Source organism: Vipera berus (genome assembly GCF_964194415.1).
Source record: "Vipera berus genome assembly, chromosome: W".
Classification (NCBI taxonomy): Eukaryota; Metazoa; Chordata; class Lepidosauria; order Squamata; family Viperidae; genus Vipera; species Vipera berus.
Genome location: NC_138210.1, coordinates 14,489,166 through 14,561,254, shown reverse-complemented (window position 1 = coordinate 14,561,254; position 72,089 = coordinate 14,489,166). Strand labels below are relative to the sequence as shown.

General features: G+C 42.1%; 1 protein-coding gene across 1 annotated transcript; it reads right to left on the bottom strand.

Annotated features, from left to right (window-relative positions):
* Positions 1 to 26,547: 26,547 nt before the first annotated feature.
* Positions 26,548 to 69,824, bottom strand: LOC308676480 (26S proteasome non-ATPase regulatory subunit 11-like). Its single transcript, XM_081342294.1, has 13 exons — positions 69,691 to 69,824; positions 66,770 to 66,871; positions 62,647 to 62,771; positions 62,403 to 62,474; positions 59,810 to 59,867; positions 58,637 to 58,831; positions 48,676 to 48,820; positions 47,660 to 47,720; positions 43,250 to 43,312; positions 42,079 to 42,204; positions 28,489 to 28,524; positions 27,161 to 27,212; positions 26,548 to 26,848 (listed from the first exon to the last, which is right to left on the bottom strand). Exons 1-13 carry the CDS (start codon positions 69,779 to 69,781, stop codon positions 26,706 to 26,708), a joined length of 1,269 nt encoding a protein of 422 aa, XP_081198420.1. The 5' UTR covers positions 69,782 to 69,824; the 3' UTR covers positions 26,548 to 26,705.
* Positions 69,825 to 72,089: the final 2,265 nt, after the last annotated feature.

Sequence of the window (72,089 nt, the reverse complement as noted above, 5' to 3'; positions counted from 1 at the left end):
TGGTAGATGGTTGGCTTACCAATTAAGGAAGAAACAGAAATCACGTACTATAGACAAAATAGAATATAAAGGAAAAGAAGTTTACCAACAAAATTTGATTAAGAGGAGTTTTTTAGATTTTTATTCGAAATTATATTCTAAAGAAAACATACAAGCTTTAGATATAGACAAGTATTTACAGGAAGCTCATTTTCCGAGACTTTCAAAAGAACAACAACTTGAGATGAATTGCCCAATAACATCAGAAGAAATTTCTTTAGCTATTAAACAGTTGAAATTGGGCAAGGCTCCGGGAACAGATGGATTAACAGCAATTTACTATAAAATGTTGCTGGTTGAAATGATTGAACCCTTAAAGATTTTGTTTAATGAAATTCAGACTGGATGTGCAGTTCCTCCATCATGGAGGACAGCCTTTGTATCATTGATTCCAAAAGAGGATCAAGATCTTACTCAACCTAAAAATTATAGACCTATATCGCTTTTGAATACAGATTATAAGATTTTTGCTAAAGTATTGGCTAATAGATTAATGCAAGTTTTGAAACAAATGATTCATAGTGATCAATCGGGATTTATATCTGGGAGGTATATGAAATATAATGTAAGACAAATTGTAAACTTGCTTGAATATTTGGATAAGAACAACCAAGTCCCCGCAGTATTGATATTTTTGGATGCAGAGAAAGCCTTTGATCAATTGAATTGGCAATTTTTATTGAGAGTTGTTGGGGAGATGAATTTTGGAGAAGGTTTTTTACATACTATTAAAGCTATATACCAACAACAAACTGCACAAATTATAGTTAATGGGGGGCTAACAGAGACCTTTAAAATTGAAAAAGGTACAAGACAGGGATGCCCCCTATCACCATTATTGTTTGTTTTAACATTAGAGATTTTATTAATTAAAATTCGAGAGTCCTCTATGATAAAGGGAATTAAAATAAAACAGAATGATTATAGATTGAGAGCTTTTGCTGATGACTTGGTTGTGACAGTATCTCAACCGTTACAGTCGGTTATAAATTTGATGGAAATTATAACTCAGTATGGTAAGGTTTCTGGGTTCAAGGTGAATAGTAATAAGACTAAGATACTATCTAAGAATTTATCTATGAGTGAAAGGGACATGTAAAAAAGGTTAAATATTTAAGAGTGTATATTGCAGCTTCAAATGTAAAATTATATAAGAATAATTATGAAACACTATGGTTGAAGGTACAAAGGGATTTAAATAATTGGAAAAAATTACAATTATCCTTATTGGGAAGAATTGCAGTTGTTAAAATGAATGTTCTGCCAAAGTTTCTCTTTTTGTTTCAAATGATACCTATATTGAAAAAGGATGCCAACCTTGATCAATGGCAGAAGGGTATTAATAAATTTATTTGGGCGGGGAAAAAACCAAGAGTTAAATTTAAGATTTTACAAGATGCTAGGGAAAGAGGGGGACTTAAGGCGCCGAATTTGAAATTGTATTATGATGCGGTTGCCTTGACGTGGGTTAGTGATTGGCTTAATTTAACTAATAAGAGAATACTTCATCTTGAGGGTTGGGATTTGGTATATGGATGGCATGCATATTTGCTTTATGACAAGAAGGTGGATAGGGCTTTTAAATCTCATATTCTTAGAAGTGCCTTGTTGCGTGTCTGGAAAAAGTATTATTATAAGTTAAATTATAAAATACCGATTTGGGGAATTCCTGGGCACGCGATAGAGGGCGTATCTATGGGAGTGAGTTTGGATATGGTTTCCTATAAGGAATTACTTAGATTGGAAGGGAATGATTGGCAACTTAAATCATTAGATGAGTTAAGACAAGAAAAAATAAGTTACTCTTGGTTTCAATATACCCAATTGAAAGCTAGGTGGAAGTTAGATCAAAAGGTTGGCATCACAATTACAGATCAAAATTTAGTAAAACAAATTAGAGACTTAAATTGTGCACATATAAAGAGGATATATAATGTTTTAATTGAATTGGACTCTGAAACGGAATTAGTTAAAGATTGTATGATAAAGTGGGCACAAAATATTCAGGAACCAATTTCGCTGGATACTTGGGAGATAATTTGGGTCAGAAATGTTAAATTTACTCAGGCTCAAAACTTAAGAGAAAATTTTTATAAAATGTTTTATAGATGGCATTTGGATCCCAAGAAGTTGTCTAATATGTATCCTAACTTGCAGTCTAAATGTTGGAGATGTGGTAGTTTAGAAGCCACCTATTTTCATATGTGGTGGACTTGTAGAAATATAAAAGCTTTTTGGATTAAAATTTGGTGGAACATTCAAAAGATTTTTAAGAGGAAGATTGTTCTGAACCAGCCCTCTTCTCGCACCCCTAATCAAAAGAAGAGTCTGGAAAGCGTCCAAGGCTAAAAGGCTTCTGCCAAGATTTAATTACGCAGTTAACAAAAACACAAGAGCTTGTCTTCTCAAGCGGAAAAGGTTGCTTTCAGCAACCAGCCCCTCCCCAAACACTTCTTTTATAGAGAGCTCAGGGCGTGGTCTCCCTGTGCCTCCTCCCGAGGAGTCCCATAGTCTTTCTTTGTTTGTCCCTGCTCGTCTGCCTCCTGCGTCGGGCGTCCTTGAACAGGGCCAGCTGTGGGTCATCATCCTCCGCACTCTCGGGCTCACACAGCTGAGAAGAGGTCCCCGGCTGAGGGCTCTGCAAAGCCTCCAAATCATCATCATCAGCCGGTTCGTTTCCCTCCTCCCCCACATCTGAGTCCTCCGATACATCGGAGCCGGCTGTCGGACCCACAGGCTGGCCCTGAGTCACAACACTATCCCGCACCGCAGGGCCCTTCCCCCGGGTCTGCCGATCCGGATGCGGTCGGGATGGGAACTGTTCGTGAAAAGCAGTCACCAACGCAGGGGCATGAACGGCGGTCGCGTCTTCCCATGTGAAGTCCTCCGGCCCGTACCCTTTCCACTCGATCAGGTACTGGAAGCGACCTTTCAGCCAGCGGGAATCCCTGATGCTGGCGACCTCGTACTCGGGGGTGCTGTCTCCATCACGAGTTCCTGATGGTGGAGGTTCCGCCTGGCGAAGTGGACAGGCCGGTCGTTCGGGGACCAGCAAGGACCGATGGAAGACGGGGTGCACGCGCAGGGAACGTGGCAGAGTTAAACGATAGGCGACCGGGTTGATGACGGCCTCGACTGGGAACGGTCCAAGGTAACGGTGGTCCAGCTTCCTCGCCGGCCGAGTGGATGGCAGGTTCCTGGTGGACAGCCAGACCCGATCCCCCACCGATAGTGGAGGCGTATCCCTTCTCGACCGATCGGCGAACCTCTTGTAGTCGGCCTTGGCCTTCTCCAGCTGCCGTCGCACCAACCGATGGATTGCCTGTAACTCCGCCATGAATTCGTTCGCTGCCGGCTCCGGTGAGTCCACGGGAGAAAGGGGGAAAAACCGGGGGTGATAACCCACGTTGGCCAAGAACGGTGTCATCTGCGTGGAGGTGTGCTGCGAGTTGTTAAAGGCAAACTCGGCTATGGCCAAGTAGTCCACCCAATTGTCCTGCTGCAGGTTAACGTAGCAGCGCAGATACTGCTCTAAAATGCCGATGACCTTCTCGGTACCCCCGTCGGTCTGAGGATGATGCGCGGACGAGAGGCAAACCTTAATGTCCAACGCCCGCATCAACTCCTGCCAGAAGCGGGCTGTAAACTGGGCCCCCCTATCGGAGACGACTCTATCGGGAAGGCTGTGCAGCCGGAACACCTGTTGGATGAACATGCGACTAGTGGCGCGAGCTGACGGTAAGCCGCGACAGGGGATGAAGTGCGCCATCTTGGTCAACATGTCCACCACCACAAACACTGTCGTGAAGCCGGAGGATGGGGGTAGATCCGTCAGAAAGTCCATGGACACAGCCCCCCAGGGTCTCTTGGGTGTTGGCAAAGGCTGCAGTAAACCAGGCGGGGCCCCTGTCGCTGACTTGGCCTGCCTGCATGGGACGCAGGAGGTGACATAAGACTGGACATCGTGTCGGACTCGGGGCCACCAGAAGGTACGGGAGACCAGGTTCAGAGTCTTGAACAGGCCAAAATGCCCCGCAGCCGGGTTATCATGACACTGGCTGAGGACGAGTCCCCTGAGTGGCCCTCCCGGAACATAGAGCCGGTCACGATAATACAGGAGTCCATCCGTGACCGACCAAGGCGAATCTGGCCCCACCTCTTCCTTCCGCTGAGCCACCCACGCCTCCTGCTGCTGCGCCTCCCGGATCCGAGCCCGTATATCCACCGGCTCCCGCACCGCAGCAAAAGACTCGACGGGGATCACTGTCCTGGGCGGAAGCTTGTCTTCCACTCGGGTGTACTCGGGCTTCCTGGACAGAGCATCCGCTCTCTGGTTGTGCCCGCTTGGTATGTACCGCACCCGGAAGTCAAACCTCGCAAAGAAGAGGGACCACCGGATCTGGCGTTGGTTCAAATTCCGAGCGGTCTGCAGGCTTTCCAGATTCTTGTGGTCCGTCCGGACCTCGATCTGATGCCGCGCCCCCTCCAGATGATGCCTCCAAGCCTCGAACGCTGCCTTGATGGCCAGCAGCTCCTTCTCCCAGATGGTATAGTTGCGCTCCGAGGGGTTCAATTTCCGAGAGTGATACGCGCAAGGGAAAAGGGTACCGTTGGGCGTCGCTGCCTGGAGTAACACGGCCCCAATGGCAATGTCGGAGGCGTCCGCCTCCACGACAAACGGCCGTTGCGGGTCAGGATGCTTCAAGATGGGCTCCTTCATGAAGGCGTCCTTCAAAGCTTGGAACGCCTGTTGTTCGGGGGCGTTCCACTGGAACCGAGTCTTCTTCTGCAGGAGCCGGGTGAGGGGGGCTGTCAAGGCAGCAAAGCCAGGGATGAATGTCCGATAGTAGTTGGCAAATCCAAGAAGTCGCTGAACATCCTTCACGCGACGCGGGGGTTGCCAACTCTGCAACGACTCAACTTTACTTGGATCCATGGCGATGCCCTCAGGAGAAATGCGGTGGCCCAAGAAATCAATGGTCACCTGGTAGAACTGGCACTTCTCCAACTTGGCAAACAGCCGATGTTTCCGGAGGCGCTGCAGGACCTGACGGAGATGCTGATGATGCACTTCACGCGACGGGGAGTAAATCAGGATGTCGTCCAGGTAAATCACAACAAACTGGTCCAACAGATCCCGAAAGATGTCGTTCATAAAATGCTGAAACACAGCGGGGGCGTTGGTCAGGCCAAACGGCATCACCGTGTACTCGAAATGTCCATAGCGAGTACCAAACGCCGTCTTCCACTCATCACCCGGCCGAACCCTGACGAGGTTGTAAGCTCCACGCAGGTCCAGTTTCGTGAAGATCTTAGCCTCCCGGAGTCGGTCCAAGAGCTCGGGGATGAGGGGCAGCGGGTAGCGGTTACGCACCGTGATGGCATTGAGTTTCCGGTAGTCACAGCAAAGCCGTAACTCGCCCGACTTCTTTTTGACGAAGAGCACGGGCGCAGACACTGGCGAGGACGAGGGCCGGATGAATCCACGAGCCAAGTTCTTTGTCAGGAAGTCCCGCAATGCAGCCAACTCGGGCTCCGACATGGAGTACAAACGCCCCACTGGGAGAGGCGCATCAGGGACTAGGTCAACGGAGCAGTCGTAGGGCCTGTGCGGGGGTAATTGGTCCGCCTCTGACTCGCTGAACACGTCAGCAAAGTCGGACAGTACGGGAGGCAAGGAAACCCCTGAGGAACCCTCCACCTGGCCGGCACAGATATGGCGGGTGTGGTCCACGCACTGCAAACTTGGGAAGGTGACCAAGTTCTGAGACCAATAGATCTGTGGATCATGCGCCCGGAGCCACGCCAGTCCCAAGACCACGGGGAAGTGCAGATCCGAAGTGACGTAAAACTGAATGGCCTCCACATGGGTACTGATGGCCATACACATGGGTTGCGTGGCGGCCGTGATAGGCCCGGACAGGAGCACTCGACCATCGATGGTCTCCACAAGCATGGGCGGATCCACCGGACACTGGGGAACAGCCCATTTGGCCACGAAGGCCGAGTCCATAAAGTTAGTGGTAGCCCCAGAGTCAATTAAGGCATGGACCGGAATCCCCTCTGGCTTGCCAGGAAGGATCAGTCGTGCCTCCAAAATCAAATGCCCTGGAGGTTCACAGGCACCGTCGGAACGGCGTCGCTTGGCGTGATCGTTGTGGGTCGCCCGATCTTTCACACCGTCTAGATCGGGCTCGGGCCGTTTCCCGATAGCAAAGCAGGGGACTTTCTCGGGGCAGGCTTGGTCACTGACGCCCGCTGACGCTTCTTCGGGCAAGAAGCAGCCAAATGTCCAGGGTCCCCACAGTAAAAACACAACCCCTCCGATCGTCGTCTGTCCATTTCCGTCACCGATAGACGGGACCTGGCGGCACCCAGCTCCATTGGCTCCTCCCTCTGGACTGGGGGCTCACGCACAACAGGGGCGGCAGGGGTCTGTGGGGTGGCACGGCGACTCTTACGCTGCTGCAGCCGGGCATCGATCCGCAGACAAAGATGGATCAGCCCATTCAGGTCTGAGGGAATGTCCACGCGGGCCAGCTCATCCAACATCTCCTCTGACAAGCCATCCTGAAAGGCATCCACGAGCGCAGCCTCATTCCAGGCGGAATCCTGGCTAAGCAGCCGGAAATCGCTGATATAGGCCTGTAGGGGGCGCTGACCCTGCCTCAAAGCTTTCAGACGTCGGGTGGCGGTCTGCGCCTTAATCGGGTCCTCGTACATGAGGCGCATATGGTCACAAAACCCCCCAAAGTTATCCAACAAAGGGCTAGGCTGTGCCAACAGAGGCGTGCCCCAACGAGCTGCATCTCCCGACAGAAGGCTCAACACGAATCCCACCTTATCTCGGTCAGTGGGGAAATCAGCTGCTCTCACGCTGATATAAAGCTGGCATTGTCCCAGGAAGGCAGGAAACAGTTCTGGTTTACCAGCAAATTTATCCGGCATAGCTATCTGACATTTCCTCCTGGGTGGGGGGGCAGCATGTACCTGAGCCTGCAGTTGTGCCACCTGAGTGGCCAGCAAGGTGAGTTGCTGGTTGAGCTGGGCATTCTCGGCAAGAAGCTGCTCCATCGTAGTATTAAGGGGTGGGTGGCTGAAAGCAAACTGTTCTGAACCAGCCCTCTTCTCGCACCCCTAATCAAAAGAAGAGTCTGGAAAGCGTCCAAGGCTAAAAGGCTTCTGCCAAGATTTAATTACGCAGTTAACAAAAACACAAGAGCTTGTCTTCTCAAGCGGAAAAGGTTGCTTTCAGCAACCAGCCCCTCCCCAAACACTTCTTTTATAGAGAGCTCAGGGCGTGGTCTCCCTGTGCCTCCTCCCGAGGAGTCCCATAGTCTTTCTTTGTTTGTCCCTGCTCGTCTGCCTCCTGCGTCGGGCGTCCTTGAACAGGGCCAGCTGTGGGTCATCATCCTCCGCACTCTCGGGCTCACACAGCTGAGAAGAGGTCCCCGGCTGAGGGCTCTGCAAAGCCTCCAAATCATCATCATCAGCCGGTTCGTTTCCCTCCTCCCCCACATCTGAGTCCTCCGATACATCGGAGCCGGCTGTCGGACCCACAGGCTGGCCCTGAGTCACAACAAAGATAAAGTTTTCTCCGCAATTGTTTTTATTGGGTATTGTTGTAGATTGTGATGTTAAAGAAACTAACTTGATGTTGAATATGATAACAGCAGCACGGTTACTGGTGGGACAATATTGGAAGAAGGATAGTTTGCCTACTATAGAAGAATGGGTGTTTAAAGTTTCGAATCTTGCAGAAATGTCTAAGATTTCTGCTTATTTGAAAGATCATTCACAGGAAAGATATATTTCAGTTTGGAGGAGATGGATAGATTATATTCAGAATAAATATGGGACTAAAAAGTGTTTTTTTTAATCCCATTTATATCCCGCCCTTTTCGGAAGACTCAGGGCAGCTTACAATTTAAGCACAAACCAATGTGCTTAGCAATAGCCTTCATTCTATGTATATGCCTGCTTATTAGGGCTTTTGGCCCCCCCAAGTGGCATTTTACCTACCTCGGAAGGATGGAAGGCTGAGTCAACCTTGAGCCTGGTGGGATGCGAACCTGCACTAATTGCAGGCAGCTGGTGTTACTTAAGGAGGCATTAGCCCACTGCTCCACCAAGTTCCATTTAGCTTATGAGTAGATTTTAGAGGGATATTGTTATCTTAGTGTTAGTACTTTGTATGTATCTATGTTAAAGGGGAGTTAAAGCACATTATGAATTTGGTTAATTGTATATTATGGATAATTCTTATTTAGAATATGATTATTATAACTATAATCCTGTATTTAGCTCTGGGAAGTGGGGTGGTTTGGGCTGGGGGGGATTTGGGGATATATTGTAAAATCTTGTTTCTGTAAAACTCTTTAATAAAAAAAAGAAGGAAGTACGGGGTTTGTGATAAAGTATCTGGGAAGGAGTTAACCTGTGGTGTACAGTAGTGTGGAGAAACCTCCTGGGACAAACTGAAATGTCTTTAACGATGACGTCAACTAAAACCTTAAAGAAGGCCCCCGCCATGACAGCAGTGGCCTCTCTGGTTACGACGCCACCAGGGGTTAGGAAGTCGATGGAGAGCCTATCGGCGACAGAAAAATCTGCTACAATTCAAGGGATTTATACGATGCTACAAAATATGCAGGACATAATGGAGAGGAATTTTGACAGCCTGAGGGCTGAGTTGGGGGACATGAGAGAGGTGATGAAGGAAATTAAAGGAAAATTAGGTGTAGTCCAGGTGACTCTGGATACGCATGAAGAGCGAATAAAAACAGTAGAAAAGGACTCTGAGAATATGGAGAAGCGGATGGAGAAATGGGAGCATAGGTGCACGCAAGCATCCAAGAAGCTGGAAGATGATATGGTGTACCTGGAGATGGAGAAAGCGGCCTTTTTTTGTGCTTCCAAAATGTGACGGAAGACAGAGAAGAACAGCTGGAAGAAGTGGTAGGAGAAATGATCGCAGACCTGGTGGGGAAAGAGACTCTTTAGTTTTGAAGTTTATTTGGCAGGGAAAAAAAGCTAGAATAAAAAAGAAAACTTTGCAAGATACTAAAGAAAATGGGGGTTTTGGTTTACCTGAGTGGACTTTGTATTATCAAGCATCAGTATTGACATGGGTGAAAGAATGGATAATGCTTAGGAATAAAAGGTTGTTATGCTTGGAGGGACATGACTTACAGTTGGGATGGCATGCATTTTTATGGTATGGGAAAAACAAAATTCATAGATATTTTCAAAACCACTGTATTAGAAATGCTTTGATAACTGTATGGGAAAATATATGTAAAAATTCTAGGGTGGTTATCAACAATTGAAGCTTTTTCACATGTAAACTTGTTAGATTTTGAAAAAACGTGGACATATAAAGATATTTTAAATATTGATGGAACATTAAAATCGAAGCAAGAACTGGAACATCAGGGTATCAACATGTCATGGTGGGTACGTTTACAAATACAAAATAGAACAAAACGTGTTTGATAAGATATTACTAACTTCTGATGAGAAATTAATTAAAAAATTGTATAATTTTTTGTTAACTTTAGAGACGGAAAGTGAACAAATTAAGGGGACAATGACAAGATGGGCGAAATGTCAAGGTATAAATCACCTTTGTAGAGGGCGAAGGACCGTGCTTCAGAGAATGCATGATGTGCGTGCAGGAAGGCAATAAAAACACGACGCATAATCTTACTAAATACCATTTTACTTACAAAAATATAAAAACTAAATATATATTATAAAGAGAGCTAGCTAGCTACATCCTAACGTAACAGACAGTAGCAGCAAAGTGAGTAGAACAATAAAGATAAACACTGTGAACTTTTTCTAGACATGCGCACTAAACAGACTGAAACCATAACATAGCTAGTCATATGGGATTCACTATGGTTACCAGATAAGTTATCACAACAGGTGCAGAGAGAAGAGGAAAAATGTACAGTTAGAAATGAACTTTCTGACGAACAAAAAAAAAACGTGCAGTGACATTCCCCTTCTTTCGTCAGCAAAGTGAAGACTCAAGTAAGGCACATCTTCTCACGCAGATACTCATGCTGGGCTGTAGGAAGTGATTTGTTCAGCATGTCAGCGATTTGATCACGTGTAGGCACATACTGTAATGTCACAAAACCTTGTTTAACCAGTTGCCTTATGTTTTGATATCGGATGTCAATGTGTCTGGACCTTGAACCTGTAAAACGTGTTTCAGAAATATAAACCACAGATTCATTATCTTCCATCACAGTGATCGGTCGAATCGGATGTGTCCAGATATCTGTGACTAAAGCATCAAACCAGGTTAAAGAATTGCATGCATCAGACACACAAGCATACTCAGCTTCTGTAGAGGAACAAGAAACAAAATTCTGTTTACGCACATGCCAGTAAACAGGACAACCATTTAAGAACATCATGTAACCTGATGTACTTTTCCGTGACTTCTTATCACTCGCCCAATCTGAATCTGCAAAACAACATAACTCTGCATAGTCAGTATGTGTGGGTTCCAACAACAACTTTATGTCTTTGGTGTGTTTTAGATACCTCAATAACTTCTTAACACATGTCCAATGAAACTGTTTTGCCTTGCCTACGTGTCGTGATAACAGATTAACACTAAGTGCAATGTCGGGTCTAGTCCAACTACTAATATACAGCAGCGACCCAATGACTGAGCGATATAGTGTTTGATCCTCGAACTCAGGACTTGGTTCATGTGCCAAAATGTGAAAGTCAGTTTGCATGGGTATACTCACAGGCTTAGCGTCCTTCATGTTACAGTGATGTAACAGTTGTTCAATCTTCTCTTCCTGTGTAAGACTGAACCCCTTCTGAGTTTTGGCAATTTGAACACCTAAATAAGTGTTAATACATCCTAAACACTTCAATGTGAAAAAAATTTGTAAAGCTTTAGCAAAAACCTCACTCATCTGCTTATTTGGACCAATATAAACAATATCATCGACATAAACAAGAATTATCTCATACCTATTACCGGATCTTTTAGTAAACACGCATTCATCTGTTTCGGACTTAATAAAGCCCATTGAATTTAGTTTGTCAGAAAGACATAAGTACCACATTAAACCAGACTGTTTCAGACCATAAAGACTTTTGTGTAGAAACCAGGTATCCCCTTCTTGCTGTCGGAAACCTGGAGGACCTTTCACGTAGATGTCCTCGTCAAGATCAGCGTGTAGATAAGCCGTTTCAACGTCGAACTGGAACACTTCCAGGCCAAGGATAGTTGCAGTGGCTAAAGCAATTTTCACACTTTCAGTCCGCACTGTGGGTGAGTATGTATTTGTATAGTCCTCAGGATAACGTTGAGCGAAACCCTGGGCTACCAGTCTGGCCTTGTACAACGACTCACCATTCGGCTTCTTTTTGATCCTGTAGACCCATCGAGTACCAATAACTTTCTTGTTTGCTGGAGGGCTTGCAGGCGTAAACACTTGAAGTTTCTTTAGACTGTCCATTTCAGCCTGCATTGCCTCAAACCATTTATCTTGTTCTGATTCAGGAAGATGTTTGATCTGTGTGAACTTCTCAGGTGGAAGTGTAACATTACAAATCAAAGGTACAGGTGTTTTTGTTACTTGCCACGAATACCGTTTTGGAGGGATTCCCTTTGTGGTCCTCTTGGAACGTCTCGGTTGGTCCATTCTTCTTCCGTGTCGTCCTCGTCTTCATCATTGTCGCCAGCAGCAACATCGGCGGCTTGCGAAGACGGAACAGTAGGTTGAGAAGAATTCGTGGAAGGAACATTCTCCTGTGAATCTTGATCATCAGGTTGTGTGGCATCAGCAACATCATCTCTGGGAAAATAAACTCCAGGATCGTTAGAATGAATCCTGGACCAGTCAGCATCTTCCTCAAAAATAGCAGATTGTGAAACCACAATAACATGATGAGAGTCAATGTATTTGCTCCATTTTGAATTATCATCAATGCCCATAAATCTCATCCTTTTTGCTGCAGGTCCCCCTTTCTTTCTTTGGGCTAAAGGAATATTCACCATAGCATATGAACCAAAAATATGGAGATGTGAGAGATCAGGCTTGTGTCCATACAACATGAAATAAGGGGTCTGATTTATCAAACTACTCCAAGTACGGTTGATGATATGGTTAGCATATTTGATAGCTTCACCCCAGTATGGAAGACTGAGGTTAGCATCTTCAAGGAGGCAACGCATCATGGTTTGCAAAACTCCATTTCTGCGTTCTGCCACTCCATTTTCAGCTGGAGTATAAGGAGCAGATGTCTGATGTACTATCCCATTCTCACGCATCCAGTCCTGGAAACGCTGAGACATAAATTCAGCACCGCGATCACTCTGGATTCTGGCAATGTTGACCTCGAATTGGGTATAGACAAGACTAGCAAAGTCTTTAAAGATCTGAAAGGTCTCAGATTTTTCTTTCATAGGATATACATATCCATATCTAGAATAATTATCAATGATTGTCAAGAAATATCTTTTACCACCAAGTGTGGGTGCAAAAGGACCAACTATGTCAGTGTGTACCAAATAAAAAATGCGTGTTGACAGGCGTGTAGCGCGTTTTGGAATTGCTGCTGCCTTGGATTTGGCTTTCTTGCAGACAGCACAGTCCAAGAACACCTTACACCCCTTTAGATCCAAACCTCTTGCGAACTCTGGCATCTTCTTCAGAACACGGAAACTGGCATGACCCAATCTTCTGTGCCACTTATGGATACACCTGGAATGCAAAGGTTTACCTGTTAGTGAATTCTCAACATTAGCATTTTTATTAGGAACCCCAGGCTTGCTGTGAGCAACCTGTGTCTTTTTTGTATTGTTATCATTATTAGGAACCTTTGGAGTAGCAACAGGATCTCTCTCTGGGACGTCTCTCTCTGGGCCTGTGCTTTTTGGAACGTGTATACTTGCCTGCTCTTGCTGCTTAGACTTTGGTTTTAAGTAATAAACACCACCAATCAACATGGTTTCAGCAACAATATCTCCGTCTTTGACTATATAACTTGCTTTTTCAAGATGGTGGACCTGAAAATGAGAAAACCTAGACAAATGACTCTGACTAAGCAAATTACTACTGGCAGACGGAGCATAGTAAACATTTGGAATGAGAGCACCGAGCTCTTCAATATAAACAGTTCCTTTTCCCATGACCTGAACAGGATGATTGGAAAAAGAGTAAAGTTCACGAAGTTCAGGTTCAGGCTCGTGCATCTCTGTGTAAAGCTCTTTTCTGTAGGTAACATGTAATGCTGCTCCGCTGTCCAAAGTCCAAAGTAGTCGTCTGTCATACTCTGGTTGAGGCTGTGGATCGTTGGTCACAACCAATGTGACAAGTGGAGCTTGTGGATCACGCCTGGAACCACGACCACGACCTTGTCGTCCGCCTCTACCTCTGCCTCCTCTGGAATCTGTTCCTCTGGGCTGGTATGTGACGGGCGCTGGAACTCGTTGGGGACAATCCCGGGTGGCATGTCCCACACGATTGCAGATGTAGCATCTTGGCATCCTTGGAACGTAGGTCCTTCCACTGAAGGCACGCCTCGCTGAAGCTCTTGATGCAGGTGGTTCCCTTAAATGTGGCGCAGCTTGCATAAGTGCCTCTTCTTCGGTTAAAATTCTGCATACATGATCCACTGTGCGTTGAGCAATAGGCACTTGATTGATCTTGGAAATAGCATCTTTCCACTCATGATTCAAAGAATTAATGATAATGCTGATCATTTGAAAATCATCAATAGGATAGCCTTTTTCACCCAGTTCTTTTCTAATACCTTTCATTTTAGTCAAATGTGCTCCAATATGTTCACCAGGTTTTAATCTGGAACCATGGAACTCAGACAAAAGCAAACATGTAGACTCAATTGATGTAGGCCGATAACATGTCTCTAACTGAGTCCAAATTTGTTGGGCAGTTGCATCTTGTGAAAATGTGAGCTGCAATTCAGTGTCCATTGACATCAATAAAGTTGTGCATGCTCTATTATCCAAGTCCCATATGTCAGGAGTCCATGGCTGGGCAGGAGGATTAAACACCATCATGTGAGTACCTTCTCTGCGTAGCAAAAGTCCAACCTCACTGACCCATGCCCTGTAATTCTGTCCTGACTTCTTTAATTTTGAGTCACCAGCCAGTGGTACAATGGAAGGTGTTTGATGAGGAATATACAATTGAGGTACTGGCTGTGCAGGTTGTGCAATCCGACCATAACATGCAGGGGGCACCAGTGGCGTCTGTGCCTGTGCCTGGACATGCGGCAGTTGCATTGAAGCTGCCGGTAGTCTTGGTGCTGGCTGTGACTGTCTTTGAGCTGCTATTCCACCCTGGCCAGCAGGAGGCGCTGGCGCTGGGGCTGGTGCATTAGCATAACCTGCAGATGACACTGGCCTTCGCATATAAGAACCCGGTGGCAATTGCATGTGGGTTAAATATGGCTGTGTTCTGCCAGGTAGAGGGGCTTGCATAGAAGCAATATTAACAGGAGAAGCAATAGTAACAGGAATCCTAGCACCATCAGGGGCTGGAGCCTCAGATAACGGCAGAAATCTTGTATCTCTGAGCAAAGACTCCTCCATAGACAATTGCGAGAGTGAGAGCTCCAATTCATGTCTTAATGCAGCTTCACCAGTAGATGGTGCTATAACATTTGCTTCAGGCATCACTGTGGCTCTGTATGGCTTTTGGGACAGCCCATAATCATGTGACATAGGAGCCTCCGGTTCCCATTCGTCTTGCATGACACTCAATGATGGGCGTGACTTTGGCTTTGGGGAAGAAGGAGGCAATATGTCTTCTCCTTGTGGGTGTGGCAATATGGCCGGTTCATGCTCATAATTCCTCTCATATTGCTGAACCATTGACACATATTTCTTTGCCTGCTGCAAACGCCTTTCAAAAACCCCAATTTGTTCACAGTAGCCTTGCATAGCCCTATCTCGCATAGTTTGCTTGAGGCTTGAAGGAGCAGAAGGAATTTTCTTCGGCTGAACTTAAGGTTTCGCTCCAAGCCTTTGAAATTCATCTTGAGCCCCTGGAGTGTGAACATTTTCAAAAGCAGCTGCCAGGGAGCTTGGAAAAGTAGAAAAAGGAGTGACTGACCTTGCATCGTCGACAGGAGCAGGTGCGTCTTCTCCAAGGCGTGTGGCCGAAGCTATCGGAGTTTTTAAAGTTGAAGGGAGCTGCCCCACAGAAAGACTCCTTTTCAGCCGTGGCTTCCTTCCTGACATGTTTCAGCAGTTAATCACCGCTGCCTCGCTAGCACTAACTAACTGATAACAGCCGCAGAAACATGCATCTCTAAAAACATAAATCAAACCATCCTCGATACCAAAATGTCAAGGTATAAATCACCTTTGTAGAGGGGGAAGGACCGTGCTTCAGAGAATGCATGATGTGCGTGCAGGAAGGCAATAAAAACACGACGCATAATCTTACTAAATACCATTTTACTTACAAAAATATAAAAACTAAATATATATTATAAAGAGAGCTAGCTAGCTACATCCTAACGTAACAGACAGTAGCAGCAAAGTGAGTAGAACAATAAAGATAAACACTGTGAACTTTTTCTAGACATGCGCACTAAACAGACTGAAACCATAACATAACTAGTCATATGGGATTCACTATGGTTACCAGATAAGTTATCACAACAGGTGCAGAGAGAAGAGGAAAAATGTACAGTTAGAAATGAACTTTCTGACGAACAAAAAAAAAACGTGCAGTAACACGGAGAATTTTGGTTATACTATAGAGTTAGAAGAATGGCAAAAATTATGGGAGAGAAATTACAAATTGACAATGTCAACTGCATATAAAGAAAATCTGTATAAAATGTTTTATAGATGGCATTTACCTCCAGACAGATTAGCAAAAATGTTTAAAAATGTATCACACAAATGTTGCAAATGTAAAGATAATATAGGTGCATATTATCATACTTGGTGGACATGTGATAAAGTAAAAGCTTATTGGAGAAAAATACATGCTTGGTTAGAAAATATATTAGGAGAACATGTAGCATTTAATCCCGAATTATTTTTATTAGGTATATTACCAGAAAAGACTGATAAACAAAATACATACTTGGTTCTGCATATCATAACTGCAGCAAGAATAAGCTATGCACAATGCTGGAAAAATGAACAAGTACCATCAGAAGAAGAGCTAATAAAGAAAATATTGGAATGCGCAGAGATGGACAGCTTAACTATGAGACTAAAAGACAAAGAAGAAACAGAATATTATGAAAGCTGGAATTTATGTTATAAATGGTTGGAAAAAAGAACCAGAGTGAAATTTGTACACAGGTGAAACTCGAAAAATTAGAATATCGTGCAAAAGTTCATTTATTTCAGTAATGCAACTTAAAAGGGGAAACTAATATATGAGATACTCATTACATGCAAAGCAAGATAGTTCAAGCCGTGATTTGTCATAATTGTGATGATTATGGCTTACAGCTCATGAAAACCCCAAATCCACAATCTCAGAAAATTAGAATATTGTGAAAAGGTACAATATTCTAGGCTCAAACTGTCCCACTCTAATCAGCTAATTAAGCCATAACACCTGAAAAGGGTTCCTGAGCCTTTAAATGGTCTCAGTCTGGTTCAGTAGGAATCATAATCATGGGGAAGACTGCTGACCTGACAGTTGTGCAGAAAACCATCATTGACACCCTCAATAAGGAGGGAAAGCCTCAAAAGGTAATTGCAAAAGAAGTTGGATGTTCCCCAAGTGCTGTATCAAAGCACATTAATAGAAAGTTATGTGGAAGGGAAAAGTGTGGAAGAAAAAGGTGCACAAGCAGCAGGGATGACCGCAGCCTGGAGAAGATTGTCAGGAAAAGGCCATTCAAAGGTGTTGGGGACTTTCACAAGGAGTGGACTGAGGCTGGAGTCGGTGCATCAAGAGCCACCACACAGACGGATCCTGGACATGGGCTTCAAATGTCGTATTCCGCTTGTCAAGCCGCTCCTGAACAACAAACAACGTCAGAAGCGTCTTACCTGGGCTAAAGAAAAACAGACCTGGTCTGCTGCTCAGTGGTCCAAAGTCCTCTTTTCTGATGAGAGCAACTTTTGCATCTCATTTGGAAACCAAGGACCCAGAGTCTGGAGGAAGAATGGAGAGGCACACACTGCAAGATGCTTGAAGTCCAGTGTGAAGTTTCCACAGTCTGTGTTGATTTTGGGAGCCATGTCTTCTGCTGGTGTTGGTCCACTGTGCTTCATTAAGTCCAGGGTCAACGCAGCCGTCTACCAGGAGATTTTGGAGCACTTCATGCTTTCTTCCGCAGATGAGCTTTATGGGGATGCTGACTTCATTTTCCAGCAGGACCTGGCACCTGTCCACACTGCCAAAAGCACCAAAACCTGGTTCAATGACCGTGGGATTACTGTGCTTGATTGGCCAGCAAACTCGTCTGACCTGAACCCCATAGAGAATCTATGGAGCATTGCCAAGAGAAAGATAAGAGACATGAGGCCGAACAATGCAGAAGAGCTGAAGGCCGCTATTGAAGCATCCTGGTCTTCCATAACACCTCAGCAGTGCCACAGGCTGACAGCTTCGTCAGGCCGCATTGAGGCAGTAATTGCTGCAAAAGGGGCCCAAACCAAGTCTTGAGTACATATGCATGCTTATACTTTTCAGAGGTCCGATATTGTTCTATGTACACTCCTTGTTTTATTGATTGCATGTAATATTCTAATTTTCTGAGATTGTGGATTTGGGGTTTTCATGAGCTGTACGCCATAATTATCACAATTATGACAAATCACGGCTTGAACTATCTTGCTTTGCATGTAATGAGTCTATCTCATATATTAGTTCCCCCTTTTAAGTTGCATTACTGAAATAAATGAACTTTTGCACGATATTCTAATTTTTCGAGTTTCACCTGTAGATGTCCCTTCTATTATATACATGCCTATCATTACATAAATGCTTGATCATTCCTATCAACATTCATATAGTAGTAAGAAAAAAATGCATATAGTTTGGGGAGGTCCAATTTGCTTCACTGGTAATAGTGAGCTCTTTGCTCAGCTATCTGATTTGCTTGCCATCACTGGCGGAGCAAATCGAACCTCTCCACTTACAAAGAACTTAGCTTTTCTTCGCAAAGCAAAGATCTCCATTGCTTGGATCCCACAAGTGGCTGTCATTTTCCAAGCCGGTGCTTCCATGATCACATTGCACAGCCACAAACTGCTTTGTTTCTGGGCTGCACAGGTCGGTGGGTCAAAGCAGTTTGCAGCTGCACTCAGGAAAAGATGGCCGCTTGTGGAATGTGAGCAGCCTGTCTTCCTTCCCTACTCTGACCTCTGGAGATCTTTGAAAGTTAAGTGTGTGATTGTGCTATGGGAACCCCAAGGGGTGGGAAGTGGAGCATGTGTCTATGGAGATTCTCAGTCATCCACGTCATGGTTGTCCCAAAGGTGCTTTTTCAAGAGGCAACTGGACTTTTCTTTGAAGATGTTTTGCTTCTCATCCAAGAAGCTTCTTTGGCTTTCAGAAAAGTGAAACGTCTTCAAAGAAAAACAAGAAAGTCCAGTTGCCTCTTGAAAAAGCACCTTTGGGAAGTGGAGCATGGGATATCTCAGGGGGTGGGGGGCCCCTGGGAGGCCCAAGGCAGGTGGGCTTGTTTGCACTAGCCCTCCCAGGATCTCCACACCCCTGAGGCACCCCATGCACCACTTATCAGCCCTTACATTTATTTAACAATTGCATTGGGGACAGCAGAAATGGGAGGAGAGGGTCATTAAGTGAGGTGGTTCACTTAACAGCCATCCTGACTTCTGACCATAATAGGTGCCACCGAGGCGCTCAACCATGTTGTACCCTTGCGACCCCTGACCCGGCGCAGATCCCGGTGGGCTCCATGGTTTTCTGTGGAGCTCCGGGAGATGAAGCGTAGGAGACGGGGTCTAGAGAGCTGCTGGAGATCCAGCTGATCCAAATCTGACCGATTGCAGTTAAGATCCTTTATAAGGTCTTACATTGCGGCGATGAGGACGGCGAAGGCTAATTACTTCGCTGCCCTCATCGCGTCCGCAGATAATCGCCCGGCCGCCCTGTTTAGGGTGACTTGCTCCCTTCTTAACCAGGAGGTGAGGGAGGATCCCTTACAGGGACGGGCCGAGGAGTTTAGTCATCAGACAGACAAAATCGCTCAGATCCAGGCTGGTTTGGACTCTGACTGGGCAGAGTCTGATGTGGAGGGATCGAACGGTCTTGAGCATGTTATCTGGACTGAGTTCGATCCTGTTTCCCCTGATGATGTGGACAGGATGATGGGGAGGCTGAGCTCCACCACCTGTTTGTTGGACCCGTGCCCCTCCTGGCTGGTTTATGCGGCTCGGGAGGAGACACAAGGCTGGTTCCAGGCAGTAATAACTGCTTCCTTGAAGGAGGGTATCTTCCCCGCCGCCTTGAAGGAGGCGGTGGTGAGACCCCTCCTCAAGAAGCCTGCCCTGGACCCGGCTGTTTTAAATAACTATCGTCCGGTCTCCAACCTTCGCTTTTTGGCGAAGGTTGTTTTTTTTTTTTATTGAAAAGTTTTACAGTACATTTTATCTTTAACAATCCCCCCCTCCCCCCACCCCTACCTAACCCTCCCTATCCCTCCCCCCCATTCCCCCCCCGAAGGTTGTTGAGTGTGGTGGCACATCAGCTTCCTCTGTTCCTGGAGGAAACTGATTATCGGGACCCGTACCAATCGGGTTTCAGGCCCGGGCACAGCACGGAGACGGCATTGGTCGCGCTGGTGAATGATCTCTGGAGGGCTCGGGACAGGGGTTGTTCCTCTGTCCTAGTCCTATTAGATCTCTCAGCGGCTTTTGATACCATCGACCATGGTATCCTACTGCGGCGTCTCAGGGGGTTGGGAGTGGGAGGCACCGTTCTACGGTGGTTCTCCTCCTATCTCCTGGGCCGCTCGCAGTCGGTGTTGACAGGAGGGCAGAGATCCGCCCCGAGGCCTCTCGTTTGTGGAGTTCCTCAGGGGTCGGTTCTCTCTCCCCTCCTGTTCAACATCTATATGAAGCCGCTGGGCGAGATCATTCGAGGTTTCGGGGTGGGGTATCATCAGTATGCTGATGATACCCAACTTTTTTTCTCCACCCCGAACCAACCCAGTGATGCCCTCGCCGTGATGTCCCGTTGCCTGGAGGCGGTCCGGGTCTGGATGGGGAGAAACAGGCTTCGTCTCAATCCTGCCAAGAGTGAGTGGCTGTGCATACCGGCATCTCGGGTCAACCAGACTATTCCATCTTTAAATGATGGGGGGTGAGTTGTTACCCCCCGTTGATAGGGCTTGCAACTTGGGCATCCTCCTAGATTCACGGCTCAATTTTGAAGACCACATAGGACCGTGACCAGGGGGGCTTTTGCCCAGGTTCGCCTGGTGCGCCAGTTGCGCCCCTACCTGGACCGAGATGCCCTACGCACAGTCTCTCATGCGCTCGTGACCTCCCGTTTAGAATACTGCAACGCTCTCTACATGGGGCTGCCCTTGAGGACCACTCGGAGGCTTCAGCTGGTGCAGAATGCGGCCGCGTGAGTTGTGATGGGGGTTTCCCGACACTCCCATGTAACACCTGTACTCCGCGAGCTGCATTGGCTTCCGATTGCCCTCCGGGTGAGATTCAAGGTGCTGGTGATGACCTATAAAGCCCTAAATGGCTTGGGTCCGGGATATCTGAGGGAACACCTGCTGCCGGCATCAAGTTCCCTTCGTCCAGTGCGCTCCCACAGGGAGGGCCTTCTCAGGGTGCTGCCGGTAAAAGATTGCCGCCGGATAACACCCAGGGGGAGGGCCTTCTCTGTGGGTGCGCCTGCCCTCTGGAACCAGCTGCCCGCGAAGCTTAGGACTGCCCCCGACCTTCGTTCATTTCGCCGGGACCTGAAGACCTGGCTCTTTGAGCTTTCTGGCCCAGGCTGAGAGTTTTAATCGGGGTTTTTATATTTTTTCAGGGATTTAATTTAATCTTTTTAATCGTTTTAAATTTTTGTATCAATGTTTTAAGTACCCTGTAAACCGCCCTGAGTCCTTCGGGAAAGGGCGGTATATAAATTCAATAAAATAAATAAATAAATAAACTCGAGGACTACCTGTAGTTACTTCAATCATACTGCATTTTATATACAATCATCAATTCTTTTCAACCTTATACAGATACTATACAGAGGCGGGTGGGATGTAAGGATAAAGGTTTACCTATGGCTATCTACTGAGTTTATGTAAGATTAAAGGTCAAAAGTGACTACTTGCAACTTCATATTTCTGGTAACTACATGTTTGGTGTTACTGATTAAAACCTTACAGCTCAAAATGCTCACTGGTTAAGATATTCAGATACTGGGTGGGTTCTCTCCAGAAGACTGGCCTATTGTTAACGGGCTGTAATAAAATGCTTCTATGTTCAGAGAAGAAGACTCAGTGCGATCACATGAAGTACGATGGAGTCAATAATCCACTTCAATGTTTTTACAAAAGAGTAATTACAGTAAAGAGAAGAACCTTATTAAGGTAACTTGCGCTATGAAGATTAACAGTTATAGGGACTGGGTCACTATGCCACCAATACTCCCAAGATCTTATATTTGTGCTTCTATAGGCAAAGAAAACAGACAGACTTTTTGAAAAATATTTTTTATTTGTATGCCATCTGAACATCAGATATATCTGGTGTGTGTTAGCATGAAATTCATGGTGACAAAAACCTCCCCCAAGACACCCCCCCCCCCCAAAAAAAAATAACCTCCCCAGAGCATTTGAACTGGCTGAGACAGAAACTTTAAAAATGCTAAGTAGACAAAAGATAAAAAAGCAGAATGTAAAATGAGGGGTAGATACAGCTAGTTAAGAGATGTCATGTGTATGCAAAAATATTTTGTAACATAGAAGTATTTTACAAAATAATTATGAGAAAGCAGAGAAAGGAAGTGGAAGATGATGGTAGCGATGTGGAAGGTTACACTACTCACATGTCAGCAACATCTTAAATATAACTTCATTATCCAATGACATAACACCAGGGTGAAGAGTGCCCTGTCTCTCCCACACAAAACCACCACTCTAAAGTTCCTCTAGATTTGAACAGAGACAAGTTTTAAGAGGCAAATCATTTACAGCAGTCTTCTTCATTTTAGGACCCCCAGCCCCAGCCCCCAAAGGCTTGGAATTATTGGAGCTGAAATCCAAGATATCTTGTGGGAACCAGGAGTAAGAAGGCTGCTTTACTTTTGCCACAGGGTTGCCTCTGAAAAGTTTTCCCCTCTCCCTGATAAAATGTTTATGGCCAATAATTGTTTTCTGGAAATAATGGAGGAGCAGGCAGGGATTCCCACCTACCATTGCAAAAGACAGGCTGCCAGAAAATTCTAGAATCATTACTTCCTCTACCCATTCTTACACCCGATAGAGTTAATTTGGTATTGGAGCAACTAGTTGCTTGATCCTTAATATAGACTATGAGAAAATTCAGTGCTGAGATGACACTGGCAAATTATAAGGAAATCTGTTGTGCAGCAAATCCCCTTAGGTATCTGGCACAGTAACAAAAGAATGCAGTTTCAGATAGCAGCTACATGGGTAGTATAATATGCAGCCATGCCCTCTCCCTCAAAGAGTAGCTTTATTCCTGATGCTCAAGGAATGGAACACAGGTTAAAAATATCTTTGGGTGGCCCAAACCAGCCTTCCATCAATAAAAATCCATCTACTTTTTTAAAAAAGAAAACAATTAGGAACAAAAGCTCAACTGTACTTTCAATGGCATATCTTGCAAAGTCAAAAGGCAAGTACAGGTAATCCCTGAGTTACGAGTGTTCACTTAATGCTCGAAGTTACATGATCAGCGCCCCCTGGTGTTTATGAGCAAGTCCCAAAATTACGAATATTGCAGCACGGCAGTCATTCACCCTTACGAGCGACCGCAGTGGCACTGCAACATTCACCCTATTCCCCCCCTCCTAACAACTGCTTCCCCCTCCCTGCTGCGCTGGAGTCACTTACCTTGCAAAATCTGTCTCCTCTCTGCCACAGTTTCTTTCCCTTTGAGGGAGAGTCGAGTCAGCTTGGAAATGCTTTTTGCACGAACAATGAAAGCTCCTGGGTGCCGTAATATTGCGCGAGTTCAAACATAAATTCTCTGCAAAAGAGATCATGGCCCCCGGAAGCTTTCATTCTGGAGGAGGGGAGTGTTTGCTTGGTTTGCATGCCTATGGGGCAAAACGTGGAATCAGTGTCGGCCGGGCGCAGGAACCAATGCTGTCCGTGGCCCGGGTGTGTTTGCTTGCGTGCACTGGCCTTAGTTTGAGGGCAGGAATGAAGCCTTCAACAGAGCAGGGAGGCATCATGGGGTGAGATTCATTCTGAGTTTTCGAGTTACGAATGGAATGTGCAAGCTCCATTACACTCGTAACTCGAGGACTACCTGTACATTCTGGTATTTAAAAAAAGAATGAAGTACAGAACTAGGAAACCTTGAGAACCACTGTTCAGGAGTGGTTATTTTCTGCCCTTTTATTGTTATGGAAAACTATTTCAAGCAGGTCCCATGTGATAAGGTCTTAGAATTGAAGATGGAACACTTAAGGATGACAGGGGCTTGTACGTGTTTTTTTTTAAACTGACTCTTCAATAAGTGTGAAGATTGTTGTGGCTTAGCTAACTCATCTCACTCTTGCTGCACATAACTTGTGAATTCTAACCAAAGTTAACATAGCTCCCAATTTCTAATGTATTCTTTACAGAGTAAAGAGTAGGAAATCAACATACACTCATGAACATTTGCTACCTGGGCATATACTGAGAAACAGTAATCAACCTTGATTACCCAGTGCATGTACACCTATGGACAATCATTTTGGACACAATGCACACAAGAAATACCTTCTATGCAGGAAATTTGTGTGGCTGGATTCTTGTGATTTAAAAGACATCTTAGCCCACCCGTTTGCCACCTTCAAGAAAATGAAAAGCAACTTTGCTGTTCATTTTTAAAGGTAGCAGAAGTCTCAGTCCTATTATTTAGGATACTGCCACTGCTTCCTCCCACCCTTTAAAAAAAAATTCCTCATCCCAGGACAAAGTTCAGCAGGTAAAAGGTTGCATGGAAACTGGAACACACAATTGTATAGACAAGATGGATCAGATGAGGAAGTCTTAAAACAGCCTTCCCTGTCCTGGTGGCCTCCTGATGTATTGGGACTACAAGTCTTAGAATTGCTAGCCATCTCAAAGGTGCTTTTTTACAAGACAACTGGACTTGTTTTTCTTTGGAGTCATTTTACTTCTCGTCCAAGAAGCTTCTTCAGCTCTGACTGGATGGTGGGGAATGGAAAGATTTACATTCCTTGCAGACAGCTGGTCATTTGCATTCTTTTAGAGAGTTGTTGATGCCACCTGGAGATTTATCTGTTGTCAGGGTCACCTGAGTAGTGCAAATGGGTGTGGAGCCTTCTTGGAACTGTTGAAAAGACTGTGTTGTAGACTGGAGATAGATGTTGTATCCCTCCCCCTCTGTTGAGAGAGGGCTGTTCAATTTTGACATAGATGGCCTGTTTGACCCCTCTTTCAAACCAGTGGTCCTCTCTGTCCAAAATGTGGACTTTGCTGTCTTCAAAAGAGTGGCCTTTGTCTTTTAAATGCAGATGGACTGCTGAATCTTGTCCTGATCAGTTTGTTCTCCTATGTTGTACCATGCATTTATGAAGTTGTTTTGTTTTCCCAATGCACAGATCTGCACGTCTCACTGCATTGTACTGCATATACCACATTGCTCAGTTTGTGTTTGGGTGTTTTATCCTTGGGGTAAAAGATACAATATCTATCTCCTGTCTACAACTTTCAGCAGTTCCAAGAAGGCACCACACCCCTTTTGCACTACTCAGGTGACCCTGATGAAAGATTAACCTTCAGGTGGCATCAACAACTCTCTAAAACAGGGGTGTCAAACTGCTGGCCCATGGGCCGGTTGCATCGTAGGGAGGCCATGCCCACCCCAGCTCCGGCAATCCAAAAAAAGTCACAATACATTGGGACAGATCATGTGATGCAGTGAGTTTCGACACCCGTGCTCTAAAAGAATGCAAATGACCAGCTGTCTGCAAGGAGTATACAGGTAATCCCCCAGGTACATTTATTTAGTGAATTTTTACAAAAAAAAATTCAGAAAGGGTAGTTACATTAGAAATTCAAAACTGTGAGCAAAAAGAGGCCTGTGTAGCCATGTGACTTGAATTCAGTCCCTGCTGTTGTGGCCATTTTGAACTGTGTGATGTGCCTGGGCCTTTAGGCTTATGAAGCAGGTAGGGGTTTTTTTTTGTTTTTGTTTTTGACCCTGGTCACATGGCCAAACAAGAGCAGAGCCGACGCCAGGTTTTTTTGTTGGTGCTGGTGGAGAATCTGCTGCTGCTTGGGCTTCAGGACTAGAACTGCTTCTGTAAGTATTTTAAAAAAATTTGTTGTTACTCTAGAATACTTGTGAATTGTTTGTTTGCAAGCACTTTGGAAACTGCTCTTCTTTTGAAGTACTCAATACTGTGTTTCTAAGTACAGTACTTGTAGAAATGCTAGCCAGCCTCCTCACAAAGCATTCTATAATTTTGTGTTTCCTTGCTTTTATTTTGGAGATTTAGCATATATTACTGTAGTTTGTAGGTTTTAAACTTAAATTGACTCCAGAAGTTGTGGGTGCCCCATTACTGAAAGTTTTTAAGAAGAGACTGGATAGGCATTTACCAGAAATACAGTATTCTCTTGTGAGAGCAGTGGGTTAGATAGATGATCTCAAGGTCTCTTCCATCTCTGTTACTGTTACAAGCCAACAGTTCTATAAACCCCTCCCCCATCTCCCTCTGAGTGCCTGGCTGGAGACTTAAGCTAATTAGTGGCAACTTCAAAAATCTTTGCAAAAGGAGTTATGCAGCCTGCTTGCAGGCATTTCATTCTTGAGTGGAAGCAAACAGCTGATTGGCGGCGGCAGCTGCCATAAGGCCTCTCAGTTCAGGCAGAGATCAACTAACAAAGTAGAGGAAATAGTTAAGTTAGAACTTCGTTCATTTAACAATCCATTTGAATTAATGAATTTGATTTTTAAAAAATGTAAAATTGAATCTTTCATTTCATGAATTTTTTGACTTGTGAACCTAATGGGCAGGCTCCATTAGGTTCGTACCTTGAGGACTACCTGTAAATCCTTCCATTCCCCACCATCCAGTCACAGCTGAAAAAGCTTCTTGGATGAGAAGCGAAATGTCTTCAAAGAAAAACAGTCTAGTTGCCTTGTGAAAAAGCAGTGTCTATAGACAATTCCCAGCCATGTTGATTGGAATTCAAAGACCTATAGTTCCAACACATCTAGAGGTCACCAGGTTGGGGAAGGCTGTCTTAAAGTTTTTGAGTGAGAAGTAGAGCAAAAGGAGGGTGGAGAATAACCCCCTCCATCAGTCTTCTGAATCTTTTGTTGCCCCCTCCCCCCAGTTTCACACACCAACACTCCAAACAGCCAAGAGTTTTCAACTCTGAAAGGAAAATAAAAGACGGAGCCATATCATTCAACAGAACAATTCTTCTGGAGGGGATACAAAAATCTGTTACAGCCTTAACTATGGGCTGAAAGAGCCCCTCACCTATGTTAGCTTCTTAGCTTTGTTGTATAATGAATCCACTACTTTACTCATATTCTGAATGGTCTCCAAAGCAGCTTCGTATGTTTTGTCTACAGGTGGTTCATCAAAAATAATCAGGACACCTTCACCTTGGTCAAGAATCCCTAATGAGAGAAAAGTTTCAATTAAGGGTTTTGGATAACTTACATCTCTAACACAAAGTGTTCACTTTTATTTGGACAGACTTCAAAGAAGCAAAGCAAGTAGACTAGCTTAAATTATGTATTTAATAAATAAAGATTAGACTCCATCTATATAGTTTCCAAGTACAGAACTTTTAAAGATGAGGATAAAGGAAGAACCCTAAAACTTGTGGGAATTCCTCAATATAATACAACTTATTGTTGATGCTTGTTGAGGTACTTCATATTTATTCAGGAACAAACTCCTTCATTCTTGAGAACTGTGGAACTCACCATGGAATTTTTTGTCCAGGATCATTTGAGAGAGCTTTCTTTCCACATCTGCCTGAAATTGAACCAAGAAATGCTTAAGTGAGAAATTGCTTAGAACAGGGGTGTCAAACTTGCAATGTCACATGATGTGTCATGATGTATCACAACTTTTTTTACATTGCCGGCAATGGGGTGGGTGCAGTTTCAGCATGACGCATCTGGCCCATGGGCTGGCAGTTTGACACCCCTGGCTTAGAATAATGCTCCCCACCCTTTTCTCCCGTGAAGAACTATTTTCCATTGCTTATTTCAAAAAAATCAGTTGCCAAAGTCAGATAAAACTTTACAGTTCAACCCATGTATATCTGCTTAGTGCAGGGCTTTTCAACCAGTGGTATGGGTACCACCTGTGGTACATTGGCACCTGGCAGGTGGTACACAACCATCCTAGAAAAGTGGTGGTGGGGGAGGGGAATGAGCTGAACTGGTGTCAGCACTGCACAAGCCTGAGCAAGAGATGGCTGGAGCTGCAGGGCTGTCAGGGCTCAGTGGAAGCACCAGGATCAATGCCAGGCTCCAGCTGGAGCTCGGCGCTGATCCTCGCACTTCTGCTGAGCCCAGAAGAAGCACCGATCAGCTGGAATGTTGCAGCATCTTCAGGTTCTTGTGATTTACATTCAGATGCTTGGCAACTGATTCATATTTATGACGGTCACAGTGTCTCAGGGTCCTATGAAGTGACTCAAACCTGCTGAAACCACCCAGCAGAGGGGGGTGGAGAATAAAAACCAAACATCCCCCCACCCCCGCTGCCAATCCTCAACAGAAATGCTCACAATGAAAACCTCGGGCGGGCAGGCAGGTGTCTTGCTTGGCTGTGGCTTTGGGGGGGCACTTTTTTCAGTGCCATTGTAACTTCGAACAGTCACTAAGCGAACTGTTGTAAGTTGAGGACTACCTGTACTTCATCACTTTTTTCCTTTTTTTTTTTGGTCATCCAAGTTTTTGACACCTTGCTAGGCGACTGGTGGTACCCGGATGTTGCCATATCCTAAAAGTGGTACAATGGGTGAAAAGGTTGAAAAGCCCTGGGTTAGTGTGTTCAATACAGCTTATTTCCATGTGGAGTTCTAGTATTTCAGGATTAGTAAGCTTTTTGTTTTATTTAAATTCTTCAAGAACAGAATTACTTATGTCTTTTTAAAAGAGTTGAAAGTGAATTTGAAATTTCTCCCTAAATCACTTGTAGCTGAAGAAAATTAATGTGGCTTTTTCACAACTGTATCTGATATTTTAACAAAAAATTACTGAAAGTAGTATCATATAGGCTGCTACATCTGAGCTCTTACCTTTGATAACTTGATAAGGCTAGATATGTGGTCAATCTGCAAAAGAAATTCAGATTCAGATTCAGATTTATTAAATTTATATGCTGCCCTTCTCCCCAAGGACTCAGGGCGGCTCACAACAACAAAAAATTAAAAAACATAAAGTACAAAATTTAAAAAAGAATTAAACAATGAATGTAATAAATAAATGACAATTTAACCCAATAAAAGCCATATTTAAAACCATAGTCAGTCCAGGCCCGCTTGTTGGAACATCCATGTCTTCAGGTCACGGCGGAAGGACTGAAGGTCAGGGGCCGTCCGCAGCTCCGGAGGCAGTTCATTCCAGAGGGTCGGCGTGCCTACAGAGAAGGCTCTCCCCCTGGGGGTCGCCAGCCGGCATTGCCTAGCCGACGGAACCCCGAGGAGGCCGACTCTGTGGGAGCGAACTGGGCGATGGGAGGTTGACAATGGCAGCAGGTGGTCTCGCAGGTACCCCGGGCCTAAGCCATGTAGGGCTTTAAAGGTAATTACCAGCACCTTGAATCGCACCCGGAGGGCAACCAGAAGCCAATGCAGCTAAGATGGAACCACAGTGAGTGGAACTGCTATTTTTCTGACAGTTAATATGTAATAATTATCTATTAATCTTTACACTATTTGGCACCACCCCTGTATTCACAACTGATGGTGCTAATTTGTCAGCATTACTAGGTAGACCAGGCCAGGAATCCACTCCACAGGAAGGCTGAAACAACTTTTATTAAGAGTGGCTATGATAACAGAATCTTACAAGTCTGATTGTGCTGTAGCTCCTTGCTTTCTTATACTTAGGGAGGTATCCTGAGCCTCTTCTGCATATTTTCTGCTTGTTGACTTAAGATATGCTTTTCTGCTTGTCACTTTGGTAATGAATCTAACACATCTGTCAAGGTTGCTTTCCTTATTCTCTATATAATTTCAACTTTGATGTTAGAGCTTCTGATTATTTGATTCACACTTGATAGGTTTTTCTTCATAATGAAACAAGGCCATTTTGACAATTACATTTTTATTACTTTGATAAAGAAAAGTATTAATCTCTATCCATACTACAGTTCTTTTAAAAAATCTTCCTATCTTGAAATAATCTTATTGGCTTTATAATCAATTATTTAGAATCTATTATTCAACTACATATGCATGGCAAACAATTTAGTAACTGAGGATTCTCTTAGTACTTCTGATCAAAGAATTCCTATAGAATAATTTGATAACTAAATCCATTTATTGATCCCATATTGAAAACTACTATTCTAGCTTTGGAACAGTTTCACCCAATTCATTATGCCCTGAAATTCCTATCCCAGTCCTAAAACCCATGTAACAGAACATTTGTGAGTGTGGAAAATAACTGGAAGTAGCAAGGAAATTTAAAAATAAAAATATATATGCTTTTAGTATTATCATGTAATCATATTTTATATTTTATAATAATCATTTTATAATCAATTGCCTGAGTAGATGCTTTGACTATATGGGGAAAAATACAAGCCTCAAGTGGAGGGAGGGGGAGAACAGGAGTTACCACAGGGCCCAGTGTGAGTCACCTTCTAAGAATTGTTTTTAAGTACCTTCTGGTGCCTGGTACCCCTGGCAGGTGTAGAAGATGGGAGACATCTCTCCTCTAGAATTGATAAGCATGTACATATATGGTCTGAGTAAACAGGATAGTAGGGGAGGGATCTTATTAGTATAATGTAAGCAAACAGGGGCGGAGATAATGTATTCTGTTTAGGCGCTTCTGATAGATTGTAACCTCCAAAGCCTAAGCCAATGGGGCCATGGGGGAGGGAATGGGGCGTCGCGATAGGATGTATAATAATATGTGATTTTGGAATTTGGGGTGTGGTTCAGTGCTTGGCTACATTGCATTGTTTGCCTTCCTGAATCCACCACGCTTTGCAAACCATTACTTTTTAGACTTTGTTGTGAAGTCTAATAAACCTTTCTATTTGTAACTCAAACAGAGTGGATTTCAATTTGTGACTATTTTTGTGTCTAACAATTTTTGGTGCCGAAACCCGGGACTCAACAGGATTTCGTTCGGGACTCCCTAACTTGGTGGACGATGTGGAAGGCATGCCCTGTCGAGTTCGACAGTCCAGCTTTGAACTCCAGGAGTGGTGAGTGCTGAGCGAACCCTAGAGCCCTACGAACCTAAGTGGAAGTTACAAATAGAAAAAAGGGTGAGGGAACCAGGAACAGAGATTGCCGGCCTCAGGAAAAACCAGGTAACTTAGTGCACGGACCTAGGTAAGATTTGGGGTGGCCAGATGAAAACCACCTAGGCGGTTGGGGGAGGGCTTGGTAGGACTGTTAGAATCTGAGATCTGGGAGAGGAGTGCATTAGATGTCCCGAGTACCACTGGGGGTAGCAAGACGGAGTGGGAGCTGACCCTTTGGTAAAAGGGGAAGCAGGAGCTTGGTGAAGCAAAAGGTGGTCTCATTAGATTGGTAAGGATAAGATAACAGTACGGTAAACCAGTATGGGCAATTCTCAGAGTGTTCCCGGAAAAGAAATGTGTGAAGAAAATTAGGAAAAATCCCAGACTAAATGTAGATAAAGAGAATCCTTTGGGACTCTTATTAATGGGTTGACTGTGTGTGTTGGAGGCCTCATAGGCAGGGAAAGATCAGTCATGGGCAATAAGGCCAGTAAGGGGATAAGGTGTCCCCTGGAAAGTCCCTTAGGGCAAAGTTGGCAAAGGTACCATGATTCAATATTGTTATTTTGAGTGGCCAAGAAATCCTATTAAAAGCACTAGTTCATTTTGCTCAAAATAAGGAAGTTTTAAAAATTGGCTATGTCAAGCATTAAACATGTATGTTAATAAAAGAAGTTTATATGCCTGTTAGATTCCAGGCAGTGAATAGTTCATTTTTGTTAGAGGAGTGTGGAGGTAGTGTATGTGTGTCTATCTGTGTTGTGTCTAATAACAATAAATAAAAAGGCCTTACTTAAAAACAAACAAGAGATTTGGAACAAGGAGCTCATTGGCTTGTGAACAGCTCTCTGAAAGTATAATAATAGTGATTGGTTTGCCTGAAGAAAGTATGAAATGAAATTTTTGTATGTGAAATTGTTTATGCAGGCAGTTTGAATGGAAGTGAATGAGTTAATTTGCTGGTATGTAAATGTGTGTTAGCCCTCAAACCCACCTACCACCCCCACCCCATCGCAGGCTGTGAAAGGAACAGTAAACTGCAGATTTTATTGTTGAAAAAGCCATGGAGGATGTGTGAGAGAATTTATGGAAAATGCATGTGAAGGAGAGCAAACTATTTTTTTTAGTGGTGAGATTTTTGTAAAGTTTCTTTTACCTTTTTTTCCCTCCAGTCTCTTTCTCCCCCCACCTTGTTACTTTAAGAGTGAGAGAGACAGCCAGAAGAGGGGGGGGGGGGCTGGTTGTTTTAGCTGTTTTTTTTTTCTCTGCTTAGAATTCCGGTCTGAGGAAGGGGGGTGGATGTGAAATTGAATGCCCACTCTTGCAGTTTCAGCTTGCTTTTTTTTTACTTGAAAGAGGAGAGATTAATTGTTGGACAATCTTTTTTGGAAATTGAGTTTTAGTTTTATTCAACAACCAAAAGAAATTACTTTGAATTGTTCTGCTTAGATTTGTAAGTTTTAACCTACTTAATGGAAATTTGTTTCCATCTGATTGGAATCTGATTAAATTGGAATTTGACTAACTTTATATTAAAAGCAATATTAAAGTTTGATATAGGACTATTTCAGTAACTCAGAATATCTTATTAAGTTTGTTTATTGTTGTAGAGTTGCTTTTTGTTCTTGTTGTTTTTATTTTTATGTTTTTATGTCTGTGTGCAGGACACACTGATAGAAAATAATACCTAAGAGAATCGAAGGAATTGTAATTCAACCCTTGTTTAAAACAAAGGAGTTGAGAAAATTTTTGGGACTGTATATGAGCTATATGTTTTGATTAAAGATTTGTATTGAAAACTGTTAGAAAAGGAGCCTAATGTTAACAAGCTCTAACAGAGTTTGATGAGCGCTCCTTTGTTGGCTCTTCACTAGGTAATTTGTTTGTAAATATAGGCAAAGAAATCGCTTGGAAGAGGTTTTGATCCAGAAGTGGGGGAAAAGAGACAGCCAGTAGCATTTTTGTCTAAAATTGACATTTGGGGAAGCCTTGGTGGTTAGCATTTCTTATTAAGTGTGGGTAATTTTAAATCAGAAAGCCGAAAGGAGGTAACCACTTGTTCATACCAAAGTAGTTGGGAAAACAAAAAGAAAAAGACAAAGAAAGGTATAATGAAGGTGCAATAGTAGATGGGGAGGAAGAAAATGTGAGTGGAAGCTGGGAGAATTTCCCTCCCTTAATCAGCACTAGCCTGTGGATTTTATGCCTTACAGCAAGCTTGTTAATGCTTATGGAGTCCTGAATACTTTGGATAAGGGAAATGAAGAAGATTGATTAATAGTAAAGGGAAAGAGTTGGCTCATGTAAAGTTGATAGTGGAAGTAGAGAAGACAGAAGTTAGGCCAGAGTGGACTTCCGGTGGCTGCGCGGCGCCGGAGACAGCCTTCCCGGGCTGCCCGCGGCTCAGCTGAGTAATTTTCACCCGAAACAGCGTCGATCAGCTGTTCGGGTGAATTTGAAGCCCCCTCCTCGGGAGAAGAGGAGGGGGTGAGGCCCCAGGTAGGGGTTGAGTTCTCCGGGGCCGCCTGAGCTTGTAGCTTGGGCGGCTGAAGGATCGAACTCCCCCGTAGCCTGGGTCGCTCCCAGCTGGCCAGCGTCTCTGCTCCGGATTTCTTGGAGCAGAGCCAGGCGTTTGCGACCACCCCTGCCTGAAGGAAGGACTATGGAATAAAAGAAGCAGGCAGAGCGGTACAAGAGGAAAGGATAAAGAGGATTATTATATTTTACTCTCGAGCTTGATGGACTTTTTTAAACTTAAAGTGAAAGTGCGTCACAAGTGGAAGTAAAAGATGGCGGCTAAACCTCCCTCAAAAACTCTTCGGAGTGCTGGAACTTCTCCGACGCAACAATCATCATTGCAGGCGTTGCATCCTCCTGATGTATTGACACCGAAGGATCTACAAGATGCTCTTGAAAAACATGCTCAGGTAATTCTGGAATCAATGGGTGATAAATTTGCACGGATGGAGGAGAAATTGGAGAAATTGGAGGAGAGAATGGAAGAGAGGATGGAACAGAAGTTCAGTGTGATGAAGGCAGACATTTTGTCTTCAGTGTATAAAGTGGCTGAATGTGTGGAAGACCTGGATGAAAAAGTGGAAGATTTGACTCAAAAGAATGCCATATTAGAAGCAAAAGTATTGGAGAATGAAGATTTAAGAGACAAAATGGACAGAGAATTGAGTCTTGCTCAATATTACCAGATGCAGTTTGCTGTTAGAATCAGAGGCTTAAAAGAGAATATTAAGGAAGATCTAAAGCAGCTGATTTCTGAGGCTCTGGAAGTGGTATTGAATCAGCCAGCATCTGAAATAAAGGGAGGCATGGATAAAGTGTTTCGTGTGAATTCATGGATTGCTAGACAGAGAAAGCTGCCTAGAGATGTGGTGGTTTATTTTGTAAAGAGGGAAATTAGAGATGAAGTTATACAAGCTGCCTATGATTCTAAAGTTGTGATTGCTGATCAAGAAGTTTTGGTTCTAAAAGAAATTCCTCCAAAGATTTTAAGGAGAAGGAAGGATTTTACATTTCTTGTGCAAGAGCTCAAACAACGAGATATAAGGTTCAGATGGGAGATCCCAGTTGGGTTGATGGTGATGCATGAAGGTAAAAGGTACCGTTTGGTTACTGTGATGCAGGCGCGTGATTTTTACAATAACGTTTTAAAAGCAACCCCATTATTACTTTTGGAAGCTGCAAAGAGATCTGGAGAAGGAGAACATCAAGAGGCTGAAGACGGACAGACAGAGGAGAACGGTGCTGGAGGAGATCAAGCTACAACTTCTTTGGATGATCTTAGAGAGCAGAAGGTGACGCGTGCTGCTTTAAAACAATTAAAAAATAAAAAATAAAAGAACAAGATCAGCAGAAGTCTATGGAACTTACAACGTACTTATAGCCAAGCAGTGGGAGGAGCACGGCCTAAAAAAGATAGTCCTATCAGAGCAGCGCTTTAAGAGCTTTGGGATGATATGCATGACAACTAAATTTTTAACTTGGAACGTTAATGGACTAAATTCACCACAGAAGAGGAAGAAAGTTTTTCAATATTTAAAACAATTCAAGATAGATGTTATATGTTTGCAAGAAACGTATATTAGGGTTGTGGATCAAAAGTATTTACTGAACTCAAGGTTGGGTACGCGATTTGTTGCTTCTGCAATGAATAAGAAAAATGGAGTGGTTGTTTATGTTAAAAGTGCTTTAACAGCAGACTTAACTGAAGCAGATAAGCATGGAAGATACGTTATGATAGAGCTGCTGCTAGAAGGCAAAAAGACGCTTTTAGTTGGATTATATGCTCCTAATCAACAACAAGCTGACTTTTTTAGTTTACTTTATACAAAGCTTACCCAGTTGGATTATAAATCTGTTATTTTTATGGGGGATTGGAATGGTGTTTTGGATGTACAGATGGACAAGGCTGGAGCTTTTAAGCGCGTCCCAAGTCATGCTAGATTGCCTAAATCCTTTTTTTGAAATGAAGATTTTATATTAATAGTGTTTGTAGTTATTCTATATGAGCTAGAGAGTGATAGATTTTAGAGTTTACGGTTGTTAGCATGTGGTTGTTTATGATTCTTTTTTTTTGTTTTTTATACCTTGTACTTAGCTCTGGGAAGTCGGGGGGGGGAGGGGGGGAGGGGTAAGGAGGGAGGGATAGGGGAGGGGTAGGGGGGTTTGTTAAAGATAAAATGTATGATAAAACTTTTTAATAAAAAAAAAAATAAAAAAAAAAGTTAGGCCAGAGTGGCAGAAGAAAAGGATAAAGGAATGGATAATAGAAGGAAGAAACAGGAAAGTTGCTTTTACAGTTGCAAGAAAAAGTATGTGAACCCTTTGGGATTACGTGGAGTTTTGCATGAATTGGCCATAAAATGTGCTCTAAACGTCATGCACGTCACAATAGAAAAACACAGTCTGCTGAAAATAATACTACACAAACATTAGCTGTTGTCATGTGTTAATTGAACATAACATGTAAACATTCACAGTGCAGGGTGGAAAAAGTATGTGAACCCCTAGCCTAATGACTTCTCCAAGAGCTAAGTGGAGCCAGGAGTGAGCCAACCTTGACTCCAATCAGTGTGATGATATTGGATGTGTTGCTGACAGCTGTCCTGCCCTTTAAAAACACACACCTGTTTTGGGTTTACTGGTCTCAAGAAGCACTCTCTGATGTGAACCATGCCTCGCAGAAAAGATCTCTCAGAAGACCTACGATCAAGAATTGTTGACTTGCATGAAGCTGGAAAGGGTTACAAAAGTATCTCCAAAAGCCTTGATGTTCATGTGTCCACGGTAAGACAGACTGTCTACAAATGGAGAAAGTTTAGCACTGTTGCTACTCTCCCTAGGCGTGGTCGTCCTGTAAAAATGACTGCAAGAGCACAGCGCATAATGCTTAATGAGGTAAAGAAGAATCCTAGAGTGTCAGCTAAAGACCTACAGAAATCTCTGGCACATGCTAACATTTGTGTTGACACATCTACAATAAGGAAAACATTAAACAAGAATGGAGTACATGGGAGGACACCACGGAGGAAGCCATTGCTGTCCAAAAAAGAATTGCAGCACGTTTGAAGTTTGCAAAAGAGCGCCTGGATGTTCCACAGCACTACTGGCAAAATATACTGTGGACAGATGAAACCAAAATTGAGTTGTTTGGGAAAAACACACAACACTATGTGTGGAGAAAAAAAGGCACAGCACACCAACATCAAAACCTCATCCTCACTGTAAAACATGGCGGAGGGAGCATCATGGTTTGGGGCTGCTTTGCTGCCTCAGGGCCTGGACGGATTGTTGTCATTGATGGGAAAATGAATTCCAGAGTTTATCAGGACATTTTGCAGGAAAACGTACGACCATCTGTCCGCCAACTGAAGCTCCGCAGAGGATGGGTGATGCAACGGGACAATGACCCAAAGCATACAAGTAATTCAACAAAACAATGGCTTCAACAGAACAGAATACGCCTTCTGGAGTGGCCCAGTCAGAGTCCTGACCTCAACCCGATTGAAATGCTGTGGCATGACCTTAAGAGAGCGATTCACACCAGACATCCCAAGAATATTGCTACACAAACAGTTTTGTGAAGAGGAGTGGTCCAAAATTACTCCAGATCGTTGTGCAGGACTGATCTGCAACTACAGGAAACGTTTGGTTGAGGTTATTGCTGCCAAAGGAGGGTCAACCAGTTATTAAGTCCAAAGGTTCACATACTTTTTCCACCCTGCACTGTGAATGTTTCCATCTTATGTTCAATGAAAACATGACAACAGCTAATGTTTGTGTAGTATTATTTTAAGCAGACTGTGTTTTTCTATTGTTGTGACTTACATGACGTTTAGAGTGCATTTTATGGCCAATTCATGCAAAACTCCACGTAATCCCAAAGGGTTCACATACTTTTTCTTGCAACTGTAAGTTGGTTTGCACAGACTTGTGAATTGCATGCAAAGAATTGTATGCCTTAACACAAGCCTTAGAATGTTGAAGGAACAAGAATGTATTATTGAAATATGGAAAGAGAGAAACATGGGAAGTAGAAGAAAGTGAGAGGTGGATGTTGCAAGATGGAAGATGGATGTTGAAAAGAAAGAAAAGAAAGAAAGAAAAAAAAGCAATAGCTAGGACACAGAAGCAGCCATTGAAGGGGCGGGGGGTCACAAGGGATGATTGATACTTTTCTAAAACAGCATTTATACTTTAGTTACACAAATCTGGGATAAATATATGATATGTAAATAAGTAAATAAAAAGCTCTATTACATCTAGTGGTGAGGCTATTTCAATGCGTTCAAGTTGAATTTAAATTATCTCAAGTGGGGAAAATTCCACAATATGAAACTAATGACATGTTTATAAAGGATTAGATACTGGGGCTGTTTTCCGCTTTGTCTTTTCTCAGGAAACAAGGACTGCTAGCCCAGACCTCCATTGGAGTTTGCTGTCCACAAGTTTCAGCCTTGTGATTGAGTCCTGATAAAAAACTGGCGTGAAGAAAAACTTACTTCACCCTGGGATGGTCCCTACCAAGTCCTCCTAACAACTAAAACAGCAGTTTGAAAGAAAGAAAAAGGGTGGAGCCAAAAGAGTGGAAAATAATTCCTGGAAAAGATCCACCGTGAATAAAAATTACCAAAAACTGATGTGATTATTGTGGGATGAATAGCCTGGGTTTTGTTTGTGATTTTTCTCATTGCAGGAGTAGCAGCTTTCTGGCTTTTTCGATCTGAGTGGTGGCCTATGCTGTACCATCCAAAGGATTCCAGAAGAAGCTGTGGACCTCTGCATTCTACAAACCCTTACATAATATGTTGGTTCTGTGATTGCAACTGTATCACTGAATGCTGTTGTTGTTATCACTGCTGTGATTGTGGACCGGTCTGTCCCTATGAAGAACCTTGTGACATAGTAATAGTGGAAGATTGTTTATAAATGTGTAAAGGTCTGACACTAAAAGAGCCTCTTTATCCCACATACCCAATTATAGGAGAGATTGAAATTGAGACAGCGGAAACACAAGGTGCCCTAATTTCAGTTATATTGGGAGATAGTGATATTCAAATTCCACTGGAGGATACAGAATGGATAGATTTAAGGTGTATACAGGCTAATCAAATATATATTGGGACAATTAAGGTAAGGGATGAGGTTTTGTACCACGTTACATTGAATACTACTGATATCAAATTTCAGATTGATGCTAATGCTAATAAACATATTAGCATGTTGACCAAAAAAATAAATAAATCATCAAGCCCTTGAGGTTTCAAAAATGGAAACATGTGCCCAGGATGGAGTAATATATGATGGACGACAAATAGTTGGTACTCTCCCTGGACCCAAGATGAAAGGGAGAGTGACTAATAAAACCTTACACGGAAGAATCAAATGCTATAAAACATCAAGTAGATAAAGAACAATGGGAGGATTTTTGGAGTCCCTTTAATTTTTTTTAATAATCTATTTCTAGATCTTAAGAGATCAGGCTAACACAGGGATTGCATTTTTATTACTAATTATAGTTACAGGAGTTATTTGTTGTTGCTGTTTGCAGTGTTTTTAGTGGATTATTTCAGTATGCAAAGAATATGTTCTTTTAAGAGGACAGCAATATATCAAAATAGTTTAGCATTAGATTATTTGCTGGCAGAAGAAGGTGGTGTGTGAGGAAAATTTAACTTAACTGTTGTTTACAAATAGATGGTAATGGAAACGTTATAGAAGAAATTACAGGTGAAACTCAAAAAATTAGAATATTGTGCAAAAGTTCACTTATTTCAGTAATGCAACTTAAAAGGGGAAACTAATATACGAGATAGACTCATTACATGCAAAGCAAGATAGTTCAAGCTGTGATTTGTCATAATTGTGATGATTATGGTTTACAGCTCATGAAAACCCCAAATCCACAATCTCAGAAAATTTGAATATTGTGAAAAGGAGCAATATTCTAGGCTCAAACTGTCCCACTCTAATCAGCTAATTAAGCCATAACACCTGTAAAGGCTTCCTGAGCCTTTAAATGGTCTCTCAGTCTGGGTCAGTAGGAATCACAATCATGGGGAACTGCTGACCTGACAGTTGTGCAGAAAACCATCATTGACACCCTCCATAAGGAGGGAAAGCTTCAAAAGGTAATTGCAAAAGAAGTTGGATGTTCCCAAAGTGTTGTATCAAAGCACATTAATAGAAAGTTATGTGGAAGGGAAAAGTGTGGAAGAAAAAGGTGCACAAGCAGCAGGGATGACCGCAGCCTGGAGAGGATTGTCAGGAAAAGGCCATTCAAAAGTGTTGGGGACTTTCACAAGGAGTGGAGTCAGTGCATCAAGAGCCACCACACATAGACGGATCGTGGACATGGGCTTCAAATGTCGTTTTCCTCTTGTCAAGCCGCTCCTGAACAACAAACGTCAGAAGCGTCTTACCTGGGCTAAAGAAAAACAGACCTGGTCTGTTGCTCAGTGGTCCAAAGTCCTCTTTTCTGATGAGAGCAACTTTTGCATCTCATTTGGAAACCAAGGACCCAGAGTCTGGAGGAAGAATGGAGAGGCACACACTGCAAGATGCTTGAGGTCCAGTGTGAAGTTTCCACAGTCTGTGTTGATTTGGGGAGCCATGTCATCTGCTGGTGTTGGTCCACTGTGCTTCATTAAGTCCAGGGTCAACGCAGCCGTCTACCAGGAGTTTTTGGAGCACTTCATGCTTCCTTCCGCAGACGAGCTTTATGGGTATGCTGACTTCATTTTCCAGCAGGACTTGGCACCTGCCCACACTGCCAAAAGCACCAAAACCTGGTTCAATGACCGTGGGATTACTGTGCTTGATTGGCCAGCAAACTCGCCTGACCTGAACCCCATAGAGAATCTATGGGGCATTGCCAAGAGAAAGATGAGAGACATGAGAACGAACAATGCAGAAGAGCTGAAGGCCGCTATTGAAGCATCCTGGTCTTCCATAACACCTCAGCAGTGCCACAGGCTGATAGCTTCCATGCCAGGCCGCATTGAGGCAGTAATTGCTGCAAAAGGGGCCCAAACCAAGTACTGAGTACATATGCATGCTTATACTTTTCAGAGGTCCAATATTGTTCTATGTACACTCCTTGTTTTATTGATTGCATGTAATAATCTATTTTTCTGAGATTGTGGATTTGGGGTTTTCATGAGCTGTACGCCATAATCATCACAATTATGACAATTCATGGCTTGAACTATCTTCCTTTGCATGTAATGAGTCTATCTCATATATTAGTTTCCCCTTTTAAGTTGCATTACTGAAATAAATGAACTTTTGCACGATATTCTAATTTTTCGAGTTTCACCTGTACTAATAGAATGTGAAAATTAGCACATGTCCCTGTACAAACCTGGACTGGAATATTGGATGATAATGGCTTTTTAGGGGGAATTTTTAGAAATTGGAAGCAAGCTTTATTTATGCTTGTAATAATCATTATGGGATTAATGTTTTATCTTGTCTCATCCCTCTCATTAAGAATATTGTTCAGAGTACTGTGGAAGGAATAATACAAATTAATCAGAAAGAATCACTAGGGAGAAAAATGTATAACCTTACAAAATCAATGAAGAAACTAATTTTGTAGAATATGAAAAGAAATTAGAAATACAAAGAAATCTGGAAAAAAATGTTTTATTTTTAAAGAATGGGTAAAAAGAAAAAGGGTGGATTTGTGGAAAATAACTGGAAGTAGCAAGGAAATTTAAAAATAAATATAAATATGCTTTTAGTATTATCATGTAATCATATTTTATATTTTATAATAATCATTTTATAATCAATTGCCTGAGTAGATGCTTTGAGTATATGGGGAAAAATACAAGCCTCAAGTGGAAGGAGGGGGAGAACAGGAGTTACCATGGGGCCCAGTGTGAGTCACCATCTAGAAATTGTTTTTAAGTACCTTCTGGTGTCTGGTACCCCTGGCAGGTGTAGAAGATGGGAGACATCTCTCCTCTAGAATTGATAAGCATGTACATATATGGTCTGAGTAAACAGGATAGTAGGGGAGGGATCTTATTAGTATAATGTAAGCAAACAGGGACAGAGATAATGTATTCTGTTTAGGCGCTTCTGATAGAATGTAACCTCCAAAGCCACCTCCAAAGTCTAAGCCAATGGGGCCATGGGGGAGGGAATGGGGCGTCGCGATAGGATGTATAATAATATGTGATTTTGGAATTTGGGGTGTGGTTCAGTGCTTGGCTACATTGCATTGTTTGCCTTCCTGAATCCACCACGCTTTGCAAACCGTTACTTTTTAGACTTTGTTGTGAAGTCTAATAAACCTTTCTATTTGTAACTCAAACAGAGTGGATTTCAATTTGTGTCTATTTTTGTATCTAACATGAGTAGCCTGGCTTAGACAATTTTTTTTTAAATTTTACTTATGTCTATACAGCTTTTCTGCTAAAATGTATATGTTCCTTTCTGGTTTAGCTAATGCATAAATTGTGGCCAAATAAATATGTAGTATGAGAAAAGAAACCATGGCTGATTTTTTAATAGAACCACAAGGTGCTGTTAGTTTACAAATCCTTCCTCATTTTAACCAGGGCTTGTGATTATGTTTGATGCTAGAATAATAGTTTAGACCAAGTTTGGTTTTGTACTCCATCCAAAAGAAACAGGAGGAAGGCACATCAGAATTGTCCAAATAAGACATAATTACTTTATATGTCATATGGACTCTGACTTGTTCAACAAGACAAAGTGTTTCAAAGATTTAAAACAAATCTTAGATTAGTTTTATATGAACGTGCCAATGTTTTAGAATAAAATCTCCATGCCCAATTTGATAGGAAAAGAGAGAACAACAATGATTTAATAAAAGCAGAAAGGGAAGCACATGGCAAGATCTGCAGGAGCTTTTTACCTGCACTCTGGAGAAAGGCTCAATAACACGGATGAGGTTTTGTTCCAATAAGTTATCATAGAGTTTTCCCAAATGCGTATTGATGATGGGGTCATCCCTGAGTTCCACTTTATAATCTTTCAGAGCCTATGGTAGATCAAATTCAATCATTACTAAATGCAAAAGTCAACCTCACAACCATCCTGAACAGGTTACCTGAAGTTATCCCATTCATGTCTATTTTTTAGAAACATCTTTGATATGATTAAAAACTTCATTAAAAAAGGAATTACATATGGGACTGAAATGGTTATCTCTGACTAATGAAAATACACAGACTTATGAGCATCCAGCAGGTACTTTCAAGTGGCTATATGAACTTTTGCAACAATCATATGTCCTAGTGATGTATATTTGTTTAGATCTGAAGCAAAAATAGTGCTTCAGAGGGGTTGTGGGCATGCTTACTGAACCTGCTGTCTCCTTTGAGGAGACGCCAAGAGGGGCAGCAAGCATGCCCACACCTTCTTAAAACCACCATTTCCACTTTGGAGCCAAACAGCTTCTCATAGTGAGGTAGCCGTAACCAAACTGAACTTTAATTCTGTAGATAAGCCCCTAGTTCAGGTCAATTAATCAGTTGTGCAAATCAAGATATTCAAAGCTTTCCCACATATATATCTGTATACAGATAGAAACATATTTTTCCAAGTTGTAGAAGGGAACATTTGAACTGTACTTTACTTCCCAGCAACAGAAGTTATCAAGTTTTCTTTCTGTTCGAATTGTTTTTCTAGTTTGCTTTTGATTTGTGCATAGTATGCCTGCAACATCTGTAAAACAGGTTATCTTCAGAATATTTTCATTGCCACATGCTTTGACCTATCAAACAATAGCAGGATCCAAGTTATTGATTCTTCTGGCCTTCAGCGAAGAAAAGTCTGCACTCCAAAGTGCACCTTCTGAAGAAATCAGACTCTTGAGTTATTATGATTGAAACTGTAGGCTTAGTAATCACAGCCCAGTCCACCCAGTCCCAAATGGGTTCAGCAAGCATATCTTGAATACTCAAAGGCTGGATCTCCCTTTTTCCTTTACTGCTTCTCAATGTAGAAGTCCCTTTTCTAAGACTAAGGATTAATCTACATAACACAAAGATATTCAACCCATTTTCCTTATTATGGTTGTTTACCTCTTTGAAATCATCCAATGATCGATTCTTACTGGCTTGAGCTACACACTTCAGTGCTTCTGTCTGTAAAACAGAGTACAGCCAACATTATATATTCTTCTGAACTACTAGATACAAGTAGTGCGTGTAAAGTTCATATATGAGAAAAGTGCTTTAGTTGGACAGAATGTAATTCAGGAAGGATACTTGATGAAAATACTAAGACTGCTTTAATTCTTCTGCCCTCACTTAACTCAAGCAGTTGCTAAATCACAGAAACATTCATATTAAGTTAAAAAAAACACTATCAAGACAAAATAACCCCAACATACAGGTGAAACTCGAAAAATTAGAATATCATGCAAAAGTTCATTTATTTCAGTAATGCAACTTAAAAGGGGAAACTAATATATGATATAGACTCATTACATGCAAAGCAAGATAGTTCAAGCCATGATTTGTCATAATTGTGATGATTATGGCGTACAGCTCATGAAAACCCCAAATCCACTATCTCAGAAAATTAGAATATTACATGCAATCAATAAAACAAGGAGTGTACATAGAACAATATCGGACCTCTGAAAAGTATAAGCATGCATATGTACTCAGTACTTGCTTTGGGCCCCTTTTGCAGCAATTACTGCCTCAGTGCGGCCTGGCATGGAAGCTATCAGCCTGTGGCACTGCTGAGGTGTTATGGAAGACCAGGATGCTTCAATAGCGGCCTTCAGCTCTTCTGCATTGTTCGGTCTCATGTCTCTCATCTTTCTCTTGGCAATGCCCCATAGATTCTCTATGGGGTTCAGGTCAGGCGAGTTTGCTGGCCAATCAAGCACAGTAATCCCACGGTCATTGAACCAGGTTTTGGTGCTTTTGGCAGTGTGGGCAGGTGCCAAGTGCTGCTGGAAAATGAAGTCAGCATCCCCATAAAGCTCGTCTGTGGAAGGAAGCATGAAGTGCTCCAAAATCTCCTGGTAGACGGCTGCGTTGACCCTGGACTTAATGAAGCACAGTGGACCAACACCAGCAGATGACATGGCTCCCCAAATCAACACAGACTGTGGAAACTTCACACTGGACTTCAAGCATCTTGCAGTGTGTGCCTCTCCATTCTTCCTCCAAACTCTGGGTCCTTGGTTTCCAAATGAGATGCAAAAGTTGCTCTCATCAGAAAAGAGGACTTTGGACCACTGAGCAACAGACCAGGTCTGTTTTTCTTTAGCCCAGGTAAGACGTTTCTAACGTTGTTTGTTGTTCAGGAGCGGCTTGACAAGAGGAATACGACATTTGAAGCCCATGTCCACGATCCGTCTGTGTGTGGTGGCTCTTGATGCACTGACTCCAGCCTCAGTCTACTCCTTGTGAAAGTCCCCAACACTTTTGAATGGCCTTTTCCTGACAATCCTCTCCAGGCTGCGGTCATCCCTGCTGCTTGTGCACCTTTTTCTTCCACACTTTTCCCTTCCACATAACTTTCTATTAATGTGCTTTGATACAGCACTTGGGGAACATCCAACTTCTTTTGCAATTACCTTTTGAGGCTTTCCCTCCTTATGGAGGGTGTCAATGATGGTTTTCTGCACAACTGTCAGGTCAGCAGTCTTCCCCATGATTGTGATTCTTACTGAACCAGACTGAGAGACCATTTAAAGGCTCAGGAACCCTTTGCAGGTGTTATGGCTTAATTAGCTGATTAGAGTGGGACACGTTGAGCCTAGAATATTGCACCTTTTCACAATATTCTAATTTTCTGAGATTGTGGATTTGGGGTTTTCATGAGCTGTAAGCCATAATCATCACAATTATGACAAATCACAGCTAGAACTATCTTGCTTTGCATGTAATGAGTCTATCTCATATATTAGTTTCCCCTTTTAAGTTGCATTACTGAAATAAATGAACTTTTGCACATATTCTAATTTTTCAAGTTTCACCTGTAGAAGCCGAAATTTAGGCTGCTACAACGAAGTACCTGAAAGCCCCACAAGTATTCTCTGCAACTGAAATCCATCGATGAGGATCTAAACCAGGCATGTCAAATTGCCAGCCCACGGGCCGGATGCATCACACCAAAACTGCACCCACCCCATTGCCAGCAATGGGGAAAAAGTCGTGCAACATCACATGACATCGCGAGTTTGACATGCCTGATCTAAACTCATTAAAAAACAGAAGTGCTAGCTAGTATTGAGAGTAAGAAAATGGCCCTGATGAGCTGAGAAGACAATCTATTTGCTTGGTATTTTTTTCTCATTTTATCTATATTATCCTTATTTTATTTCAATCTGCTACTCTTATGTTAACTACCCCTATGGCTCACTCAAAGATTACACAGCTATAACATCCTGAAAATCCTCAAATTCAATCTAATTTAACCTCTCAAGATAAAAGTCAAAATCTCTCCCCTCCCATGCAATAAAAGTCCAGATTCTACCTAAATCACAAAGCAGACAGATATGAGTATGCCTGGACAAGAAAACTGTAAATAAATAACAAGACAAATCCTACTTACTTTATTCACACCTAAAATCCACATGACCATTTGAATTGGCATTTTTTATTTTTATTTATTTTATTTTAATTCCATTTATATCCCGCCCTTCTCCGAAGACTCAGGGCAGCTTACAAGCTTAGCAGTAGCCTTCATTCTATGTATATGCCTGCTTGTTAGGGCTTTCACACAGACCCCAAGCGGGATTATTACAAAGTCAGCTTAATTGCCCCCAACAATCTGGGTCCTCATTTTACCTACCTCGGAAGGATGGAAGGCTGAGTCAACCTTGAGCCTGGTGGGATGCGAACCTGCACTAATTGCAGGCAGCTGGTGTTACTTAAGGAGGCATTAGCCCACTGCTCCACCAAGGCTCTTGGAAACAGAACCTGAAAAGCAACCATTTCTAGAGCTGTCTACCTCTCATAATCAGGTGATCAGAATATTCCCTTAGTTTCCCACCCTGAAGCAGCAATTTTCTCCAGAAAAATATGTCCTTGGTGAGGGCTGAGCAGGTCAAACAACTTTGAAAGGAATTTACAACAGACCTTGTTGCTAGGGGATGCTGACTGACTGCACAAACAGTACTTTCTATCTTTGAATATTAATCATCTATAAACAAGAATGTGGACTTCTTAGAAAACAGCTTTTGAAACTCTTGGGCAAAACTTGCAAATAAGTTAAGAGTTTCCACTTAAGATTAAAAGACTGGCAGTAGTAGTGAACAGCCCACAGCTAGTCATTAACGGAAACTATTGGGGAAACCAAATTAAGACTATTAAGAACATTCAAATAAAGGGAGATCTTATAGCATCACATTCCACAAAAAATAAACCTAAACAGGCAGTTATATAATTCAAATGAATGAAGCTGTTTAAAGTTACACTTACTAGAGTTAACAATGGGTGCTGGTTTAATAGAAGAGCTATTACTGTATTCTGGCATTTAGCCATTTCTTTCAAAGTGCTGTTAAAAGAGTATCAAAGTGCGGCAGGATATAAAATTATTTTGCTGTCATTTGACCAATCTACAATTCCTTCCATGTTTTGGGCACTTTGAGGGGCACTTTTCAAATATATCAACTATGTGTTTTTCAGGATGAAAAAAGGAGCACATTGAGAGATTGTCTTGCCCAATGCCAAGGGCAGCATGCCAAATTATAAAGACTATGGCAACCCAGTAACTCTAGCATCCTTGTCAAGACAAAGTTGAAATAATTAACCTAAAATAATACCAAAAATATATTCCTTAGAAAGAGTAGTAATTAACTCTTTTGGAGCCTTACCAAATTGTGAGCAAGAAGAAATGCTGAGTACACTTGATGAACTTAAAAACTGGCAATAATCTGTGCAGCAGCCAAAACACTCTCTTGGTATCCTTGGATATGACAACCATGAAGAAAGCCTTTATAAATTATAAGAGCCCTACAATTTAACTCCCTCGCCAAAGCAGAGAAATACTTCACACTTTAGCAACTCCAAATCAGTCTAGTTTGCCCTAATCTTGTCAATCTCTAGATGCCAGAGATCTGCTCCATTTTGACTCATCTGACTCAGACCAGGAAATGGAACAAAAGGAAACTGCTGTATCAATACCACACACCAGTCAAGGCCCCTGGCCTTCAAGTTCAATTGGGCTCAAAGGTAGTAATCCAATGACATAAGTTCAGGGAAGCTACTTGTTAACAAACTCCATTTTGATGAATCACCAAATTAATGCTGCTGGCCCATCTTTCTCTGCATCCAGGAGGGAGCACATGCCAACTGACTCCCAAGGTACCCAGGATACATAAAAGCCATCTAATGAATTACTGCTGCGGAGGCAGAACAAATTTGTGGGTAACTGTTTTGAGCAGTATTTGGATACTTTTTAAACAGGAGTCAACTAGGATTGGAAAAAATTTCAAGAACAAAAAAAGTAGTTCAGGATTTCTATACCTGTCTGCCTGCATACCGCAGTGCAAGCTTTCCACTCACCAATGCCTGCACATCCTCAGGTCTGTAAAAAAAGCAGAGATATCAATTTACTGAACTCAGGCTACAAATGAACCTCACTATATAATCACTGCTTTCCAGAAATGTCTGCATTCCACTATCAGCTTTATATTAATGTATTTAAAATGCTTTATGGGACTGCCAAATAAGCATGAACCAAAGATAATCAAGAGAAAAAGTAACCAGCCATTTGAATATTTGTGACTCCATATATAGAGAGTAACACTTGCTTGTAGCCACTGCAAATGCCAGAAATATAAAAAGATCAATAAATATAAACAAAAGCACAAAACAGATTCTGCCATGTTTCAACATCAAAAACAAAATGACAGTATTGATATAAGGCATTGGACAAAAATGTTTCTAGAGGTTCCTTTTTCAAATGCCTGCTTATCCTGGGGAAGAGAAACCAAGAGAACCTTTGCTTTCAACTGTCAGAAATGAGAAGTAATAAGTTGTATTTCAAGGACCTGCATCTATCTCAACAGTTAACTTAGCCTCCTCAGACCAAATCCTGTTCTGACTAGGGAAGCATGTTATAAAAACATTCAATTCTGTTACTGTAGATGGCAAGGAACTCAAACATACTGGCCTTTCCACTCTTCTTAAGGATTTGCTTCTAACAAGCGCTGCCCAGCTTTCTTAAAGTTAGAACGGAGCTGAAATAGGCAATATTTTGCCAGTGATAATGCAATTCCAATATGTAGAAGTCTAAACAGGAGACAGGCAAATATTCTATCCTTCTTTGCTCCCTTTCCTGGCTTTTAATTCTCCATTTTCCCTCCTTTAGTATTTGTATCTCTTCAACCACCATCAGAATTTGAAATTTAACTTATTCATACAAGAGTTTTGCAAACAGCAACATGTGATCTGATCAGAGCAACTATCCTATGTGCAGGTATAAAAAAGGAAACAAGTAGATGTTGCATTCCTTATGTGATAAAATAAAAATCACATACGAGTTTAACATGATCTTGCACAGCAGCATATACTTCAATGAAGTGATGGCTTTGGGGCTGTCAACAGAATCATAACCTTCGAATGCCTCATAAAAATAAGAATATGCTGTCTTCCAGTCCTTTTCTTCTGCTGCATGGATAATACCTATTAAAGGTAAAATAAAAAATAGGTCTGTCTATAACAGAGGTATCTGGGGTACAAGATAAGGGAAAACATTGCTGCCAAGTCCTATTTATTTCTCTAAGCCAGAAAATTCTTAAACTGCATATTTTTATCCCCTGGGTTGTGGGGTAGGGCAAGGAAAACTAATTTTATGTATATGGCTAGAAATTTTTCTAATTCCCACAAAATTCATTTTCATATACTCATGCAAAATAGCAAATATAATTTCTTCCAATATTTGAAATTTCACCTAAAATTATTTGGATAACAGATTGAATGAGATTCAAAACAATACCAACTATATTAAGTAGATGCTAAGTCAGAGAAGCCATGTCAAGGAAATGATTAAGAGATGTCCAAAAGTATAACTCAGGATAAACTTTAACAAAAGAGCATTAGCTAACAATTCAAATAAATTCTGTATCTAGGTGCTAATGACAAGAAATGTATTTCTTGTTGTAATCTCCCAAGCATTAGTCAGATGTTTCTATTTTGCATGAATTACTCATATTGTCAAGATTGAATTGCTATGATGCCTGCCAGCTTCTACCACTAATCAATTTGCCATAGAAAAGGGGGGAGGTAGAAAGCTTCCTACATACCTTAGGTAACTGACTAGCAAAAAGTTCATCTATTTCCTCTGTTTGGTTGGGTGGCCTATAGTATACACCTATGGCAATGTCATCCCCCCCCCTTTTATATTGACCCAAATGCATTCAAGACAGTCTTCATTATTGTTGCGTTCTATTTCTGTAGAGATGTAGTTATTTTTTATATAGAGCGCAACCCCACCTCCTCTTTTATTTGGTCTGTTTCTTAAATCCCTCTAGCTGTGTGTTCCATTTTTTTAAAATTCCATTTATATCCCGCCCTTCTCCGAAGACTCAGGGCGGCTTACAAGCTTAGCCTTCATTCTATGTATATGCCTGCTTATTAGGGCTTTCACACACCCCCAAGCGGCATTATTACAAAGTCAGCTTAATTGCCCCCAACAATCTGGGTCCTCATTTTACCTACCTCGGAAGGATGGAAGGCTGAGTCAACATATCATACAGTATCTGCCCTCATTTACCTGAATTTCTAAGAAGCTATTGGAAGCTAAGCTTTACACCAAGCTATCCAAATGTGACTTCCACAAAACTAGTTTGGATATCTTGTGTCTAGCGAGGGAGTGGAAATGGACCCTGGGAAGGTGATGGCCATATTAGAGTGGGAAGCCCCACAGACCACAGGGCAACCGCAGAGCTTTCTGGGTTTTGCCAACTTCTACTGACAGTTCATATCCTCATTCGCACAAATAGACCTACCTACAGTGAGGGAAAAAATATTTAATCTCCTGCTGATTTTGTACATTTGCCCACTGACAAAGAAATAATCAGTCTATAATTTTAATGGTAGGTTTATTTTAACAGTGAGAGACAGAATAACAACAAAAACATCCAGAAAATACATTTCAAAAAAGTTATACATTGATTTGCATTGTAATGAGTGAAATAAGTATTTGATCCACTATCAATCAGCAAGATTTCTGGCTCCCAGGTGTCTTTTATACAGGTAACGAGCTGAGATTAGATGCACTCTCTTAAAGGGAGTGCTCCTAATCTCAGCCTGTTACCTGTATAAAAGAACCTGTCCAAAGAAGCAATCAATCAATCAGATTCCAAACTTTCCACCATGGCCAAGACCAAAGAGCTGTCCAAGGATGTCAGGGACAAGATTGTAGACCTACACAAGGCTGGAATGGGCTACAAGACTATCCCCAAGCAGCTTGGTGAGAAGGTGACAACAGTTGATGCGATTACTCACAAATGGAAAAAACACAAAATAACTGTCAATCTCCCTCGGTCTGGGGCTCCATGCAAGATCTCACCTCATGGAGTTTTAATGATCATGAGAACCGTGAGGAATCGGCCCAGAACTACACGGGAGGATCTTGTCAATTATCTCAAGGCAGCTGGGGCCATAGTCACCAAAAAAACTATTGGTAACACACTACACCATGAAGGACTAAAATCCTGCAGCACCCACAAAGTCCCCCTGGTCAAGAAAGCACATGTACAGGCCCGTCTGAAGTTTGCCAATCAACATCTGAATGATTCAGAGGAGAACTGGGTGAAAGTGTTGTGGTCAGATGAGACCAAAATTGAGCTCTTTGGCATCAACTCAACTCGCCGTGTTTGGAGGAGGAGGAATGCTGCCCAAGAACACCATCCCCACCATCAAACATGGAGGTGGAAACATTGTGCTTTGAGGGTGTTTTTCTGCTAAGGGGACAGGACAACTTCACTGCATCAAAGGGATGATGGACAGGGCCATGTACCATCAAATCTTGGGTGAGAACCTCCTTCCCTCAGCCAGGGCACTGGAAATGGGTCGTGGATGGGTATTCCAGCATGGCAATGACCCAAAACACATGGCCAAGGCAACAAAGGAGTGGCTCAAGAAGAAGCACATTAAGGTCCTGGAGTGGCCTAGCCAGTCTCCAGACCTTAATCCCATAGAAAATCTGTGGAGGGAGCTGAAGGTTTGAGCTGCCAAACATCAGCCTCAAAACCTTAATGACTTGGAGAGGATCTGCAAAGAGGAGTGGGACAAAATCCCTCCTGAGATGTGTGCAAACCTAGTGGCCAACTACAAGAAAAATGACCTCTATGATTGCCAACAAGTACTAAGTCATGTTTTGCGAAGGGGTCAAATACTTATTTCACTCATTAGAATGCAAATCAATTTATAACTTTTTTGAAATGTGTTTCTCTAGATTTTTTTGTTGTTATTCTGTCTCTCACTGTTAAAATAAACCTACCATTAAAATTACAGACTGATCATTTCTTTGTCAGAGGGCAAACGTACAACCAAAATGCTAAAAATGGGAGGGGGGGGGGTGTTGAAGCCGAAATCAAACCAGCTGCTCAATTGGGCTATGGAATGTAAAGCAGCTTTCAAAAAGCTTAAGCGGCTCTTCACTGCAGAGCCTACCCTCAAGCACCCAAACCCAGTAGAGCTCTTTGTAATACAGGACGACACTAGCGATGTAGTCATGGAGGAAGTCCTGTTCTAGAAGAATGAAAGGGGGAAGCTCCAGCCCTACGCCTACACCTCCCAGAAACTGACTGATACTGAAAGGCATTGGGCGCTGTGGGAGGAGGCTTATGTGATCCGATGGTTGCTGCAGACCTGGAGAGTTTTTAGAGGGCAGCAAGGTCCCTTTTGAGGTGCAGATGGACCACAAGAACTTAAGAGGCTCTGAAATCCCCAAGGAAACTATCCCTCAAATGGGTCCAATGGGCTCAGTACATCAATCGATTTAACTTTACCCTTCAGTACCTGCCCAAGGGGAAAGGTTTTCTTGCAGATGCACTCTCCTGTCTGCCCCAATATAAAAGCACCTGGGAGGAGATAGTTAACTTGATTATCCCCTCCTGGCAGCTGGTAGCACAAGGCTCCACAAGGCTAAGGTTGTCGGCCCTCCCTCAGGTAGCCGATAATTAACCCAGAAATTGAAGGAAGCCCTGAGTGAGGATGAGTGGTTCTGAAATCACAAAGAAGAGTTGACAATTAGAGGGCCTGGCCTGGAAGGGGAACAAGTTGTATTTTCCACCCAACCTAAGAGCCCAGATCCTGCAGCAGACTCACGATGTAAAGCCTGCAGGCCATTTCGGGTTTGTGAAAACCCTCCACCTGGCCAAGAGGCAGTTCTGGTGGCCTAAGATGAACAAGGACATAGAGAGCTATGTTACAGGATGCACGATATGCCCAACCATGGAATGATTGCCAGGGAAGCCTCCTGGACTGTTACAGCCAGTAGCCAACCCTAACAGTCCCAGGGAAGAAATTGCCATGGATTTTATTGTAGTTGCCTGAAAGTTCCGGGAATACAGTGATTTGGACTGTGATCGACCTTGTTTTCGAAGCAAGCACACTTCATGGCGTGCCCAAAGATTCCATCACCCTGAGGTTTGGCCAAATTTTTCATGAAGCATGTGTATCGGCTGCATGGACTCCCGAGACATCATCTCCAACCAGGGGTGCAGTTCACCGCAAAATTTTGGCAGGAGTTTATAAGACTAATAGGTTCCTCACAGGGACGTAGTTCTGGGTTTCATCCGAGTACAAATGGGGTAGCTGAAACAACCAACTCATTAATAGAGCAATATTTACGTTGCTATGTAAACTATCAGCAGACCAATTGGGCGGAGCTCCTACCTTTTGCAGAAGTGGTGTATAATAACTCAGTACATAGTAGCACTGGGTTCACCCCATTCAAGATAGCTACAGGAGTGGATTTTGTACTGATGCCAGAGCTGCTGAGGGAACCTCCTTCCTCAATATCTTTAGCTGAATGGATGGAAACTCTAAAAGCCACCTGGGGGGGGAGAGGATGTATAGAAGGCATTGGGTAAGGCCAGGGAATCACATAAGAGGCAGGCTGAGCGGAAGAGAGCTCCCCAGAAGAAATTTAGTATTGGGGATAAGGTATACCTATCTACCAAGTATCTCAAGCTGAGGCAACCCTGTAAGAAACTAAGTCCTAAGTATATAGAACCCTTCCCAATTGTTTTGATCATAAACCCAGTGACAGTCGAGCTATGGTTGCCAAAAGCCTTAAGTTGGGTCCATCTGGTGTTCCATTGCAGCCTGTTAAAACCATTCCAAGAATCTAGCCTGAGGCCAGTTGGAAAGAAGCCCCCTCCTCCAGGTATGGTGGAGGGTGAGGAACACTATGAGGGTAAGAAGATACTGGACTCAAGGGTTTTTAGGGGAACATTACAGTACTTAATACAGTGGAGAGGCTACCCCTCAGCTGATGCTGAATGGGTAGCCGCCTATAATGTTCTTGTTGTTGTTAGTTGCGAAGTTGTGTCTGACCCATCACAACCCCATGGACAACGTTCCTCCAGGCCTCTACCATCTTCTGGAGTCCATTTAGGCTCACGCCTACTGCTTCAGTGACTCCATCCAGCCACCTCATTCTCTGTCGTCCCCTTCTTCTATTGCCCTCAACCTTTCCCAGCATTAGGCTCTTCTCCAGTGAGTCCCTCCTTCTCATTAGGTGGCCAAAGTATTTGAGTTTCAACTTCAGGATCTGGCCTTCTAAAGAGCAGTCAGGGTTGATCTCCTCTAGGACTGACCGGTTTGATCGCCTTGCTGTCCAAGGGACTCGCAGGAGTCTTCTCCAGCACCATAGTTCAAAGGCCTCAATTCTTTGGCGCTCAGCCTTTCTTATGGTCCAACTTTCACAGCCATACATTGCACATGGGAAGACCATAGCCTTGACTATATGCACTTTTGTTGGCAGGGGGATGTCTCTGCTTTTTAGTGTGCTGTTTAGATTTGCCATGGCTTTCCTTCCCAGGAGCAAGCGTCTTTTAATTTCTTGGTTACAGTCCCCATCTGCAGTGATCTTGGAGCCCAGGAAAATAAAATCTGTCACTACTTCCATTTCTTCCCCTCTATTTGCCAGGAATTGAGAGGGCCAGATGCCATGATCTTGGTTTTCTTAATGTTAAGTTTCAACCCAAGTTTTGCACTCTCCTTCTTCACCTGCTACAAGAGACTCTTCAGTTACTCTTCACTTTCTGCCATTAGAGTGGTATCATCTACATATCTTAGGTTGTTGATATTTCTCCCGGCAATCTTAATTCCAGCTTTTGATTCATCTAGCCCTGCCTTTCTCATAATGTGCTCTGCATATAAGTTAAAATGGGCAGGGCGACAGTATACAGCCTTGCCGGACTCCTTTCCCAATTTGCTTCTTGACCTGCATATAGGTTTCTCAAGAGACAAATGAGATGGTCTGGTACTCCCATCTCTTTAAGAACTTGCCACAGTTTGTTGTGATCCACACAATCAAATGCTTTAGCATAGTCAATGAAGCAAATATTTTTCTGGAACTCCCTAGCTTTCTCCATGATGTGCTCTGCATATAGGTTAAACGGGCAGGGTGACAGTATACAGCCTTGCCAGACTCCTTTTCCAATTTGCTTCTTGACCCGCATGTAGGTTTCTCAAGAGACAAACGAGATGGTCTGGTACTCCCATCTCTTTAAGAACTTGCCACAGTTTGTTGTGATCCACACAATCAAATGCTTTAGCATAGTCAATGAAGCAGATATTTTTCTGGAACTCCCTAGCTTTCTCCATGATGTGCTCTGCATATAGGTTAAACGGGCAGGGTGACAGTATACAGCCTTGCCGGACTCCTTTTCCAATTTGCTTCTTGACCTGCATATAGGTTTCTCGAGACAAATGTGATGGTCTGGTACTCCCATCTTTTTAAGAACTTGCCACAGTTTGTTGTGATCCACACAATCAAATGCTTTAGCATAGTCAATGAAGCAGATGTTTTTCTAGAACTCCCTAGCTTTCTCCATGATCCAGCATATGTTGGCAATTTGATCTCTAGTTCCTCTGCCTCTTCGAAATCCTGCCTGTACTTCTGGTAGTTCTCGATCCACATACTGCTGGAGTCTAGCTTGTAGGATTTTAAGCATAACTTTACTAGCATGTGAAATGAGTGCAATGGTGCAATAGTTTGAACATTCTTTGGCACTGCCTTTCTTTGGAATTGGAATGTAAACTGATCTTTTCCAATCCTGTGGCCACTGTTGAGTTTTCCAAATTTGCTGGCAAATTGAGAGTAGCACTTTTACTGCATCGTCTCTTAAGATTTTGAATAGCTCAGCTGGAATACTGTCACCTCCACTAGCTTTGTTATTGCTCAGCTTTTCTAAGGCCCACTTCACTTCACATTCTAGGATGTCTGGCTCGAGGTCAGTGACCACCTCATTGTGATTATCAGGGACGTTAAGCTCATTCTTGTATAGTTCTTCTGTGTAATTTTGCCACCTCTTCTTAATCTCTTCTGCCTCTGTTAGGTCCCTGCCATTTTGGTCCTTTATCATGCCCATTTTTGCATCTCTCCAATTTTCTTGAAAAGATGTCTGGTCCTCCCTATTCTATTGTTTTCTTCTATTACTTTGCACTGTTCATTTAAGAAGGCATTCTTATCTCTTCTAGCTATTCTCTGGAATTCTGCATTCAATTGGGCGTATCTTTTTCTCCCTTGCCTTTCGCTTCCCTCCTTTCCTCAGCTATTTGCAAAGCTTCCTCAGACAGCCATTTTGCTTTCTTGCATTTCTTTTTCTTTGGGATGGTTTTAGTTGCTACCTCTTGTACAATGTTGCGAACCTCCATCCATAGTTCTTCAGGTACTCTGTCTATCAGATCTAATTCCTTAAATCTATTTGTCACCTCTACTGTATATTCGTCAGGGATATGATTTAGTTCATACCGGAGTGGCCTAGTGCTTTTCCCTACTTTCTTCAGTTTAAGCCTAAATCTTGCAACGAGAAGCTCATGGTCTGAGCCACAGTCAGCGCCTGGTCTTGTTTTTACTGACTGTATAGAGCTTCTCCATCTTTGGCTGCAGAGCACATAGTCAATCTGATTTCTGTGTTGACTGTCTGGTGATGTCCATGTGTAGAGCCGTCTCTTGGGTAGTTGGAAAAGTGTTTTTGCTATGACCATCGTATTCTCTTGAAAAAATTCTATCAGCCTGTGCCCTGCTTCATTTTGTACTCAGGCCAAAGTTGCCTGTTATTCCGGTTATCTTTTGGCTTCCTACTTTAGCATTCCAATCCCCCATGATGATAAGGACATCATTTTTTGGTATTAGTTCTATAAGGTGCTGTAGGGCTTCATAGAACCGGTCAATTTCATCCTCTCCAGCACTGGTGGTTGGGGCATAGACTTTGACTATTGTGATATTGAATGGTTTGCCTTGGATTCGAACTGAGATCATTCTGTCATTTTGGGGATTGTATCGCAGTATTGCTTTTCCTACTTTTATTGACTATGAAGGCTACTCCATTTCTTCTGAGGGATTGTTGCCCGCGTTAGTATACCTGATGGTCATCTGAATTAAATTCACCCATTCTTGTCCATTTTAGTTTGCTGATTCCTAAGATGTCGATGTTCAGTCTTGTCATCTCTTTTTTGACCACGTCCAGCTTGCCTTGATTCATGGATCTTACATTCCAGGTTCCTATGGAGAAAAAATCTTTACAGCATCGGACTTTCCTTTCACCACCAGATACATCCACAGCTGAGCATCCTTTTGGCTTTGCCCCAGACGCTTCATTCTTTTTGGCACTACTAGTACTAGCCCTCTGCTCTTCCCCAGTAGCATACTGGACGCCTTCTGACCTGAGGGGCTCATCTTCCAGCGTCATATTGTTTTGCCTTTTGGTACAGTCCATAGGGTTTTCATGGCAAAGATACTGAAGTGGGTTGCCATTTCCTTCTCCAGTGGATCACGTTTTGTCAGAACTCTCTGCTATGACCTGTCCGTCTTGGGTGGCCCTGCATGGCATAGCTCATCGCTTCATTGAATTACGCAAGCCCCTTCACCACGACAAGGCAAGTAATCCATGAAGGGGCCAATAATGTTAGGGCAGACAGATTAATAAAAAGACTCCATGGCAAATACCCCCAACGTCCTAAAGGATAATGGAACGTTAATCATGATTAATAATGATAATTTGTCTTTAATATTTTCCCAGGTTTACCCTTTCAGGGGCTTGGCATGTCAAGATTGAATCGCTATGATGCCTGCTACCGTCAATCACTAATCAACTTGCTATAGAAAAGGGGGGAACGGTAGAAAGCAAAGGGAGGAAACGGAATTCCAAGAAGCCGTTCACAGACTGTGAGAGCCTGCAAGAAGACCAAGGTCACTAAGACAGGTGCTTGACGGAGAAGTGGACTGTTCCCATAACAAAAATAAGTATTACTATTGGACAATGTGAACACCCAGTGGGTGGGGGCAAAGGAATCTATTGTTTAACTAAGCAAGCCTTCGCACAAGAAAACCAAAGCTGTTTTTGCTTCTTTAGTTCCGAGATGGTGTATCCAATAAAGTTTTACCTTTTGGGACTTAACTACCTCGTGGGATCCTTTCATTGGGTTCGCTAGTCGGACTATTGACATTATAAAATAAGGCTATTTTTTTCAAAATGCTAGAAGAAATCCAACAATTATAGGTTACCACCACTTGTTCAGCAACCATTCAAACTTGCAATGGTGCTGAATGGGGCAGACTTAGTCCCTGGAGTTTGAGATGCTTCAACATTCCCACCATCATGTTTGCAATTACAACATTGCAGCAAGCTGCAGTCATGTGATCGTGATTTCTGATGTTCCCTTCCAGCTTCCCACAAGCAAAGTCAATGGGGAAACTGACAGGCAGTCAGAAGTCATGGCAACATGAGGTCCTCACTTAATAATGGCATCTCGGACTGCCGCCACTAAGCAATGCAGTCATGTGATGTCATGCTTTACAACCACATTGCTTAGCAATGGCAATTCCAGTCTCAATTGTCACTGTAACACAAGGACTACCTGTACAATCCAAAGAAGATATTCTCAGCCTACAATAATTCTGGAAAAGACTTATTCAAACTCCATGCAAACATCTTTGGAACATACATGCTACAATTTTCCCTAGACAGACTGCTTCAGTGTGGTCTTATAAGCATTTTTGTACTATTATAACTATTAGATTTTTATCCTGTTTTATACATAACTCAAAGTGGTGAACATACCTAATATTCCTGCCTCCTGTGTTCCCCACAACAACCACCCTGTGAGGTCGGCTGGACCAAGGGAGAGTGACTTGCCCAAAGTCACCCAGCCAACAGTTATGCCTATGGAAAGCCTAGAACTCACACTCTCCTGGTTTGTGCAACTCCTGTTGACTCAAGATCAAGGCACTCATAATATGAAAAGCAGAGGCCTTACCTGATTGCATATCCAATGCTGCCTGCAACTTCGGTGGACAATAGATTGCATTGGCTGTTGTACGGGCAGAGGTTAATGCTGCTCTGGCTTTTGGCAGGTTGCTCAAAGCATGGTAGGTCTTGCTCTCTAGTAGCTGCACTTCTACCAACAAAGCCTTGTCATCCATCTTCTTCAACTCCCGCAAAAGCTGTGATCCTGATAAAAGCAATGCGATGGTGGCATTTACACCATGTTAAAGGCCTTCCTCTGAATCCTTTAACTTGATCAGAAAAAGAAAAATCTAATGCATTAGTTTGATAGCAGTATAGAGTGAAAACAGTAGATACAAGCTGATATACTAGATGCGAAAACTAGTATTTCTCTTTTTCAATATCAGTATAATACTCCCAAAGCTTCCAAATACATCTTGTGTGCCTAACTAATGGAATTAGCCATTAATAAGATCTTAACAATATTATTCTTTACAACCTGGAGAACCTAGCACAGTTGCCAGTTACTTAACTAAGTCACTGTGAATTTTGTTTCTAAATTGAATCTGAAAAGTTCAGAACATGTATTTTGTTTCAGGTTTGCAGCAAACACATTGGATTCTGGACATTTTGCCAAACCATTTTGGATTGGCTACAGTTCAACAGGAAAAAAAGAATACTTTTTTGTTCTGGGTTTTAGCTAAAACTATATTCTATGAGTGTTTTTATGGGATATGTAGGGCAAAGCTGGTGCATATCACCTTTTTTCTCCCCTCAAGAACTGCCAGTACAGTATATCCCTCTATCCTGCCCACGCCTAATCTTTCTAGCACCTTCCCTGCTCCCCACTCAACTGCCACACTGTCCTAGTATAACATACCCTGATGACCCAGCACATGATCTGAACCAGCACCTCCCTTCCCTCTTCCAGTCTGCCACGTTTCCCAGTATGGCAAGCCTCAGCAGCCTACCCTTCCACAATCTTTCCAGGATCTTCCCCTCTCCTCATAGCCTCTATCAACACCAATGGCCTTGATTTTTCTCTACTCTTCACTCTTATAACCTACCCCTGAAAACACTTCAGCTTCTAACAAAGATGTTTCAAACTGTTACCAGAACAAAACAAAGCACTATTTCATTCCATTTTATATATCTCTAGAATAAACCTAATTATTATTAGGATCAGTCTAGGAAGTCAACTTACCTAACTGCAATGCTTCTTGATACCTTTTTGTGTCAAAATACAAAGAAATCAGCCTTGCCTAGAAAAGAAAAAAAGTAAAGAATTGTCATGAAAACTACTTTATCATTTTCAGATACTTAACTAGAGCTGATAGGTATGAAATATGAAGCAGACAAGACTCCTGGGAAACTACAGGTGAAACTCGAAAAATTAGAATATCGTGCAAAAGTTCATTTATTTCAGTAATGCAACTTAAAAGGGGAAACTAATATATGAGATAGACTCATTACATGCAAAGCAAGATAGTTCAAGCCGTGATTTGTCATAATTGTGATGATTATGGAGTACAGCTCATGAAAACCCCAAATCCACAATCTCAGAAAATTAGAATATTATGAAAAGGTGCAATATTCTAGGCTCAAAGTGTCCCACTCTAATCAGCTAATTAAGCCATAACACCTGCAAAGGCTTCCTGAGCCTTTAAATGGTCTCTCAGTCTGGTTCCGTAGGAATCACAATCATGGGGAAGACTGCTGACCTGACAGTTGTGCAGAAAACCATCATTGACACCCTCCATAAGGAGGGAAAGCTTCAAAAGGTAATTGCAAAAGAAGTTGGATGTTCCCAAAGTGCTGTATCAAAGCACATTAATAGAAAGTTATGTGGAAGGGAAAAGTGTGGAAGAAAAAGGTGCACAAGCAGCAGGGATGACCGCAGCCTGGAGAGAATTGTCAGGAAAAGGCCATTCAAAAGTGTTGGGGACTTTCACAAGGAGTGGACTGAGGCTGGAGTCAGTGCATCAAGAGCAACCACACACAGACGGATCCTGGACATGGGCTTCAAATGTCGTATTCCTCTTGTCAAGCCGCTCCTGAACAACAACGTCAGAAGCGTCTTACCTGGGCTAAAGAAAAACAGACCTGGTCTGTTGCTCAGTGGTCCAAAGTCCTCTTTTCAATGAGAGCAACTTTTGCATCTCATTTGGAAACCAAGGACCCAGAGTCTGGAGGAAGAATGGAGAGGCACACACTGCAAGATGCTTGAAGTCCAGTGTGAAGTTTCCACAGTCTGTGTTGATTTGGGGAGCCATGTCATCGGCTGGTGTTGGTCCACTGTGCTTCATTAAGTCCAGGGTCAACGCAGCTGTCTACCAGGAGATTTTGGAGCACTTCATGCTTCCTTCCGCAGATGAGCTTTATGGGGATGCTGACTTCATTTTCCAGCAGGACTTGGCACCTGCCCACACTGCCAAAAGGACCAAAACCTGGTTCAATGACCGTGGGATTACTGTGCTTGATTGGCCAGCAAACTCGCCTGACCTAAACCCCATAGAGAATCTATGGGGCATTGCCAAGAGAAAGATGAGAGACATGAGACCGAACAATGCAGAAGAGCTGAAGGCCGCTATTGAAGCATCCTGGTCTTCCATAACACCTCAGCAGTGCCACAGGCTGACAGCTTCCATGCCAGGCCGCATTGAGGCAGTAATTGCTGCAAAAGGGGCCCAAACCAAGTACTGAGTACATATGCATGCTTATACTTTTCAGAGGTCCGATATTCTTCTATGTACACTCCTTGTTTTATTGATTGCATGTAATATTCTAATTTTCTGAGATTGTGGATTTGGGGTTTTCATGAGCTATACACCATAATCATCACAATTATGACAAATCACGGCTTGAACTATCTTGCTTTGCATGTAATGAGTCTATCTCACATATTAGTTTCCCCTTTTAAGTTGCATTACTGAAATAAATTAACTTTTGCACAATATTCTAATTTTTTGAGTTTCACCTGTACTCATGTTTCAAGAGTAGCAAGAAAACAGAGAAAAAAGACAGAAGTACATCCACAGTAATGCAAAAGAAATCTGTAGAACAAGTATAGGTAAGTCCTTGACTTACGACCACAACTGAGCCCAAACTAAGCGAGACAGCTAAATGAATTTGCCCCATTTTATGACCTTTCTTGCTGCAGTTGTTAAGTTAGTAACATGGTTGTTAAGTGAATCTAGTTTCCCCACTGACTTTGCTTGTCAGAAGGTAGCAAAGGGGACCACATGACCCTGGGTAACTGCAACCATCATAAATATGAGTCAGTTGCCAAGCCTCTGAATTTTGATCACGTGAACATGGGAATGCTACAAAGGGTGTGTGAAAAATGCTCATAAGTTACTTTTTCCAGTGCAGTTGTAACTTTGAACAGTGACTAAATGAACTGTTGTAACCTGTAATGATTTTGAAATGAATGCTGTTCAAGGATTGGCATTGGTGCAACAGAAACATGGACTAAAGGCACACATTGAACAACATGCTGGTAGAATCATTATTTCATTAATGCATTTATGTAGATAAGATTTTACTTCAACCATAACAGGACACGCTTTAAGAAGCAAAAGATATTTGTATTATAAACTGGAGGAAAAAATGCCAGTAATAACATGTGAATATCAGTCTGGAAGTTTATCATGCTCCAAACTAATACTTGAGAACATGCCATCAATAACCTAAAGTGATGGCAAATGTTTGAGTATGGTGTACTGGCATAGAGAATGGCAGGTTTCCAAACCCAGGTGTATCACTACGTTAACTAAAATGGGCATGTTACATCATACCTCCAGAGCTTGGCGTAGGAACGTCCTCTTTTCCGATTTGGCCCATTCAATGCATTCAAGACATAGGTCAACCTAAAAGAAAAACTACACTGAATTATTTTTCTACTATTTGTATCTTCACTGCTGTCATATCATTTTCTACATAAGCTGGCTCTGAACGTTTTGCAAGAGGACTTTTCAGAAATAGCTGCCAACATTCTGAATTTGAAGTAGCATAACTGTGCCTGAATTTCAGTTGTCTCACCTCTTGTCCTGTTGCAGCTTCCATGTCTAGGAATAGGTCTAGCAGGGACCGAACCAGACGGGCTGCCTTTGCTTTGCTAATGGAGTTTAAGAAAGGACGAACATACTTCAGAAGTCCTCCAAGCTCTGTATTAACAATAAAATAAGTAGCAATATAGCTCAGGATCTGAGATTGCATCAGAATGCATTATAAAAGGTTATGGTCATATTCTAGAAAAAGTGACCACATAGTTCTTAATTTCAGCAGTCAGTTATGAGACAGAAAAGGCATATTCATATAAACTCATTCTGATTTCCATTACAGGTTTACTATAGGGGTCTTTCCCAAATGTGTAATTGAATTATGTTACTTTGCATAATTGTTTCTCAACATTACTCTCTATTTCCTCCAGTTCTTTGAAATGTTTATTTCCTCAATTTATATTGCCACCCATTTTACCAGGTGACTGGGTGACTAACACCACCATCAATATTCAAGAACAATAAAACCATCATGCACAACACCGTGAAACAAATGGCTTATAAAAACGTATTACACAGTAAGCTGCAATAAAAAAGAAAAACTGTTAATAGTGCACTGAACACATAGGGAGAAGTATAAAGTCTAATCCAATAACTCTAAATCCCTCGTAGAAAAAGGTTCAAAATCTGTAGTAAACTTATCCATCAGGCCGTAGTGTTTTCCTTATGTCCAAAACAGCACTAAATCTCTGATTCTCACTCTAACCTTCATAGCTATACCTCACCTTTGCTCAATAATCTCTAGCCAAGAGCAGCACAGATAGAACCACTGCCACCTCTGTTTTATGCTTATTATGTATTTCAAGTTTTGGGAAATATAAGAATGATAATCCAATATATTTGGAAATAGGAAAGCCTGTCTTAAAATGTATGTGGGATCTGGAAAAGTATATGAACACAATATTTGTCCCCTTATTTGTCAAGGGCAAACTAGATATAAAATTAATTGTATAATTCATCTATACACATTTAGTTCTTGAATAAATAGCATCTGGCAAAGATCTGGATTGGTAACATGAGGAACAAAGACTCACCCTCTCTCTATGCCAGAACTGTCACTTTGTAAATAAACTATAAACATATAAAGCCAACCAATTTAGGCTTCCGGATGGCAAGGCGATGCCGGAGGCAGCCATTTCTTGGCTGTCAGTCTTGCGGCTCCGTAGAGCTGCCGAAAACAGCGTCGATCAGCTGTTCGGCGGCTCGGAAGCCCCCACCTCGGGAGAAGAGGAGGGGGTGAGCGTCCAGGTAGGGGTAGAGCTCTCCGGGGCCGCCAGAACTTAGAGTTTTGGCGGCGGAAGGATTGAGCCCCCCCGAAGCCTGGGCATGCTCCGGACTGCGAGGCGCCTCTGCTCCGGGTTTTTTGGAGCAGAACAGGGCGTTCGCAACCATCCCTGCTAGCAAGGAAGAGCTTTTGAGAATGAGGACGCAGGCAGAGCGATGCAGGAGATTTTGGTGAAGATGATGTTTTGATCTTTAACTCAATGGACTTTGCTGAATCTGTAAGTGAAAGTGCGTAGTTAACAATAGAGGGTGAAAATGGCGGCTATATCTTCTAAAGTTCCTGCCCTGAGGCAGCAGTCTTCGGTGAAAACTTCATTGTCCTCTGCATCTGAATCAGCTTTTACAGCAAAAGATTTGCAGAATCTGTTGCAAGAGACTATGGAAAAGCAAATGCAGCAATTTGTTGAGATAATGGAGAAAAAGTTGGAGGAGAAGTTTACAGAGAAATTAAAAGAAATGAGAGCAGACATCACATCTGCAATACAAAGCATGGTTAAAAGTATTGAGATTTTGGATGAAAGAGTGGAAGATCTTGCTCAAAATGATATTAGATTGGAAGCCAAAATGACAGAAACTGAAAATGTAATAGAGAAAATGGATTTTGATTTGATTTCGACACAGTATTCTCAGATGGAGTTTGCTTTAAGAATCAGAGGCCTAATAGAAAATCCTAAGGAAAATTTGGAGAAAATGGTTTCTGAGGCTTTGGAAGGGGTGTTGAAGCGACCAGCAGATGAAATAATGCAAGATATAGATAAAATCTTCCGTGTTAATTCGTGGATCGCAAGACAAAGGAAACTACCCAGAGATGTGGTGGTTTATTTTACAAAGAGAATGATTAGAAATGAAGTTATCCAGGCCTCCTACAATATTGATTTTGTAATTGCTGAGCAAAAAGTTCTGATTTTAAAAGAGATCCCTGCAAAGATTTTAAGAAAAAGGAAGGAATTTGCTTTTTTGACACAAGAATTGAGACGACGTGATATTAAGTTTAGATGGCAAATACCAGTGGGTATGGTGGTGACCTATGAAGGTACGAGGTACTGTTTTACTACGGAGATTCAGGCACGTGATTTCTACAGTAATGTTTTAAAAGCAGTCCCCATACCATCTTTGGAATCTACAAAGAAAAAAGGTGAGAGAGAGTCTCAACGTTCCAGAGAGAACCTGCAAGTTGCTGAAGGGTTAATGCAGACAGATGTGAAAGATACAGGAGTGGGTCAAATTTCATTATCACTGGAGAAGGCCAGAAATTGGAAGAGGCGTGCTACTTCTGGACGAATGAATCAAGCCTGAAGATTTAGTCACATAATTGTAAGAGACAATAATGTAATAAGGATTATGGGAATTGGAATTGCTAGAAGGACTAAATATTTGGGGATATATTTTCTACCCTTATAAAATAATTATGTAATATTTCGTGTTGCTTTAGTTCTAAGATGATTATGAAAAGTTAATTGGGAAGATTTGTAGTAGTGTTTATTGATATTCTGTAGGTTATGATTTGTTATTTGGATGAAAAATTTTAAGCTTTTAGTTGGATAGAAGAATAGTTTTATAAAATTGATATAAATTGTTTTCTTTGTGATCGAAGTTAATTTGTAATATTTTTATGGGTAATATTGGAATAGGTAATAGAATATAAGAATATAAGAATGATGTGATTATATAAAAATTTCTTAAGTTTGGAAAGTAATCTATGGTACTTTAAGTTGTATAACACATTAGGATAATGTGAATTTAAAGCTTAGCTGGAATGAGGAATAGTTTTAGACAATTGATATAAATTGGTTTATTTGAGATTGTTTTTATTGGGTATCAGATTGGAAGGTATTATTTTGTATTTGAATAATCATTGGTATGATATATATATGTATGTTTGGAATTTACCTATATGAGTTAAAGTTTGATAGTTTGAATAGCTTAGGATTGTTTGCATAAGTTAGATCATGATTGTTTGTATTTTTATATTCTGTGTTTTGGTATTAGATTGGAAAGTATTATTTTGTATTTGTATAATTATTGATATGATATATATATATGTTTGGAGTTTTTCTTATATGAGTTAAAGTTCGGTAGTTTAAATAGTTTAGGATTGTTTGCGTAAGTTAGATTATGATTGTTTGTATTTTTATACCCTGTATTTTGCTCTGGGAAAGGGAGGGAGGGGTTGGGGAGGGTTGGGGAGGGGGTTGGGAGGGTTTTTTTTCTTTTTTTTGGTTTGTTAAAGATAAAATGTATTGTAAAACTTTTTAATAAAAAAAGCCAACCAATTTACACTGTTTTCTGTTATGTAATCCTTATTTTGCTATAAGTTGCTCAGAACCATTTGAAATGAAGCAGCATAGACATATTAATAGTAAATACATATTATAATTAACATTTCATTAGTTTGGTCCTGAAGCATGTCAGTGTTTAATGATTATGAATACTTTAAGTCTTCCTCAAAAACAGATAATTAAGCTTCATGTTATTTATGTCAAACCACAATAAATAGGCAGGGATGTTAATTTTCCACAAACTACATTTTCTAAAGACTAGGTCACAAAATGGCTTGTTTGGGCTTAGAATGCAGTGTGAACCTAGTTAGTGTTTATAGTTTATGGCTTTATGAAATGTGTGAAGCCAGCCATGGTTAAATCATAATTTAACATGGAGAAACAGTGGTGGGAAAACAAAGAGGTTTAAACAGGATAATTATTTGATCAAGATCAATTTCAAATTACTGGTAGAAAAAAATCTCCCACTCTAGTATTTATACTAGTTTTAGAAAAGCTGCTAGGGATGTGACCATTAAACTGATTAAATATAGAATTTACCTTCTGCCTGTCCTGTCTTGGCCAAAAGACTCCCAAGTTCCAGGATGCTCTGTTCTTTGACTTGGACTGCTTCTTCATCATCCTCTTGAACATCACGTTTCACTGTGAAGATAAACATTTTAATAAAAGCAGAGAATATTTCAAATGGAAGACTGTTTACAATTCTCTTAAACTTCCATTTTAAATTTAACTTGCTTCTTGTAAGCCAAAAAGACCTGCCTGACAGATTATTCATTGTCTTGAACAAGGAGCAGAAAGATCTGCATCATGAGGCAGCTCATCAAATAGAATATTTATACAGTGTTTGATGTCGGCCCATTTGGTATTAATACTTGCATCAGAATAAATATGGCTGCAACTATGAAATTAATCTCCTTCACTCTTGAATGTGTTACTAGATACTGTAAATAAGACAATGCATATAAAGTTTTCCAACACTAAAAACAGGTATGCCACCAGTGCTAATTTGCAGGAACAAGCACAAAAAACACTGTTATTCAGAGAAGCCAAAAGAGTAAGCTTGTTTCTTAGAGTACCTGCACAGTGTAGCAGCTAACATTTAAGGCATTAATGAAATACAAACTTTTTGCTTGGGAGATCATTCAATTATCTTTAGCAATACTAAGGGTGAATGTTATACTGACCTGAAATAAAAAATGCACGTCCCCACTATAACCCACTATTGCTTACAAAAGGTTCATTGGCAGAATCATTCATTTCATCCTAATTTATCTTCTTTCCATCCTGGGGCAACTGATAATGCAAAGAACAGCATAACCATCATCTATGATGGATTGCACTTAAAATTATAGCACTATAAGAAAAATAAAATGCTGTGTGGGTGACCTAAAATAAACGTAATGACAACAGGAGCTGTTCTCAGGACACAACAGTTCCCAATAGCAAAGTTACTGAGCCAAATTAATATTGTTTCCCATTTTCAGAATAATCAGAATATCAAAAAAAATTGTCCTAAGGCAAAACTCATTGTCAAGCACAGCAAAGATGCATAGGAACCAATTCCCTAAATCAATCTTGTCTTCATAAGTTCCAGTGACTAACACCAGGATTCACTGAACACTGCAAGACCAGGGAACCTTCTGTGGACAACAAATGTGGAAGCAAGTTACCCTTGGTGGTGTACTTATCTCATTTCTTTGCTGCTGGCAAGCTCACAAAAAGAACCTCTACACCAGGTGTCCTGTACTCATACTTGTCTGAGCGAGGATGTTGTCTTACTGCTGTTACCAACTAACGTGTTCTACAGAAAATCAAGTGGAACGTGATATAAAATGTATGGAATAGACCATGGGTGTCAAACTCGCTGCATCACGTGACATGTTGCGACATATCACAACTTTTTTTGCATTGCTGGCGCTGGAGTGGGCACAGCCTCTGTATGATGCAACCGGCCCATGGGCCAGCAGTTTGACACCCCTGGAATAGACTATATTAAGATGTATGTGTACAGAAGAAAAAAAGGGTACTTCACATAGTTAATTACACACCCATTTTACAGAAAATTGGATTGTCACTTACCTCCGGATTTGGAAAAGAGAGCCTTTCTACAATGTTTAGAATTACATAATTAAACTAAATTATTTTTAGATAAGAAACAAGGACAGTCCTAAAATCAGAACAAAAGCTCATTTAATCTAGTAGTTAACCATATGCCCTCATGAAGCCCATTAATGGGCATAAGGATAGTAGCCATCTTGTTTAATAACAGCAGCGGACATCTCTACACTACATATTTACCTATGTGGACATACAGTAGACTTCTGGAATATGAACATGCTCTAACTAGCAATACCCTCACACGGACAAGTCAGGAACATTCAAAGTGTGGTCCAACAACTTTACTCATGCTGCTTCACCATTTTTTCTATATCCAATTTCTGTATTAGCCCTTTTTAGATCCATTATTCTTACTCCTCACATTACCATTCCTACTGCCATCCCCAGACCATAACTTCTGTCTCCCTAAATACTCCACTTCCATTGCACAGAGCATTTTCCCCTTTTACTCTCTGTAGCAGGGCACTTCTATCATACTATTAGCTAAGAAAAGCCCAACTAAAAATGAACCAATAAAACTTCCAGGATATACTAATTTACACTTGTAAATAGTATTTTCTACAACCAACAAGTGAAATGTTTCATGGCATGTAAAATGCATTATCATGTACTACCACTTGTCTGTCAAAACTAATGCTAAAAATACTGAATGATAAAACATATTAAACAACTAGTAAAACAAGTGCAATGTACTCCCTTACATATTCACTGTGACCAAGAATCCACTCTCCACTCCCATTAGAACATCAACCTATATTTCAAAAAAACTCCTACTGATTGATCATCAGCTCATACACACTTCTTTCCCCTCTGTATAGAATCGCCCGCTCATTACCTTTAATGTCAGAGAAAGTTGCTTTTGAATGGAGATCCAAAAAAGTGAAGTCCGTTTAGAAAGTCAGACTAAGCTAACTACGTCAGGGCAAAGGCTAGAAAGTAGGTGAAAAGCGGCAGCAAACCCCATTCCTAGCGGACAAATCCGCCCGCTTAGTTTCTAATCCTCAAGACCACCCCTTCTGAATTAAAGCCAATGACAGGTCAGAGAGCCCGCTTGGTGCTCTGAGACCACTTGTCAGCCTCGACCCTCCCCTTCAGCTCAATCCCAGCATTTGTCTTCCAATCCCGACTTGCTTTCTCTATTTCCATGAAGCGATGCTGAATATAGACCTACTCAGGCCGTTCCAACTGAGCCTTCCCATTTCCAAATTCCGTTTTCCTTCGGAATTGCTCAGTGAGTCAGCAGTGGATCCAGTCCAAGCCGTCCAGGCCCATCATCAATTTCGTTCCACTATTGGCAACCAGGTCGACTGCCAGTTTTCCACTTTTCGGCGGGCTCAACTCACCTATAGAGTGCAAAATGCCGATTGAGGCCTCGCGATCAGTGCTCTGCAACGACTGGGCGCGCTGAAACTCTAAGCCCGCCGCAGCCGCCATCTTAAAAGCAAAACTCGCTCACTCACGCCGGCCAGAATCGCAGGGCGTTATTTTCACCGGAAACTGCTTGTCTCACTTCCTTCCCTTCGACTTTGCTGCGTCAAACTACAATGATATAATTCTATGATTACCCACCAAGAAGCAGCGCTGGCTGGGAAACGTAGTGTTTCATGAACATCATAGGAATCAAGTGGATTGGTTGCTGCTAATTAAGCAATGAAGGCGGAGTCTGGGGGGAGCTGAACTATCTACGCCGTACGCTAACTCAGCATCATAGTGTTGTAGAAAGAAGAGACTCACGCAAGCTCTTCAGGAAAGGAAAGATTTACAGGTGAAACTCGAATATCGTGCAAAAGTTCATTTATTTCAGTAATGCAACTTAAAAGGGGGAACTAATATATGAGATAGACTCATTACATGCAAAGCAAGATAGTTCAAGCCGTGATTTGTCATAATTGTGATGATTATGGCGTACAGCTCATGAAAACCCCAAATCCACAATCTCAGAAAATTAGAATATTACATGCAATCAATAAAACAAGGAGTGTACATAGAAGAATATCGGACCTCTGAAAAGTATAAGCATGCATATGTACTCAGTACTTGGTTTGGGCCCTTTTTGCAGCAATTACTGCCTCAATGCGGCCTGGCATGGAAGCTATCAGCCTGTGGCATTGCTGAGGTGTTATGGAAGACCAGGATGCTTCAATAGCGGCCTTCAGCTCTTCTGCATTGTTCGGTCTCATGTCTCTCATCTTTCTCTTGGCAATGCCCCATAGATTCTCTATGGGGTTCAGGTCAGGCGAGTTTGCTGGCCAATCAAGCACAGTAATCTCACGGTCATTGAACCAGGTTTTGGTGCTTTTGGCAGTGTGGGCAAGTGCCAAGTCCTGCTGGAAATGAAGTCAGCATCCCCATAAAGCTTGTCTGCGGAAGGAAGCATGAAGTGCTCCAAAATCTCCTGGTAGACGGCTGCGTTGACCCTGGACTTAATGAAGCACAGTGGACCAACACCAGCAGATGACATGGCTCCCCAAATCAACATAGACTGTGGAAACTTCACACTGGACTTCAAGCATCTTGCAGTGTGTGCCTCTCCATTCTTCCTCCAGACTCTAGGTCCTTGGTTTCCAAATGAGATGCAAAAGTTGCTCTCATCAGAAAAGAGGACTTTGGACCACTGAGCAACAGACCAGGTCTGTTTTTCTTTAGCCCAGGTAAGACGTTTCTGACGTTGTTTGTTGTTCAGAAGCAGCTTGACAAGAGGAATACGACATTTGAAGCCCATGTCCAGGATCCGTCTGTGTGTGGTGGCTCTTGATGCACTGACTCCAGCCTCAGTCCACTCCTTGTGAAAGTCCCCAACACTTTTTTTTTATTAATGAGTTTTACAAAAACAAAGTTTTACAATATATCCCCAAATCCCCCCCACCCCAAACCCGCCCACTTCCCCCCCCCACTTCCCAGAGCTAAATACAGGATTATAGTTATAGTAATCATATTCTAAATAAAAATTATGCATAATATACAATTAACCAAATTCATAATGTGCTTTAACTCCCCTTTAACATAACTACAAACAAAGTACCAATAACAATATCCCACTAAAATCTACTCATAAGCTAAATGGAACTTTTTAGTCCCATATTTGTTCTCAATATAATCTATCCATCTCCTCCAAACTGAAATATATCTTTCCTGTGAATGATCTTTCAAATAAGCAGAAATCTTAGACATTTCTGCAAGATTCGAAACTTTAAACACCCATTCTTCTATAGTAGGCAAACTATCCTTCTTCCAATATTGTCCCACCAGTAACCGTGCTGCTGTTATCATATTCAACATCAAATTAGTTTCTTTAACATCACAATCTACAACAATACCCAATAAAAACAATTGCGGAGAAAACTTTATCTTTCTCTTAAAAATCTTTTGAATGTTCCACCAAATTTTGATCCAAAAAGCTTTTATATTTCTACAAGTCCACCACATGTGAAAATAGGTAGCTTCTAAACTACCACATCTCCAACATTTAGACTGTAAATTAGGATACATGTTAGACAACTTCTTGGGATCCAAATGCCATCTATAAAACATTTTATAAAAATTTTCTCTTAAGTTTTGAGCCTGAGTAAAGTTAACATTTCTGACCCAAATTATCTCCCAAGTGTCCAACGAAATTGGTTCCTGAATATTTTGTGCCCACTTTATCATACAGTCTTTAACCAATTCCGTTTCCGAATCCAATTCAATTAAAACATTATATATCCTCTTTATATGTGCACAATTTAAATCTCTAATTTGTTTT

Excerpts from the sequence above, each read along its gene's own strand:
- LOC308676480 (XM_081342294.1), bottom strand. The coding sequence starts at position 69,781 with ATGGCGGCTGCGGCGGGCTTAGAGTTTCAGCGCGCCCAGTCGTTGCAG. Across the intron at positions 62,772-66,769 it reads CAAGACAGGACAGGCAGAAG|AGCTTGGAGGACTTCTGAAG; the intron begins GTAAATTCTATA and ends TTGTTAATACAG. Across the intron at positions 62,475-62,646 it reads AAGCTGCAACAGGACAAGAG|GTTGACCTATGTCTTGAATG; the intron begins GTGAGACAACTG and ends TTTTTCTTTTAG.